Source organism: Carassius auratus, chromosome 9 (assembly GCF_003368295.1).
Source record: "Carassius auratus strain Wakin chromosome 9, ASM336829v1, whole genome shotgun sequence".
Classification (NCBI taxonomy): domain Eukaryota; kingdom Metazoa; phylum Chordata; class Actinopteri; order Cypriniformes; family Cyprinidae; genus Carassius; species Carassius auratus.
In genome coordinates this window covers 21,375,678-21,447,766 of record NC_039251.1, presented here as the reverse complement: position 1 = coordinate 21,447,766, position 72,089 = coordinate 21,375,678, and the positions used below count along the sequence as shown (strand labels likewise).

Sequence of the window (72,089 nt, the reverse complement as noted above, 5' to 3'; positions counted from 1 at the left end):
TGCAGTCCTGTTTGGCTTGATCTACTGTTTAAACTTGAGCTATCCCAAGGAACTGCGATACACTTTCGAATTTCTTCAGAAAGTGTTTATGGAATTGGATGGGAACAAGCTCTCCACTAAAGTGCAGGTCCTCAAAAACAAACTGCATGAGTAGAATCACCTGCACCTGGCTTTAGACACTTTAGTTGTGTTGACTGTTACTTTGTTTTTGGACTGCTGCTAGACAAAATAAAGCTGAGATCAATGATGGTTTGTAATAAGCAGACAGGACTGCAGTTGGTCATTGACTTGCTTGGGGAGGCTCAGTTCTTTGGATTTTGGACTGCTGCTAGACAAAACATCTAGCAATCTAAAGACAATGTTGGTTGTGGTAATTGGCATTTAAACTTCTCTTGTTTTCTGATTTCTTAAGAATCAAAAGATGTGAAATACAACAAACACTGGTTTGTTATAATGAAACCATTTCAAACAATTTAAGGTGAAGATTGTTTTTTGTTACGTAAACATTGCTAAATTTTCTATTTCTCCTGTTGAAGCAAACTATAAAACTTGTACTTTTCATAATGTTCTTGATAAGTCAGCAGGTATGTAAAGTCTGAACATAGGATGTTCTAACGGTGAAGTGAGAATTTTCTGCAGCATAAATCCTCTTGATTGTAAACTTCAGTTAATTTAACCTCCCTCCATATAGAAAACAAGGATTTGCCTCTTTAGTTTTTATTTCAGTAGGCAACACCTGTTAGACATTGTTGACGTCATAGTTCAGATTTACTAGAAAGCTATAATGGGATTGAACATTATCGGATGGTGGAAGATTCACGAACAAGTTTTATATTTTAGAATTTTTTTAATATATATTGGTCTATTCTTTGCACATCTTTTTTTTTTTTTTTTTTTGAATTCATCTTTTTGATGGGAATTGAAACGTGAAGTGCTAAAGTCTACTGAGGCCTCAAGGTAAAAAAAAAGTTATTTGTTTAAAAATATATTTTGTTCTTGGCAGGAGTTTGGTTTTCAAAATTTAAACTAAAATGGAATGGTTAAATATATTAGGCTACTGCATATACATGATTATTTAGGCTCATTGTTTCTGACCGTTTAAAAAAAAAAAGTCTCATTGTCCCAATGCCAATGATGTATTTTGTGATCAAATTTGATGAGACACATCAAACGAAATCTGGCACATAGTGGACATGCAGTGCAAATCATCATTTTTCCATTTATTTGAAAGTCATGTTAGTCCGAGTTGTCAAATTGTTTTTTTTTTCCTTGAGAAAAGTTTATAGTTAAATGAGTTTATTAAGCTAAAAAACTAAGGATTTGCCTCTATTTTTTTATTGCAGCAGGCAATACATGTTAAACATTCTTGATGTTGTCAAAGTTCAGATTCACTTTTGGGACTATAAAGCTATAATGGGATTTAACATTATCAGATAGTGAAAGAGATTCACAAACAAGTTTTATATTTTTGATTTATTTATTTTGGTCTATTTGCGTTTTATACGTGGATTTATGTTGGTGTCTTCAATTGTATTAGTACAATTTGTATTCGTATATAAGTTTTGCTTATATATTTGTAATAATTGTATCAGTCATGATAATCCCAGATATAGTAATGTACCTTACTTTTTGACTTCTACTTCAAAACCCAAAGTGAATAAAGTTAATTAAAGTGACTTGAGTAGTTTTTTTTTTTTTTTTTTTTTTTAAACCGGGCAAGTATAATCAACTCAAATGGATAACATTAGCAAAGCTTATTTCTGTTTAGTTAATTGAACTTAAACCGGTAATGTTAGTTCAAGCTATAGTCATTAAATTCAAGACAATAATTTACATTTATTCAAAATAATTGTGTAATGTACCATTTAATTAACACCGTTATGAACGATTTACTTAAAACATTATGTTACAATTAATTGTATATTACCTTTTCCATTTAAGCAACTAAGTTTTGTGGGACCGGTTGACATAACTTTATTAATTAAATACAACATTTCATTTCTTAGAGTGTTCTGATCATCTCTCAAATATATAGTTTTAGAAATCTTGGTCCTGGAGAGACTGTCCCTGCCATTACAGAACTGAAAAAGGCTTCAGATAATGAAAAATGACTATAATAACAATAATCCTAATAATAGTGTGCTGCTTACGTTGTTGTTGATTACGTAGGTCAGTAAATCACGTAAATGCTCACTCTAACAATGCACTCGTCCATAATTGTTGTCAGATTGTTAATGCATTAGTCACCATTTGAATGCACATAATCAAGGATAAAATTACAGATACTCTTTCTGAAATAAGGAGTTTTAACCGCAGTGACCCGGCACGTGTCTAGTTTGCAGTAGCAGACATGATTCATTGTTGTAAGCAAATCATGTGCACAGCTAAATAGCAATCACTTAACATGATTTCAATAAAACGCAGGAAGAGCTCCGAACAGAATTACGTGCAATTGAGTAATGATAATGGCTTTGCATTACAATTTACATGTATTGATTTAGCAAATGCTTTTATCCAAAGTGACATGAGTGGACTGCAACATAAGCAATTCCTTCATACAAAGCCTACCTGTTTTTCTTGCACTTTAATAGCTGAACATCTTTCAAGTGTGTATGCAATGGCTTCAGAGAGGCTGGGACAAGTGTAGTGGGATGAGGAAATCTCCTGCTTACATTAACAACTACCAACTATTTTATTTATTTATTTATTTTTTTTTAGAAAGCCAGAGATTACCTTCTGTTGAGGAGCTCTATTATATATGGAAAGCATGTAGAGCACTTCTCAGCAGATTGTATTTTTCCAAATGAAAAGTGATGTGTACACACAAATCGTACTCAAGTTATGTTCATCCCTGCAAGAAAACCTTACGTTTCATCAAGGGTGAATTTAGAGCGGCGGGAAAGCTACAATGATTCAAGCATTCCTGCATTGCCACATGAAGCCTTTTTATAGATTGACACACTTCCAAGCATCCTCTGTTTACTGCAGTCAACCGTCAAAGAAAATGAATAATTCATGAAAATTCCACTATAACGGCAGGAATTCACGTGAAGTCAAAAGCTCTTGTCAAAGTCTTTCCTCAGCAATCCTCTTGGAGAATATTTGATGAGGACTCATTACTGTCAGTGGTTAGTCATTTTCTGACCTTGTCTGATGAGGTCTGGCTCTCCATTTGCATTCGGTAGGTTAATGTGCATGGTTTTATATTAATGAGAGATTCACATGGGATCAGGAAATCGAGCTCTCTAGATCAGTTTCTGTTGTTTATTTGTGTTTATTAACTTCCTCAAAAAATATCGCTTTCAACAGACTTGAAAATCAGCTTTAACCCATTTATGATCATGATATCATACTTTTAAATATTCATTGACCTAGAGACAGTCTTGTTTTGCCCCCTTCCCCTGAATGAAAAAGAATAATAGAACATGTACATGCCATCTTGGGTCATGTGGGTGACTTTAGTTGATGGATGCGTTTATCGCCCTGCATGGGTCACCAGTGTCTCGACCCTTTTCTGCTCAGCTGGAGAATATTTCAAAGACAGCTTACGGCAGTGTTTTAGGTAGAGCTCACCAAATAATACGTTTAAACTACGATAAATAGATGGTTGGTTTTCAGTTCTCACGTCATAAAAATTGCACTCTGTGATTTTTTGGTTCCACTTTATATTAAGTGGTCTTAACTACTATGTACTCACATCAAATATATGCACAATGTACTTATTGTGTTCATATTTCATTGCAAAACACTTTTGCTGCTATTGAGGTTGGATAAGGGTAAGTTAAGGTGTAAGGGATGGGGCAACTTGGTAATTATAAATGTAATTACAGAAATTCATTACAGATGTAATTACATGCAGGTATTTTAAAAATATAAGTGCAATGTAAAAACATGTATGTACACAATAAGTGCATTGTACCAAATGATTAAATAAAATGTAAGTAAATGATAGTTAAGGCCACTTAATATAAAGTGGGACCCATTTTCTCCTTTCGTTGACCTGAGGTCAGTGCATTAGCAGAAGGGAAATAGAATCTAGTCCCATTTGAAACAGTGGAGAGCATTTTCTGTTGTGTTGAACAAAAGGTAAAAAAAAAAAAAAAAAACTCATAAAAGTGTATTATTTGTACTATTTTAGTTTTAAACAGATAATATTATACTATTTGTAATGATACTGCATTTGGTGTTTTGATATTGATAATCATTTAATAGAATGATTATCTAACTTTGTAATTATGTTAGACTTTTTTATTAAAACATCTTAGAAGTTCCAGATATTAATTAACACACACACACACACACACACACACACACACACACACTTAATAAAAAGTAAAACGTTTTATTGTGAAATAATATTGCAATTTAAAATAACTTTTTCCAATTTAATGTTTTAAAATGTAATTTATTCATGTGACAACAGCTGAATTTTCTGCAGCCATTTCTCCAGTCTTCAGTGTCACATGATCATTCAGAAACCATGTATATATATAATAAACATTTATCTAAATAGCTATTAAATATTTGATTTAGTAAAACACTTTGTAAGTAAAGATATACAGGTGCTTCTCAATTTATGTTGAGGAAAGGTTCATTTAATTCAGTAATTCAATTCAAATTGTGAAACTTATGTATTAAATAAATTGAATGCACACAGACTGAAGTAAGTTTTTTTTTTTTTTGTGATGATTTTGGCTCACATTTAACAAAAACCCACCAATTCACTATCCTCAACAAATTAGAATACTTCATAAAACCAATACAATTTTTTTTTAGTGAATTGATGGCCTTCTGGAAAGGATGTTAATTTATTGTACACGTATTCAATACTTGGCAGGGGTTCCTTTTGCTTTAATTACTGTGCGTGGCATGGAGGGGATCAGTTTGTGGATTCCTCTTTGCCTTTGTGGCTCCCTTCTCCTTCACTGGTAAGCCTCAGCAGCAATTACAATTTGTTCCCCACCCCAAAAGTATGAATGTGTTCTAGAATTAGTTTTAAAACTTGAAATAAAGTTTGTTGTTTCTTTTAAAAATTGAACCTCGTCTCTGGCTGAATTGTATACGTACATGTGTGTCCTTGAGTGATAAGTAACATTGCAATTAGGAAATAAATAACATCATTCTCTGGGTGAGAGTCCCAGGGTGGCGTAGTTGGTGTTTTTGGGGCAGGTTCCACCTAGACTATAACCTCCTGTCTTGTCAGCTCTCCGCATTGTCCCATTGTAAAGGATGTCAACGATTGTCAGAGACCATTTTGAAGGCTTTGGAAACTTTTGCAGGTGTTTTGAGTTGATTAGCTTGGCATGTCATCATATTCTAATTTGTTGAGATCATTAATTGTTTTTTTTTTTGTTTTGTTTTTTTTTTTTATTTGAGCCAAAATCATAACAATTAAAAGAACAAAAGACTCAGACTATTTCAGTCTGTGTGCATTGAATTTATTTAATACATGAGTTTCACAATTTGAGTTGAAATACTGAAATAAATGAACTTTTCCTCAACATTCTAAATTATTGAGAAGCACCTGTAGACATTTGAGAAGATGCCTTCAAAATCAACTTAGTTTAAACGGGTATGATTCCTGTGCTCTTGGTCTTGCTTTTATCTAGCCATGAGAGAGAGAGAGAGAGAGAGAGAGAGAGAGAGAGAGAGAGAGAAACAAAAAAGCTGCATGCTCCTGGAGTTAGAAGAAGATCATTTTGTTATGTGAAGCTCTGCAGGTGAAGGAGCTCAATAAAGAAAGAGAGAGGGAAGCGGCGGTTGAGTTAGCGAGTTAGCATGTTGTGTCTCCATACTCCTGTCTGTTTTTGTGTGGGGAACACGACTTGCTCAAAGGGTAGAAAGGCTTCAGAGGAGAGCTGAGCGACCTGCTGCCAAGACCCAGAGGCTTCAGATCAATGAGCACACAGCTTCTGGCAGTCTCACTCAACAACAGGCTAAGAGTAGAGCTTCGAAGAAATAACCACAGGCAGTCGAAGAACAAAGAAGGGAAATGCATTTAAGGAGAGTTGTGATTCACCACTTGTTCGAATATGGATATGGAAATGAAATGAAAACTTGGCTTTCTGTAGAATACAGGTGTTTCTTTACAGCTTCATGTAAATATACTGCATGAAATGCACAGCCGAGGGACAAGTGCTACTGTATAGGTTTTATGAAAGAGAGAAATCAACGGAGTTGTGTTTACAGACTTCTTATGTAAAATCACACAGAGTCCTGGAGAGACAGTGCTTCCAGACACACTTTATGTGAGGTCCAAGCTCTCTCACTTCTGTAGAGGGTTTGAAATCTCTATGAAGGTAAATGTAGCAATGTAAATTTAATTCTGCTTCAAATCGATTTTTGTATGTAAAACTTAGCAGTTGTCCTGCAGAGATCCTGTGCATGACATTTTTTTTATCAGTAGCATACTAGACAGCAACATAGTGTTGTCCCAGATCCGGCCCACATCTGGCCGGCGTGAAATCCATGCGGGCCAGATGTGGGCCAGATGTGGGCCGGATCTGGGCCGACAGTGGTTGCTGTCTGGGATGTGTTCAAAGATGTTCTATACCAGTCATATGGTTTGAGTTTATTTATGGTTTACAAGTTGTTGTGTGTACATACACTGCAAGAAAGTCGTTTGTAGAAAACAAGATAATTTCATACAACTTAACAAATATTTTGGGATGTGGGAAGATTTGCATAATGCCTCCCAAATGTTCACACAAAGAAAGAAGGTGTTACTTTTTATTTTCTCTGTTGCCAACGGCGCCATGTCGTGGAGTCACTGTGTTGTATTTATGTAGGTTGTATTTACAACACTGTTCAAAAACAGCTAAATCCAAATATTCAGATGTGTGCAGTGCATTTTACGGAGGCTGAGGACCGTTTCCTGTGAGAGTAGCCTACAATGCCAGTGCCTGATTCTATAAAGTGGGGCCAGTCCAACTTTGCAAGGATAGTCTGGCTCTTCTGACTCTCAGTCTGTTAGTACACTTTATATGTAAAGGATTTGCCACTGATGATTCAAACGTGAGTTTTCAGCAGTGTACAGTAGTGTAGTGTGTAGAATAGTACTTTGTTGTTTCTACGATCACAAATGCAGACATGGTTTATGTTTACGCAGTGCAATACACGATGCAATGCATAAAAAGACAGTATAAGTCATTATGATCAGTAATTATGTCCCACTGGATGCAACAAATGCCTTGATTATAATTGGTTTTATTGGTTTTGTCCTGTCCGCTGGGACACATGGCATCACAGTATGGTAAGGGCGTAAAATTTCCATGACATGCTTGAGGTATTCAGCCAATCACAATGCACTGGATAGCTGGCCAATCAGAGCATACCTCGCTCTTTAAAGAACTATGAGTTTTGTAAAAATCGATGCATTTCAGAAAGGTGGGGCATAGAGGAGCAACAATAATGCACAGTATGTGGAAAAACTAACGTTTTTTAACCTTAAACTGCATAAACACATTGTATTACACCAAATACACAAAATAATGTTCTTTTTAGCAACATCATATGATCCCTTTAACATTGTGTTGCACTAACACATACACTTTCAATTATTTTTTTTTCCCCTGGATAAATGCATTATTCTCTAATTTAGTGGTATTGCATATTTGGGGAAGTCGTGGCCTAATGGTTAGAGTGTCAGACTCCCAATCGAAGGGTTGTGAGTTCTCGTCTCGGGCTGGACGGAATTGTGGGTGGCGGTAGTGCATGAACAGCTCTCTCTCCACCTTCAACACCACGACTTAGGTGCCCTTGAGCAAGGCATCAAACCCCCAACTGCTCCCTGGGCGCCACAGCATAAATGGCTGCCCACTGCTCCGGGTGTGGGTGTGTGTGTGTGTGTGTGTGTTCACTGCTTTGTGTGTGTGCATTTCGGATGGGTTAAATGCAGAGCACAAATTCTGAGTATGGTCACTATACTTGGCTGAATGTCACTTTCACTTCACTATTAATATTTTCTTTTTTAAATCTTATTTTTGTGGCAATCATCAAAGCACATATTAAATCTGAGCTCATATGCATGTGCCTGTACCTCCTACAGTGATTTTTAATGAGACTGGACATATAAACATTAAAACAGAAGTATCGAATCATCATGGCAGCACTCATTGGTTGTTCAGGAAAAAGGTGGATACAATTATAGATTTCTCATGGTTTATAGAAAAAGACATCACAAACAACTGTCTAAAATGCCAAAATAACAAGTCAGAAATTACATAGAAGATGTGAGAACAGTTCTTTCTGATCTCTCTCCATGTGACTAAGCAGGAAGTCAAGAGCACCGGATCCTGATGACCTAATTCTTCAGGATTGCCACATTAACTGATTCCAACTCACAGTCCTGATGAAAAAATCACCATTTAAACACTTCTGTTCCCCGAACACCACAGAACATCACAGACTCTTTCTCAGAGATCGCCTGATGTATCAGTCTGTATTCTCTTCTCAGCAAATCACATCTTCTGACATCTGTAATGAAGGCCTCTCTTGGCCTTTTTCACTGGCCATTCTAGCACCTGTCATGTCCAAGTTGGTCACAGTGTCAACAATGTCAATGTAAAATTAAATCTCATATGAACAAAGCTGGTTCCTTGAGAGCTATAGTCTCAGCCCATGTATCTTCTGCAAATTATATATTTCTTTAATTTTACACAATTAATTTTTATATGTTTTGAAGTTTAATTGTAAAATGGTCTTTGCATAATTTATTAACATTACATTTTTACGTTTAATGTTTACTTTTTTTTTTTCTTAATCGATTGATTGGCTATAATAAAGTTAATCAGAACACGGTGGATGGCATGTTTATGCTTGTAGAAATCTCTGGGGAAGTTCCTCCAGATGTCCACTTCTGGTTCTCTGACTGCTCTGTTTCATGGAAATAGACTCTTATTTATTATTTGGCATTTGCTGAGGAGGTTTGTTTACGGTCATCAGTGAAATGGGTGCCAGCTGGGATGGTGTGAGCACAGAAGGGATTTACAAACTGGCCAATATCTTGAACCGTGAGTTAATTCATAAAAAAATTGAAATGGCAAAATGTTTGATTGGCATCTTGTAATAGAGTTACAAGTAAGGGAAATGGAAAGGACAACAGACATGCATGGATCAAAATCACAGAACCGCAGCTGTGACAGGCAATTTTAATTGCATTGTTCACTTCTTAGATGAAGCAATTAAAATCATGATGTAACAGGAATATTGCAGAATAATTTCTTGACTTACTTGGTTCCTGTGAGTTTTTAACACAGTAGTCAAGACCATTCATAATTTCTTTCGGCAATTAAAAATTAAGTCATTTTTTAAATATTTCCTATCACATCCTAAAATTCAGTTTAGTCATAATGAGTCCCCACTCTTTTACAACAGAGAGAGATAACTATTTCACTTTTTTGTATTTGCAGATTTCCTCTTTGCATATTTATGGGATTTAGATAACTAGCCTTTTTTGTTCCTGTCACAACATCTGTTTTATAACATACCTGATTATTTTTTCCTCTCAGATTTTAGAATTGGGAGGTATTATCCACTCTGTAGAAGGTGCGTATTGTACATTTTTCAAAGAGAGGACAATCAGTGCATCTTCAAGTCTTAGAGCATCCAATTTGAACATATTAATAACGGACAAAAGGCACCTAAACATTAGCATACTGAATGGGGACACTGTATCAGCCTGGTTGTGTCTTGTTTCCATAGATTTTATTGTTTGGTAGCAGTCTGAAGTCTGCAATATATTTCATATGGATGTAATGGATTCGATGGAAAAGATAATGCATTAAACAAAAGGCGAGATTTGTTAGGAATGTAATTGAGTAATCTGACATGGATTTATCTCTGTTAGCCACTTGCTTTGACATTAATTCATTCAATGAAAAGCATTGAAGTTGGTTTTTGAAGATGTTATAACTTTTGTCAATTGAAGCTAGAATCTCTTTCACATTTATTTATCATTCACATTTTATCTTAAAGTAGTAGTGAATTTGTGCAGATTGAGAAAATTTCAAATCTTCAGATGATTCACTGACTGGAAAGGAAACAGATTGTTAAAACAAGAGGTATTGTGTCTCAGTGTTTATATTTATATATAAGATAAAAAGCACTCACAGATGATGATGATGATGATGAAATGAGTGACAAACTGTTCATGATTATATTTTTGGAGCAACAATTAAAAAGAAGAAAATGACATTTGTGTCAGCTGAGCTGTCAACAAGTGAAGACACTGTCTGATTTAGTTCTGCAGTTTACTTAGAAGGAAGTTTAATGTTATTTTAGTTTTCAGATGATTTCCCAATATCTATAATTGCTACATACATGCCTGAATAATAAACAAAGACTGAATGACTAAGGTCACAAATTTGAGTTTACTTTTCACATTCATGCTATATTTTTTCTTCACACCATTAGAGTGCTGTTACATGTATAAACGAGCGCTTTCAATCGATTAAAAAAAAAAAAAAGTATTGATCAATTGATCACGATTAATCCCACGTAACATTAAACTTTTTAAATCTACTTTTTATGTTGAAATAATTTGACATTCAATCCTCAAAATATTGTAAAAACATTTTTTAATGTGTTTAAAAGCATTTTTTTGTCTGAATTTATCACTGAGTACTACTGATTTCTAGTTTTTTTCCCCCTAATATCTAACATTGACTATTCTGTAATGTTGACTATACTAACATTACAGTATAACTGAGAGCTATCAATTTTAACATTTATTATGTTACTTAAAACAATATTTACATAAATCCAGTTTAATAAATGTTATTTTCCTTCAGCAAGTATAGGAAATACACAGAAATTGCATTAAGTTTTTAAACACTACATTCTAAATTAAATATAGATGAATCCTTAAAGCTACAAAAGTTACTGATTTCCTGTTTTGTTCTATGTTTAACAGACATTACTCCAGCTGGTTTATTACGTTTTTTGGCTGCTATTAAGAGCTGCCGCTGCTGAACGACACAGACCTGCATGCATGTTCATAGTTTCATTTATGCTATAATAAGAAATGATACAGGCTACAGGGAACACCACCTTATTTGTGCATGCACTTGATACGACCATAGTATAATGGTTGAAAGGACAGGAAAATACATTTTTACTGATGTGGCCTGACAACATCTCATCTGTCTGCTATTCACCGATGTTTTACTGAAGCTCCCTTGTCACCTGTACCTTTTCTGTGCTCGTTTAGTGCTTAACCTGGTACTGAGGCGAAGTGAACTGCACATCTGGAAAGTCTCCTGCTCGTTGTCACGGATGAGACAGGAGGCAGACAAGGTGGTAAGTCTAATAGCTTTATTAACAGAATGCTCCGAACCAGATGGAGAATATGAGAGCGAACAGGAAGATAAGAACCAATATTGACTTAACTGAAGAGTCTCTGATCACAGGAAGTGGGTTAGGGATCACCGAAGGAGGACTGAAGACAGAGGAAGACTGGCCGATCTTTGGGAGATTACTGACGGGTCGCGGATTCTCAGGTGAGTGTAGAAATAGAGTCTGTATGCCATGAGATGACGAGACCAGACAAAGACTGAAGGGTGAGAGTGGGTATATAAAGCTGAGCAGTGATGAAGGATAGCAGATGATGGTGATGAGGATGAAGAGATGCAAGTGATGATAATTAATATTCAGGGGATAATGAGCGAGTGGGAGGAGGGAGTGATGATGAGGACGGTGTTGATGGTGGAATCCTGACACTCGTGTGGTTGTAAAGACATTCTGCACCTAACTAAAACACAGTTTTTGTCAGGAAAAACGAGTCAGAGGCAGCAGTTGTGAGTGTGGTGGCCAACCCCTTGCATCAGCTAAGTTAAATATTATTAATGACATTAAACTGTAAAAATTAATTGCCTTCTAATTTTTTTTATTAATTAATTGTTTTTACAGCACTAATATAAACCTAAAATATAATATAAAATATAATTATTATTTGTGATTGTGTGAAAATTGGGGAAAAATTTGTAAATCCCGTGGCGAAACATAGAAACAAAATAGAGACATCATTAGCATAGCTGCTGATCCAACAAAGTAAAATTAGTTTAACCCAAGCTAATGAATAAAAATGCACCTTTGATCAGATGCAAACTACACTCACAATTTAAAAGATACATTATTCTAATGCTTGGCGAAAGAGATGTGTTTTTAATCTAGATTTAAACAGAGAGAGTGTGTCTGAACCCTGAACATTATCAGGAAGGCTATTCCAGAGTTTGGGAGCCAAATGTGAGAAAGCTTATATTGTTTATTGACGATGCAGGACAACCACCTAGAAGTGCATTACAATAGTCCAGTCTAGAGGTCATGAATGCATGAACTAGCTTTTCTGCATCAGAAACAGATAACATGTTTCGTAGCTTGGCAATGTTTCTAAGATGGAAGAATGCAGTTTTTGTAACATTGTAAATATGATTTTCAAAAGACAAATTGCTGTCTAATCTAACACCCAGATTTCTGACTGTAGAGGAAGTAACAGTACATCCGTCTAGTTGCAGAATGACATTGATTGTCATTTTATGAAATCCGAGAGCTTCCTGGGAACATTTCATTTACAAGTCATTTACAAGGGAAAAATGATGCTTTTGAACGTTAGCATCGCACATATCCAGCTTCATATCTATGGGTTTTCATAGGTGTTCGGTTTGTTCGGTAACTCCCAGAGCAAGGAGACGTACTATTCGAGGTGAGGAGCTACGGTTCAAATCTCAAGTAAAAATGGTTCGACAAAGCAGCTTAAATCTGCATATAAGGAAGTTAAGATGACATGGTTGCATCAGCAAATGTGTTTTTATATCAGTTTTGTATTTGTTAACAGTATCGGGTAGGTTTTGGGTTGAGTTTGCACTAGGACATATTTCCAACATGACAGAGCAATAACTTTTAGCGACGGTCCCCAGACATTTGAAATCTGAACCACTGTAATACGTACCAGAAGCAACATAATAAAAACATGGCAATATGTAACTATTTCAACGTCATAAAAACATGCCAGTGTTCACGAACTGAACCAGTGTTTTAGCACCACTCAATGGACATTGCTCTTTGAAACTACGTTGAAACGTACAACAAGGTACGTAAAAAATGGTGTTGCATAAAAAGTGCACAGTGATCACACCTATACTCAAAAACTTGCCAATATGGTGTTTGAGCGGACCTAGATTTTAAAGACACTGGATTTCACTATGTGTTATTGACAGACCAATAAAACACTGGGAAATCGGTGCTATGCTATGCACAGATTTAGAAGATGCCTGTGTAGTGCATTTTGAATCATTATTTAAATTGGATTCTGTTTTTGGAACGTGGTGTGGGACTGCAGAACTATCAAAGCCAAGGGCAACAAAGGATTATTTTAAGCTTCAGTCATACATAATTTCTAAATAACTTCTATTCAAGCCTCAAAGTGGCCAGGCTGATACTAACTATTTATATAGAGTGTGCAAGATATATTTATGTTAATAAAGTACATTATTCTTATATCGTTTTTATACAAATATGTTTTTATGGCCATTTATTGCACAGAAATAAGCATTATCCTTGTAGTAGCATTTTTTCTTCTTCTTCTTTCTGATGTACTTCTATTTGTGTAGATGACCTCTTGGCCTTTGCAGTCTCTTTGTTCTTATCTGTTCAAGCATTGAGCATCTCCATGGTTATGAGCCTGTGATAGGTCAAAAAAGAGGCAACAATGTGATTATCGTTTGGTTATCTCATTCCCTATTGAATGCATTGTTAGCGACAAAGCCTTTCCATGGCAACAACTGGCTGTGAGTGGCAGCGAGTTTGCTGATATCTGAGTGGAAAGCAGAGCTGGAGGGCTAGTACTGATGTCTTGTCCAGTGACCTGGAGTTGTTTTGAGGGTCTGGAGTGAAACAGCTCACGCTTCCACTGTTTGTACTCTTATGAAAATTTAGCTGAAACTTGAAATATGCACATGTTGGTGGTTTCCTTTTACTCTATTTTTAATGCAAGAAACATCACACAGACACATTCAGTATTAATTAATGAACACATTAATAAATACTGAATGATGTCTGTGTGATGTTTCTTGCATTAAAATACAGTAAAAGGAAACCATTTAGTTTATCAGTGCCTATATCACTGTGATCTTATCACTGACTATAAAGTCTTAATTCAGAAATACAGCAGCCTGTTGCCACTGTCATTGAATGGGAAATCATAATGTCTGTATGCTGTGACAAAAGCATCACTGTACCAGAAAATGTCAACTGAAATAAAGTTAGAGCTGAGAAATGAAGCAAGAAATGCATGCAGCTGAAAATGTGATGTTAATATTTGCATAACTTATTCATTACTGCACCTCGGCAACTTTCATTTGTGCTGCTAATGAGCCGAGCAGAATAAAGACCGGAAGGCATTCTGTTATAGTGCTTATTATTTGCAAATATTTCCAAACATTCAAGCACAGAAAAAAAACCTTGTAAAAAAGTCATCATGGATGACCACCAATGGACTCTTTAAGTGCAAAACATTTTTTAACAAACCTAAAGTCAATTACAATAATTTTCTTTTTGCATGTCTGAATGAATCTAAATAGCTGTTTGATATATTCATTTATTTTTGCATGCATGCGTCCTTCTTCTGTATAAAGAATTCAAATTATGAATTCAATCTGTTAATTTGTCAAAGTGTGAAGAATTCATGTGTAAACCTCTGAACAGTGCTTATTAAAAGGTGACATCTAATTGGAACTGAGCTATTGATAGTCAACAACCGACAGGTTATTTTATTATACGTCTCATGTCTATAGTCAACACAATAAAGTTCACATGCCTAGCATAATATAGTTCCATTTCACACCGCATGCACACATTCGCATGTAAACATTTATTCTACAAGACATGACTGCCAGGTTAGATGAACAACAAAAAAGAAGATAAGCGTCACAGTGCTTGGGGTAATGAAACAGTTCAAATGTAAAGAGTGGGAGGAGAAAGAGAGACAGAATGAGCTGAAGCTGAAGAGAGCTTAAAGGGTTAGTTCACCCAATTATTAAAATTATGTCATTAGTGACTCGCCCTCATGTTGTTCCAAACTCGTAAGACCTCCGTTCATCTTAGGTACACAGTTTAAGATATTTTAGATCTAGTCCAAGAGCTCTCAGTCCTTGCATTGAAACTGTGTGTACGGTTATACTGTCCATGTCCAGAAAGGTAAGAAAAACATCATCAAAGTAGTCCATGTGACATTAGAGGGTCACTTAGAATTTGTAGAAGCATTGAAAATACATTTTGGTCCAAAGATAACAAAAATTTTGACTTTATTTAGCATTGTCTTCTTTTCTGGGTCTGTTGTGAGTGCGAATGCAGATGTATGATGTGTTTTCTGCCGTGCGCAATAACAAAGATAACAATCAGCAGCATTGTACGTCAACAGTCACAGCAGTCACACTCCATAAGGAATCTCAAAATCATACAGTCAGTGCTGGAAAGGGAATAAATGTGCAAATGATGCTGGAAAACTAAAGAATCTGCAGGACCTGGAGGATTTTTCTGAAGAACAGAGCTCAGTTTAACTGTTCAGAACAAAAAAATGGATCTTCCAGGTAACAGGTACACAGTATGAAGAACCAAGGGTTCCCAATGTCACACACAGAAGACAACAGAGACAGAGGTTGAGTTAAAGCCTGAACAGTTTAGTGAAAGGATGGTAGTGTTTGGTAGATGAGGGATGAATGGCAGTCCAGGATTAAGCCTCGGGCACACAGACACACTCCAGAGCCACCAGGTGCAGAAAGGGAGTTGGTTTTCCAAATTATCCACTTGACGATGACGAGAGAATCCTCCAAGAGGCAAAAGAGAGTCAGGTTTAGTCCACACATTTACTCAAGGTTGCATAGATGAGACCGGACAGTGTCTTGGTGCTTGTGACTGGCTTTTGTGCGTGATGTGGGGTGACAGGTGCTGCAAATCAAAATCAGGTGATTGTGATCGGGGATAATTGGTTGTCAGTGTAGGAGGACCTGGCAAATCCGTGACAGTACACCCCTCCTGAGGGACTATGAAGTTGGGTGTCGGGGCACGTCTGGCATCTGCCTGCCACTGGTGGCGACGAACAGCTGCCTGGAGATGATGGTGTGCTGAATCCCAGACCCTCTCGCTCTATCGGAACCAGTGCTGAACAGATGGTACTTCGCTGGGTTCCTCGGTCCATGGGAACATGGGCAGCTGGTTGCCGAGCAGGCACTGAAATGGGGAGAGTCGGGTGGTCTGTTGGCGAAGAGAGTTCTCTGTGTACTCAGCCCAAGGTAGGAACTGGCTCCAAAAGAGTCCTGGTGGCTATGGCAGAAGGTTCAGAAGAAGCGACTTACTTCCTGGATCTTTCTCTCTGTCTGGCCATTGGTCTGGAGGTGATGGCCTGAGGAGAGACTTATGGACATGTCCAGAAGTTTGAAGAATAATTTCCACACTCGAGAGATGAACTGTGGGCCTCTATCTGATACAGTGTCCTCAGGGATGCCGAAATATCTGAACAAATGTTGGAATAAAACTTCAGCACTTTCCTTGGCAGTCGGCAATCCCTTAAGGTGTATCAGTCTAAGCATCTTCGAAAATCAGTCCACCACCACGAATATGCAGGTTTTACCTCCAGATCGGTTCAAATCTGTGGCAAAGTCTACTCCGAGATGTGACCAAGGTCAACGGGGAATAGGAAGAGGAAGGAGTTTTCCAGAGGGCAGATGTTTAGGTGTTTTTGTCACCGCACACTCCTTACACCCCCTCACGAACCTCCTGATGTCCTCGGCCATGTGGGGTCACCAGAAGCGATGTTTTAGCAGCGAGAGGGTTTGATGGATGCCAGGAGGACCAGTGCCTGGAGAGACATAAGCTTTGGTTATTACCAGTGTCTGATGTTTCAAGGGTACATACTTGTGACCAACTGGACAACCCAGCGGAACATTCGAGGTGTCTGGGATGGTGTCTTCCTCACTCCACTCTATAGGACAGACCCAGACCCTTTCGGGCAGGATGGTTTCGGGAGGTGATGTGTCATCCTCTGAGGAAAACAGTCTAGACAGGGCATCTGCCTTACAGTTATATTACCCGGGCGATACAAGATGGTAAAATTAAAACGGTTGAGAAAGAAGGCCCACCTGGCTTGTCAAGGGTTTAGTCTCTTTGCCTCGCATAGATACTGCAGGTTCTGCATTTGTCACTCCTATTCAGATGTTTGGGCTTATTCTTTAAAGCAGACGTCAATGGGGCGATGATGACACTGAAGTTATTGATAAATCTATGGTGAAAGTTGGCAAACCCTAGGAATTTTTGAAGGTCTTTCACTGTGGTGGGTTTCGGCCAGTTCTTAATGGCGGCAACCTTCCCCTCACCAATCCTCACTCTGCTGTTGGACACATCGTAGCTAAGGAATTTGATCGTGGGCTTATGGAACTCACATTTCTCAGCTTTGATAAAGAGGGTATGTCGACATAGCCTCTCCAAGACTTCCTTCACATGCTTTGTATGAGTAACAGGGTCACTGGAATAAATAAGAATATCGTCAATGTAGACAATTACAAAGCGATTTAGCAGATCTCGAAATATGGTATGCATGAAGTCTTGAAACACGGACGGTGCGTTGACAAGGCCATACGGCATCACCATATTCTCCAAGTGGCAAGTATGGGTCACAAAAGCCATCTTCCTCTCATTACCATCAAGTTATTCTGATCAGATTTTAGGCACTGCATAAATCTAGCTTTGTACAGGTGTAAGCACCATGGAGCTGTTCTAGCGCCGCTGGGACGAGGGGAAAAGGATAACGAAACTTCTTGGTGATGGCGTTCAACCCTCTGTAGTCTATGCAGGGTCGAAGTCCTCCATCTTTTAGCCACAAAGAAGAATGGTGAAAGCAGCAAGGGAAGTCGATGGTCGTATGTACCCTTGTTCCAAAGCTTTGCGATGTACTTCTTCATTGCATCTTGTTCCGGGATGGTGAATTAGTAGATCTTTCCTTTAGGCACTGGTTCACCTGGAAGGAGATCAATCGCACAGTCCCATGGCTGATGAGGTGGTAGTTTGGAAGCTCTCGGCGCAGCATGTCCACCAGTCTCTGGAGTGTATCCAAATCCATTTGAGACATGAATAGTTTGTTGGTCCAGTCTTCTGTCACACACAGAAGACAACGGAGACAGAGGTTGAGTTAAAGCCTAAACAGTTTAGTGAAAGGATAGGTAGTGTTTGGTAGATGAGGGATGAATGGCAGTCCAGGATTAAGCCACGGGCACACACTCCAGAGCCACCAGGTGCAGAAAAGGAGTTGGTTTTCCAAAGTATCCACATGACGTCAACGAGAGAATCCTCCAAGAGGCAAGAGAGAGTCAGGTTTAGTCCACACATTGTACTCAAGGTTGCATAGACGAGACCGGACAGTGTCTTGGTGCTTGTGGCTGGCTTTTGTAGTGTGTGATGTGGGTTGACAGGTGCTGCAGAACAAAAGTCAGGTGATTGTGATCGGGATAATTGGTTGTGAGTGTAGGAGGACCTTGCAAATCCATGACACCCAAAACTTTTGAAAGGATTTTTACAAATAATTCCAGCATTTTTTTTTTTGTCTTGTGGACAATATGTAAGCATCTTTTGTGTAAAATATCTTACTCAGGACAGTACTAAATAAAAAAAAATAACATGCATTTAGTATAATCTGTGTTATTTTGTTAAAATTATTAATATTTTCACAGATTCTGCAAGAGGTTCCCAAACTTTTGCATGCCACTGTATATGATAATTGGATTGATGGACTGATAGAGGGGTAGATAAGATGTTTACGCAGACATATAGATGTATGTATGGATAAATTGACACATACAGTAGATATACAATACTGTGCAAAATATAATATTACACTAATATTTTCACCAACAAATAATGGTTTTAAGTCAGTTATTTCTATGTTTTGCTGTAGTGTGTAAGTAGTAGAGATCTGATCTCATCATCATTAGTCTGTATGGAATAACACGAAGAAACAACAAATTGAGGCTGTCTCGATCCAGAAGAACTGTGGGCAATGTCCTCCAAAATGCTTCAAGAATACAGCAAAGCTACAGTATTGTGCAAAGTTTTAGGCACTTGTGTAAAAATGCTGTAAAGTGAGAATGCCATAAAAATAAAGCCATAAATAGATTTTTTTTTTTTATTAACTTCTATTAACTTATTTGGTGTGACCACACTATGCATTAAAAAAACTTTTGACCTAGGTTCACTTGCACATTGTTTTTCAGGTAGCTTTGCAGGTAGGTTTCTTGAAAATGTTTTGGAGACATTGCCACAGTTCTTTTTGGATTGAGACTGTCTCAATTTTTTCTGTTTCTTCATGTTATAGTATTCCAGACAAAAATTTAAACTGATATTTCCTACTTACACACTACAGCAAAATATAGAAATAACTCACTTAAAACCATTTTTTGTGTGTGAAAATACTAGTGGCCTAAGAATTTTGCACAGTACTGTAGGTGGAAGGAGGAAGGATGGATCAGCAAATAGATTGATAGATAAATAGACATATGGAACATGATGTGGACAGATTGGGATAGATATAGATTTATAGGTAGATGTATGCATAGACCGAAGAAAATTTAGATGAATGTGGTAAGAGGGATAAATAAGACGTTCATAGATAGACTTTTTCAGTAGATACTGTATTTAGATGTATGACCATCGAATAGATGGATGAATGGACTGATGGGGTAGATAAGACATTTGCATATATAAATATACGTATAGATATAAAGATATATGCATGGATAGAGTGATAGATGGACATATAGATGGATGGATGAAAAGACTGAGTTCTTGTTGTAAGATTGTGCTAATATCTTTGTCTAAATGTTTCCTAATCTTGCCTATTTTTATCAATCATATTTTCTTTGGGCCTGAAGCAAGTGGAGCGTGTATATGTGTCGCCTGTCACATTAAATAAGATTTGTCTTGGTAGTTACAGACGCAGGTGCAAAAGAAAGAGGAAACACCTGAGGAACTTTCACTAAACCCCTGACTCACACTTCAGTCTCTCTCTCCCTCTCTCTCTCACCACAGCTGGATTGAACAGAATGATCACTGGCTTGAGGAGGACCAGAATCTGCTAGCTCCGCACACTGCCAGAGAGAGCGGAGAGAGGGAACGAGAGAGAGTGTGCGCTCAACTATCAGGTCATCCAGTTCGTAAAATCTGTTGTGTTCTGACAACGAGAACAGAGAGGAGCAAGAAGACTTCACTGAACAGACACAACACATTCTGCGCCTTCAGAAATGCACGAATTATGGGAACATTTAATTGTTACACCTTGCATTTTCATTTTTTCAGGCTTTTTGGTTACAGTAAAAGAGTAGCAGGAAGACCTCAGGATTTTAAAGAGGACAGAATGAAGCAAACCTCTGGACTTAATGGCTGGAACAAAGATGCTATAAAGAAAAGAAGGATACATGACCTCTAACCAAACTTGGGAGGTAACAAACTTTTGTCTTTGAGAGTCTAACAGTGTTAATAAGGGACATTATGAACTTGCATGCCAACATTTCAAAGCCTGTGCCTAAAAGCATCTTCACCTCTTCACACCTCATGCCCTTTGACCCTGACACCTGGACACCGAGTCCGGACATCATGCTGGGTAATGTGGTTCGTAACAGTTCGTTTGGCTGTAACAGAAGTTGGGCTGACACTGAAGCATCTCTCTTTCCAAACGTATCCATCAGCAGCACTTCCAGTGAAAAAACAGAACCGCTGTCATGGCAAAGGTGCAACGGCGAGACAAGCAAAGAGGAGTTAGTTCGGAAAAAACTGGGCTGCGCTACTGATTTTGGTTGTAGTCATTATTACGGTTACCGGGAATATTTTAGTAATCATGGCTGTCAATCTGGAACGAAAACTGCAAAATGCCACAAATTACTTTCTCATGTCACTGGCAGTGGCAGATATGCTTTCTGGGACTTCTGGTCATGCCTGTCTCCATGGTGACCATTGTGTATGGTGAGTCTGCTTCGATTTTGACAGCAGTAATTAATTATGTTGGCAGTAATGCTTGGATGTGAGCTTTCACTCACACTGTTGTTTCTGAATATCAGTAATGTGTGGTACGCTTGTAGGAATCTCAATTTCACAAGACATGGTGTGTATATCTGTCAGGTTGCAGTAGTTTCCAACCAGTGCATCTAAACCATTTAAAGAGTTATTGATAAGTGTTTTCACTGGAAAAGTTTGATGTACAGATGTGGTTGATTTTAATAAGGCGAAGATGGAATTTTTCCAACCACAGACTTCAGGATTTTCCCACCTCCTTGAAAATAATGACTGGAACAGTGCTATGTCGGACATGAATTAGATCAGATTGATTAACTTTGACCTCAGCAAGAAGCATCATTTGATATCATGTCAAAGATGGTGGCAACTGATGAGAATGGCACAATGTTAGGTTTATAATTTAATGTTATGGTATAAATATGATATTTTTTTGCTTTTTGTCTGCTGTTTTTAAAGCGAACATGAGCCATTCACATTCAGGACTTGTTTTGTCATAATTAGCATAAAAACACATTACAATCTTGTAAAATCAGGACACCATCTTGAAGTATATTCTGGTATTCCCCATCCAATCAGCATCAAAATCAGCATGATTGGAGCAGTGAAGGTACAATGTCTAGGGATGATGTGTGAGACTAGTCACACACACATACACACACACACACAAACATACTGTATATGTATGTGTGTGTGTGTGGGGTGGGTGTGTGACCATGGACCACAAAACCAGCCAAAAGGGTAATTTTTTTTTTTTTTTTTTTTTTTTTTTTTTGAGATTTATAGAGCATCTGAAAGTTGAATAAATAAGATATCCATTGATGTATATACAGTATTTCTAAGGATAGGGCAATATTTGGCCAATATACAACTATTTAATAATCTGGAACCTGAGGAAAAAAAAAAAACACAGAAAAAAACTTAATATTGAGAAAATCACCTTTAAAAGTGTCCAAATGAAGTCCTTAGCAATGCTTATTACTAATCAACAATTAAGGTTCAATATATATTTATGGTAGGAAATGTACAAAATATTTTCCTGGAACATGGTCTATCCCAATGAATTTTGGCATTAAAGAAAAATCAATAATTTTGACCTATACAATGTATTGTTGGCTATGTGTATAATAAATATACATAGTATACACACATATATTATGTAAACAGAAACTTTAATTTTGGATGCGATTAATCATTTGACAGCACTAATATATATTTATATATTACAAAGTCTAAATTCAAATTAGTGCTATGTTAATGTAATGTTTTGAAAATAAAATATTTTGCAAAGTGGATATTGCAGTGGACTATGCTCTCTTGGACTTGAACTTAAAACTGTATTTTGGCTAATGTTAATAACGTGAATGCTTATGTTATTTTTGTGTGTGTATGTTGATTCAAATGGTTTATTTCAAATGGTTTGCATATAAACACAGTAGTCAACTAGTCGGTTACATAATTTTCATTTAAATGCCTATGAACTAGACCTAGCACACATTCGTGTTGATGTCACTACCTTGAGGCAGATGTGATTAGACTAGACAACTTACTGTATACACTTCAGTTAGCCTTTAAATTATGATATACTGTATAATATGATAATAAACACTTCAGCAAAATCAAATTATGGACATTTTTCAAATTATATAACAACTTCTTGAGTCATGTAACATTCAAACCAATTATATTTTATTCTTGAAACATTGCTTGCATAAAGCAAGGTGTATTAACATACACATTGCTCAAAGTGACTTTCGAACCTTACAGTATATGTGGCATTTCATGGTAATTTTTTTACTTGCTACTGTACTAAATGCATTTTTAAATTTTAATTAACTGATTTTTACTGTTCTGATATTTCATTTTCACGTTTGTAATATATTTATGGTCATGTTTAGTTATCATTCAACATTGTGCTGTTAATTTGCCTTAGATTCATTATCTGTCATGTTTCATCGGGGAAATGTTAATTTCTGTGTAATTTGCTATTTGTGTACTTAAAGTGGATGTGTTAATTGATCATTAGTGGCCTTGTATGCACTGATGAGGTTATTTTCATGTGAATGGTTTGCTGAATGACATTGTGGATTAATTTAATTGCCCCTATATTTTATAATTGGTCCAAACACATGAAAAATGCATGGTTTAGCACAAAAGATTTCATTTTCGTTCATGATAGAGTTTGAAGATGTGTTTACTATTCTAGTAGGAATAGGAAATGTGTTTTTCTGATGGAGCTTGACAGTTAAATGTCATTGTCACGCTGCATTTCAGGCTGTTGTCTGTGTGCCGAGGCAGCGGCTTTGAAGAACTAAGAAAGAGAGAGAGGTTAAGATCGCACAAGAGTGTGCATGAGAGAAACATGGCACCCTCTTCACAGTTTCTATCTCTCTCTGTGACTCTCTTCTGCTCATCCGTCCTCTTTTGTATTTGCTGTGGGAAGTATTAGTACTATTAGTCAGACTGTGGATGTGACTAAATGTCATGTCACTGTTTCCGGACAGAGTCACATGTTAAAGCTAAAACCTTGTTAACATTTCAAGGTGTGTGTGTGTGTGTGTGTGTGTGTGAGTGGAATGACCTCTACTGCTCACTAAATCTGTCTGTTACATTGCCAGACAAAAGAAGCCATTGAAGATGATGTTGAGGGAGAATTTTGAGAAACAGTTATTTTCAATTATTTTCAGCTCCTCAAATACTGGACTGATGCTATTCAAATCCATTGTATGCTGGAGCACTCAGCACTGTACCTGTACTGTTATGGAGCAATTTGTCTTTGTCTCTTGGCTAGCGGTGCTTTTTTTGGTTTTGTTGTTCAGGAATAATGACAATATTGTTGCTCTAGCATTTTTATGAACCTTTATTCTGGCCAAATTAATTGGCTTGATTTAGCTCTTTGTCCTTGTGTTTGATGATTGAGTCACATTCTGTCTGTTCTTTTTCTCTCTCGTTGTCTCACATGCATGCATATGCATACACAAACACAGTGCTTCCTCAGATGTTGCTATTTTGTTACTGTTGTCATCTTTTAAGAAATTTGCTTACAGTAATTTGTAAATAGATATTTGGTTATGTTTAGGTTGCATTGCATTTCAAATAGTACTGGGCGGCATATTGAGATTTACAATATATATATTTGAAATTAACAGGTATAGTTTAAAGTGGCTTGCCCCGTCAGATGCTTTGACAGATACATGGGCTGCTAACAGATAACGTAGGCTAAATGCTCTGTTTAAAGGATATAAGTTGTGATGTTTTCTGGGAAAAATCCTGGAAAATGTTCTTCAAAACCAAAACCATAAAGGGGTCATATGATGTGATTTCAATTTTCCCTTTCTCTTTGGAGTGTTACAAGCTCTTGGTGCATAAAGAAGATCTGTAAAGTTACAAAGACTAAAGTCTCAAATCCAAAGAGATATTCTTTATCAAAGTTAAGACTCTGCCACACACATGTCTACATCACTATGTGGAAAGATTTGTGTAATGCCGCCCAAGTGTTCACGCAAAGAAAGAAGGTGTGGTTTCAGTAACCACAGTTAGTGTTGAAGCAGCCATGTCGGGGAGATGCTGTGTGTATCTATGAGAAAGTAAAAAAGCTTTATTTGGACTTCCGAAAGTAGATGCATTTAGGAAATCTTTAAGATTATTTCCAACAGAACATCAAAGCAACAAGCTGGCGCTTCTGAATCAGCTACTGTAAGTAGGTTTTGTTATTAGATTAAGTGTTTGCTATTCAATGTTCAAATGCTGAGTTTTGCACATTGTGTGTGTGTGTGTGTGTGTGTGTGTGTATTGATGAAGCACATGATTATGGAAAGGGGCGTTACATTTCCGACGAGTACTTGCGATGTTCGGGCCAATCACAATACACTGGGTCAGTTGGCCAGTCAGAGCAAACTGCACTTGTTGGAAGGAGGGACTTTGTAGAAAACTATGCATTTGAGAGAGGCGGGGCATAGTGGACCTACAATAATGTACAGTATTTGAAAAATAATGTGTTTTTGAACATTAAAGCATGTCAACATATTCTGATACAGCAAATACACAAAATAATGATCTTTAATAAAAGCATCAAATGACCCCTTTAATTTCTTTTGACTGTAGAAAGAAAGAAAGACATGAGCATTTTGGATGACATTATAGTGAGTACATTTTATTCTGGAAGTTATTCTTTAAACTAATCATTTAAAACAACAGCAGTTGAGTAAATGCATTTCTTCAGCAAACAATATTGTGGAGTCCATTCTGACAGAACACGACGATCCTTGATCATCATCGGCACTTCCATGAGGAGCGAGCATGTATGCATGGTTTCCAGACCTGCAAAAATTAAGCAAAACCCCAGCAGAAAATGAATCCTTTTAACAGAGAGGCTTTGACTTGGGGATTTTAACTCTTGAAACCTGGCAACGCACACATGAAAGCACGCGTTGTAGAATTGTACAGTAGTCTACAATAAATTTTCTCCTTTTTCAATAAAAATAAAAGTTACTGTATAGTTTTTATAATTTTTTAAAATACATTTTAGCCTCATATTTTATCGGCAACGATATTTGCATGTTGATATAGTCATCATTATTGTTTATTTACCCTTAGTGTCGTATTGTCATATGATAGCTTGAATCATGTGGCTCGGAGAAGTGCAATCTGAGTTAGGAGTATTTAAAATGAATATTTAAAAAGAGAATATGATAAAGACAATATCATAAGCAATCACCTAGCAACCATCCAAAACAGCCAATCAGAAAAACTTAGCATCTGCATAACAATTCCTTGCTAACCAAACCCTCTGGCATAGTGACGAGCAAGTTTTGCACAGGAAGACACCACTTAAATTTTCTTAAGAAAGTGTAAAAGTTGTCTTGTTTGGAATAATCTGATTGATCAGATGATAATCAGTGTGTCTTTGAATTGATAAAGGGTTGATTCAGCAGCCAGCTGCTCTGTACTGTGCCAGCAATGGCCACATGCAGTCACGGAGGAAAGAAGCTAATCACTATAATACTGTGGGCTGCTCCCCCAGTTCAAAACTGCAGAACAGTGTATTTTAACACAGATATTCTGATAAAGAACATTGTAAACAAACTTAGTGTATACACATTCAGAGAGACTTGAAAAAAGTCACCATGGACAGATGTATTTCATTGAAGGGGTTAAATTTGACATCCTGTAAGTTTCAGAATTCAAAATCTTCTCATTAGTCTAAGCACAGTTTATATAAAAGCCAATGTGCTAAAATGACAGCTTGTGGAATGCACCACTTTTTGACGTAACATTGTGGATAAGCACCGCCTCCACAGAAGAATATCAACGCCTGCTTCTACATAACTGCCTTTTTAAATAACGAGACGAATGCAGGTCTATGCAGAAATCAAATGATAAAGATGGCTCTGAAGACAAGACAAGACACTCTGCAGTTCCAAGCTCTGGAAAAACATTGTTTGCATTGCCTTCCTTCTGATCTCAACATCAGGAAAGAGTGGATAAACTTAATGTTCAATGAGCTACCAGACTGTGTCTGTAAGAACTCAGCCCTTAGTTCATTTAATTTCACTGTGGATTTCTTTGCAAACATGGAACAATTTGATGCACATTCCTCTTTAGGAACTCGAGCTGCGTTGGAGAACGCTTCTGAGAATGCTTTGGGGAACGTTTCTAGCATGACATCTCTGAATCATGTGTGTCACCAGTCCAATGGATGGGCAAAATGTCATAGGTAGGTGATGTCAGAGACCAGGAAGCTTAAAAGCATGCATGGTGAAGCCAGCATTTAGCCTTCTGTCTTTAGCAAGCGCTATGTTTGTGTACTGTTTCAATATTTGTAAGTCTTATTTAGTGTTGTTTGTCATTCCCATCATGTCAAAAGCACCCTCTAAGACCAAACATAAACTGGTCGAGGACAAGCAGCATTTCAAACTGTGTGTTCCTCCCTGTCCGCGCTACATTTCAGGTGGGGATACTCACAGTTTGTGTGTTGTTTACCTTGGAGCGGAGCATGCAGTGTTGGCTTTTGAGGGAGCAGCATGCCCTGCATGTTCTCTGCTCTAGGAGGGATCTCTTTGTGGAGGGAGCCTTTGCTAGCATTCCCCGTGGGAACCAGCGTACCAAATCCTTGCATGGTCCCAGGGTTAACTCCTCTCACTGAGAGCAGTTCACATTCCTGGGCATCTCAATAGGAGCAGACATCCTGTTGAGGCAGGGGGCAAGGCCCGGGGAATGGTGGCTTCACACCGAGGTGGGGAAGCAGATTTGGAGAGTTTTTGGCCAGGCTCAGGTGGACCTGTTTGCGACTTGAGAGACATCGCACTGTCCCTTCTTGTTCTTTCTGACTCACCCAGCTCTACTGGGGCTGGATGCCATGGTACAGACATGGACAAAGCTTCATCTGTATGCTTTTCCCCCGTTTGCTCTGCTCCTGGGAGTTCTGGAAAGAGTGCGCTGGGACGGGGTCTGGCTGCTGCTGGTAGCCGCATTCTGGCCGGGCCGAGTATGGTTCTCGGACCTCTTTTCCCTCCTCTCCATGGGAGATTCCTGTCAGGAGGGATCTCCTCTCACCAGCGGAGGGCACTAAAGTCTATCCCCGTCAGGAGCTGTGGAAGTTATGGGTGTGGCTAATGAGGGGTCACAACTTGTAGCTTCCGGTATCTCAACTGAGAATGTTAAAACCATCCTCCAATCCAGAGCTCCCTTAATGAGGAAACTTTACACCTTGAAGTGGAAGCTTTTCACTTCTTGGTGCGGAGACCACCAGCTCGACCCAGTTAACTGCCCAATTGGTACAGTGCTGGAGTTCCTGCAGGCCCGCTTCTCCACAAGGTTGACCCACTCCACCCAGAAGGTCTATGTGGCAGCCATTGCGGCCTACCATGCCCCTCTTGGTGGCCAGTCAGTGGGCAGACAACCCCTAGTTATATGTTTTCTCCATGGTGTGCTGAGTCTGAGGCCTCCGGTCTGTTCTCGTGTCCCCCACATGGGACCTGGGTGTGGTGTTAGAGGCTCTCTGTAGGCCTCCCTTCGAGCCTATCAAGGAGATCTCGGATCGCCTTCCCACTATAAAGTCTTTTTTCTGTTTTCCCGTTGGGGACCTAAAGGCCCTCTCCGTGGCCCCGTCCTATATAGATTTTGCACCCGATCTGTCCCTAAGGTCCCCTCTTCTACACCACGGCCTATCATAATCCAGGCCTTCAGTTCTCCTCCCTTCAGGGAGCTAGACCAGAAGAAGCTTAATTGTTTGTGTCCACAGAGCTGCCCTGTGGAGAAGGGCAGACCAGTTATTCATTTGCTACGGTTCCCCTAAGAGAGGTCGCCCCGCGACTAAACAGACCCCCAGTCAGTGGATAGTAGATGCAACACTTCTGGCATCTCTGCTGGCGCTTGCTTCATCCCTTGAGGCTGAATGCAGGCTTCACCACATGTGCTTTTAAGCTTCCTGGTCTCTGAAGTCACCTGCCTATGACGTCTTGGCCTGATTAATAGACGTGATTCAGAGATGTCACACTGGAGGCGTTCCCCAAAGCATTCTCCGACACAGCATCTCATTCCCTTGAGGAGCCATGGTTACATAACGTAACCTGAGATGATTTCAAGAAAGATAGAAACTAAAAGACTATGCTGTGCCGAGTATATTGAATCTGACATTAATGTCACAACACAAGTGTAAGTAACTGCTTTTATTATGTGGTCTCTATTGCTTTCTGTTAAACAGATAATTTGGTATGTATTGAGTATTTATGCGTTTTAAACCTAAATCACTCCAGTGTCCATCTATCAAGGATGTAGGCTGGCAAACATACACAACTGTTAGCCAATCATAGCAGAGTGCATTTACTTCTGAGTCTACAGTCTGCCACGTTTTTTCAAACCGAGCATTCTGATGATGGGGTTAAAAACAGGACATAAATTTGAATATTACTTCTTAAATATGTTTTTTTATGCAAAAATCCTGATAATATAAGTGGACCTCAGAGAACAGTACACACACACACACACACACACACACACACAAAAGTCCTTTAGGTACACAACTTTGACTGCTTCAAACAAAAAGCAGTTCATGACCTCTTTAAAGGGATAGTTTACCCCAAAATGAAAATCTCCTCCCCCTCATGTCATTTCAAATATATGACTTTAAATATTTATACTTTTAAATATTTTTTAGAATGCTGGTAATCAGTTGATGGTCCCCATTGACTTAAATGGTATTTCTTTGCCTACTATGGAAGTCAATGAGGACCAACAACTGTTTGGCTTTTTAAAATTCTTCAAAATATTTTGCGTTTAATATTAAAAAGACACTTATACGGGTTTGTAATGTCATGAGAGTGAGTAAATGATGACAAAATTCAATTTTTCCGTTACAAACCAAGCCAAAGTTGAAAGTCGAGCAATGCCAGGTGGTTTTTGAGCATTGCATTCAGCTTAGCCAATTTACCCAATGGAAAAGAAATGGAACTGACAAAAGCAAACCAATGACAGAGTAAAGAGGGAACACACGGACACTTGTCGTTCTATAAAGGGTTGACAATGGCAGTGGCATTAGGAGTCAGTTTAATGTGTCCCAACATGCTAAGACACAGTTGCACAGTACTGTCATTTTATTCAATTATCTATTCACCCACATCAATTTCCTGTCATTTCTTTATTGTACTATACACTAAAAAAAAAAAAAAAAAAAAAAACACTTATAACGGTTATAACTGTCATGGGGGAATACACAAAAAAATGAATTGCACCTGCTGAGAGTGCTGTTTATTGAAGTAAATAAAATATAAAATTTCCAAATCCAGCATAAATGCACCCACAAAATTTGTCCAATCTTGGGGACTGTAAAGCATCTCTCCACTGCTGCAATCCACCACCTGAACTGGCTCTTTAAGTTGCAATAGGTCTACATGATTGGCTATTATCGTTTGATCATCATTTTATGATGATATTTAATGGAAGCTATCTTCACATTATCATTTGAGGGAATGTCTTCGTTGAGACATTTCTGAGCAACAGTGATGAGGATCAATGAAATGCAACTGGAACTTCCACTGAATCACTTGTAAACACAGATGGATTCCACTTTTCTTAGAGGAGAGCAGAAAGGTTGGAGTCCTTTCAAACGAGCGGAGATGACAGAGAGAGCAAGAAAATTGAACAGACACATTGAACAGAGACTTTAAAAAAGTCCTCGAGAGAGGGATCACATCTGAAGCAGCAGGGGTGATCAAATCTGAGAGGAACTCCCATTGAGTTTCAGCAATGACGTTCTAGAGCTGTGACGAGGCACACACTGAGTAAACCATTGGTAATCAGAGGCATTTTATAAATAGCAGCGTGTGTTTCTAACCTATTATCCAAACAGGTAAGAATAGCCGTGGTTGTGTGTCCATTATCTCATAGGAGGCAAGGGAGGGGAAAAAAAAAGATTAAAATCTGATTAGATAAAATTAGATTAGTGGCCCTAAAAGAAGGTGACTATTGATACCCAAACAACACTTTGGATATGACTGAATATTCAATGTGCCTGAAGCATATAAAACAATAAAGCCAAGAGAGGCCATGTTCTATTGTTACTATACCTAGTTAATGATAATTAATAGTTATAAACACACCCGTTTTCAACCAATAGCTACATTTATTACATGACATAATTCCCAAATCTGACTTTAGGCTGTTTACAGTTACCAAGCAACTTCACATGTTAATATAGAATGTATTGTATTACTGTGCCCTAGCTATTTCAGAATTTCAGATATACAGTAGTCTTTTTTTTATATAGGTTTGTATATGATTGTCTTCATTGTTCCTCTTTTGTTTTTGTTTGTTTTCCATAGATCCGGATGACAGAGAGGGAAGCCAAAATAAATAGGATCAGAATGCACACAGACACTAATTTCTCCCTGATTCTCTAAAACCTCTCAATCTCCCAAACGGCTCCACAGCAGAGCTCTGGCATAATCCCCTGCCACGTCATGTCACCATGACGATAGAGTGTTCCAGAGCAACACTCGAAGCTCAATAGCTGCTGTTAATGCAGCACTGATGGTTCTCTGGCACAGGTGGTCTCTAGGTTGCCACAGCACTCACAGACTAAAAAGAGTGGAGTGACTTAATGAGCAGCATGAAGGACTAATGACAAGCATCTGCATAGACACTGAAATATATCTTTCATTTCATTCTCATTAGGGTCGTGGCCACTTTAAACACTTGACACCTGTGCCACATCAGTAATGGCTGCTTATTGATTATACACCTGCATTATAGATCTGGGTTGGGTTGTAATATCTTCTGGATGGATATGAATAGCCATCGCCACTTTCCTAAATGTGCACTTTTGCATCTGCACTTTTGCATCTGTTACAGTGTAAAACCCTGCGTCTTATTCACAAACCACCCGCAGTTCAGTTTAATCAGGCGCAGACTGTGCTGGAATAGCACATTCAAATTGTATACAAATTCAAATGTATATTCAAATTAAGTCATTGTCATTCTTTTCAACACAAACACGCCTCCTTTCTATGTAAATTAGGATAACAGATTGTGCTTTATTAAAAATAACTCACTGCTATTTGCCTGCCGCAGTTTGCACTTCCAAAGAAAATTATTTTCTATTGGTCATGGGAGCAGTTATTTATCAAACAAAGGTCAAATAATGCCGTTATAACCAGAAATGTATCCCGATATGTGGTGTAGTTAAGAGCATGTCCGCATTTTTAAGATTATATGAATGATTGTGTTCACTAAAACCAATGCAAACAGGGTGTGCAAATAAATAATGCTATAATTCATTCAACCCTAAATAATTCAAGGAAATAATAAAAATGTACATGCATACACTAGTGGAAGTAAAACAAAGTTATTTCTTAACACAAATTATAAATAAAAGGAAAAATGTTTCCACACCATAGTATGAACTCAGAACTATTTTAACATAGTCCATGATTTGTAAACTAGTACATTTTCATGTTTGCATTACATATCCATCTCCATATGTATGGATTTCAGACATGGTATACTTGCTTGGGAGCTCATCTGGTACAGCATTGCAGTTGTGATCCAAAGCTAAAAAAAGACACGGTTGCTTCAGCAAATGATCTTTTATCTCACATTTACTTTCTAAACACTTGGTTAGATTTGGTATAGTTGGTCCATAAAAAAAAAAAAAATGCAATAGAGCACATTTAGCACCACTCACTGGACATTTAATTTCTTAACTGCTATGTTAAGTATGGAATAGGGGTGGTAGAGATTTTGGACTATGGTTTCTATCATGCTACTGTGCTGTGCTGCATCGTCACTAAAATGTATCCTTTGCACATGTTTTTAAGGATTGTGATAAGAACAAGTAATTACAAGTTGTTAAAACGCAATCAGCAGCAAAAGAAAACTAATTTTATTAAATGCACGTGTTATCATATAGACTGTTTCTGAGTGCTGTCAGAGAGGTGCATGCAGGTGAAGACGGTGCTAATAGAACACAGGAGTATTGAACACAGGAACACAGTTATTTTTGGCACCTTATATGCCTTGAACGGTTGAATACATGCACTTGTATGTGTCAAAATTCCGTCCTTACAAGTATCCTTGTAAACACAGTAATTTAGTTCTTAAGTGAAACCAAACAGCTGAGAAAGAAAACATGTGTCACAGTATATTGGATCAAGGCAACTCTTAAAGTGACAGCAGCCTAATATTCCTGCAATAATATCAAACAACAAAAGAAAGAAAAGCTCTCACTGCCCTTGAATAAACCACTTTTGTACACAGTGAAGCATATGCAGTGTTTTAGTTTTTTTTTGTTTTTTTTGTTTTTTGTAATTAATTTTTGAATTCTTATTTAATCTATGACGGTTTACTTGTCTTTTTATTTTTAGGCTATTAGATTTTTGTGATATTGACACTGATGACAATCTTTTATTATCGTCCACACCTAGTACACAAAAACCAAACAAAGTAAAAACAATGCCAGATTGATTTTCATCTGTTCAGGATGAAATTAAATATGCTTTCCGAGACCCTGACTGGAAATTTAACTTTGAAAGTGTCATGAAATACACATGAAGCAACATAATGGGATTTTGTAGAAATGTTGCCACAGGCATTTTTTTCTTCTTCCACGGAGCCTACTGAATAATAAATAGTTAAAAATGTATTGTAATTATTATTATTTTTTTGATAGCCACTGGTCACTGAATGTTAAGACATCAACATTATTTAAAAAATGCATCCAGTCATAAGGGCAATGGCAATTATTTTTTTGTGGGAACTCATCATCATTTAATTTACTATATTTTGTCATATTTAGCTCAGTTATGGTTTCAGATTTGTCCCAAAAATATGGTACACACATGCAGACTCATACACACTTCAAAAAACAGGCAATTATCCTGCTTGGCCAGATAACATTTGGCTTTCCTCTGAGGCATTTTGAGTTGTTTGCAGGACAAACAAGAGGTAAAGAGACAGAGTAAAGTAGTGAGAAAGGTGTGTGTGCGGGGACAGGAAGGGGTGATTAATTAGTCTGATAGATTCAGGGCTGTTTAACGAGGCAGAGGATGAGTTCAGGAAGGGTCAGGGAAAAGGGGGTGAGCCAGTGGTTTTATAATTATCCTTCAACCGATACAAATGCACCCGCAGACACACTCCTCGTGACATTACAGATTCCTTCCTGCTTTAGGCAAATATCATAGAATGTGTTTTTTTTTTTTGTTTTTTTTGGAAATGGTGACACACAGTGATGAATGTAATCATACCCCCAGTTGTCATTTCAGTGGCATCTCGCTCAAATCAGTGCTTAGAGGAAATGCATTTCAAAATGTTCTGGCACTCTACAGTCTTTGCAAAAAAAAAATAATAATAATAATAATTCAGCCTGCTGAAATCTTTGTCTTGTGGTCAAAAGGCAAAGCTTTTAAGGTGGCGGTAATGTGCGTATGTGTGTGTGTTTTCATGTTTTCAGAGAGGCTGTATGGTTAAATTCACTGTGATAGCATAAACAGCTCTGCAAACACGTTCCGTAGACTGATTAGTGTTGCTTTGTTGTTTCGGTTCCCATTAACTTACATTGTGTCTTTTCTCAATGGGAACAGAAAGTGTTTAGTTATCAACATTCTTCAAAATATCTTCTTTTGTGATCCACAAGTCATTCAGGTTCTGGATGGCGTGAGCGTGAATGACTTTCCCTTTAATTAAATATTTTAATACAATTTTAACAAATGAGATTTAGCTCAGTTCTAGGTTCAGATTTGTCCCAAAAAAATGGTACACACATACAGACTCAGACACACTTGCTCCTTTTTAAGGTGTCCTTCAACCAAATCAGGCTATTATCCTGCTTGCCCAGATAACATTTGGCTTTCCTCTGAGGCACAGGCACAAACACTCTACAGATTTGAGGGAATTTGTTAGGTTTTTGTTAGGTCTGAGTATTAAACAAGGGGTGATTACGCCTTCAGTAATTAGGACATCCCCCGAGACTGTACCGACTCCAATGACAAACGTTCTGAAGGGTTTTAAATAGAGTCTCTGCCCTTCATTGTTTCTCTTTCCCTTTCAGTCACGAGCACAAACACGCATGCATGTATCTAATAGATTGAACACGCACACACGTTCACATTCATTTTATATTAATGGATTATTAATTAGCCTCTGGTTTTGATGTGGCATCTCTTGTTTGAGATTTATGGAATAAAGCCCCAGCTGGTAGAAGCCTCAGAGTGGAGAAATAGATGATGTTCTTCATCTCTCATAGTCTATTCATGAGCACCTCTTCTGCCTGCCAGTGATTGACCTTTTATTCTTTTACTTATATTTTTCCTGTTTGTGCTTCTTTCATCAAGACTTTGATTTTTATTTGTGCCATGATGCATACCGCTACATCAAACAGTCCCCACATCTTAATATTCTCTAAAAAGACCTTGATGTCTTCTTATCATAAGCCCTGATCCTCTCTCTCTTTCAACCCATGCTGTAGGCAATTCCACGAAATGGGGTATAAAGTAGGCCTGAAACTCTTCTTCTTTTCTCTCTCAATAAATAGTAATTTAAATGAGGTGTTTAACCTTCTGAATATGTTGATCAATGGTCTGAGAAGATCAACCTATATGACCATTATATAAGCAGTAGAATGTGCACGCTGTCATGCTGAATGTAAACAACACTGATTGCGTTCTGGGGTAATCTCCAAAATGGAAGAAGACGCTAACTTGTGGAGGAGAATTGCTGAACAAATTATATTATTATTGTTTTCTTTGTACACAAAAAGTATTCTCGGAGCTTCGTTAAATTACAGTTTAGCTCCTGATGTCACATGGACTATTTTACCGATGTTCTTGCTACGTTTCTGTGCATTGAACATGGTAATATCATTGGCATCTATAGGGGGTCAGAGAGCTCTCAGATTCCATCAAAAATATCTTAATTGAATATTCCGACGATGAACGAAGGTTTCACGGATTTGTAACAACATGAGGGTGAATAATTAATGGCAGAATTTTCATTTTGGGGTGAACTAACCCTTTAATACTGTCTACAGTTTAAAACTCTGATTTGTGTGGTTTTACATTTTTGGTAATTAAAATGTGCTAAAATTAAAGGCATGATATGTAAGATTTTTATTTTATTTTATTAAAATATCCGAAAAACACTAGAACAGTGTTATATATTTTGCTAACTTGTCTACTTGCATTATCCCAAATGTTTCAAAGAATGTTTAAATCCAGAGAAATAAGACATTTTAACTAGTGACACGGACCATGTCCATAGTTATTGTGTCGCCTGCAAATGATGTCAGAACCCCTCGATTTCTGGTTTTGTTTTGTAGAAAACATGGAAACACCAAAAGAAGATTTAATATGTTGTGCATTTTAATAGAGCGGTCACAACCACACAGTAGCATTATAACAGAACTTTCAAAAGAATAAAACAGCGCTGCTTTTCCCCCTACATACGCACGACTGGAAGGAGCGTAAGCTGTTGACTGTGGCATAATAACAGCTGAGCTGCTTTCGAGCCATGTCTCACGCTCGTTCAGTGGCCTCATTTGGCATCGATGGATTTCAGCCTTACGCCTGTTCAGTTCTACTACATTAATAAATCATTAGCTCATCCATGAACATAATTTCTGCCAGATTCCAGTCAGATTTCATACAAAGACGACAACTCCCATGATTCCACACTCACTGCATCAAGCTACGCTACCCTGTCTTTGTTTATTTTGAATACTATATATAATACACTTTTATATACTTTATATACTTTTATTTATATAATACTCTAGTGATGAAAAATTATATACTGTGCCTTTAATAACATTTTTAATTAAAGGAATAGTTCACCCAAAAAATGAATATTTGATGTTTATCTGCTTAACCCCGGGACATCCAAGATGTAGGTGACTTAGTTTTTTTTTTTTCAGTAGAACACAGAGGTCTGCAATGGTTTGAGCTAAAAATCTTGGTTTGTAAACAAAGTCAGCTACATCTTGGATGCCCTGGCTTTAAGCAGATAAACATCAAATTAAATTTTTTGGTTACCTTTCATTTAAATGTAAAATAATTAAATATGAACTAAAATACTTTTACACTTTTTACTGTTTAATATCAGTTCAAATTATGATTTTGAGAAAAATAAATAATGAATGAATGAATAAATAAAGAATGTGGGTGAGAGGATGACATGAGGAAGAGATGCAGGAATTGAGATGTACTGTAGACTGGGACACACCAAACTGACTTCAAAGAACTAGTGGCAACAAAAAATGACGGTGTTGTCGCCTTGCATCAGTGGTGTCTGGACCAAAAACTGTGCTTGAACACACAGCTCAGACTACAGCTGACCTCAAAATAAACATGTGCGTTCTGCGCCTGCGTGAGAGGAATGAACGGTCTATATAAGCGGCAATTAATAGTATATATTCATCATTTAAGAGGACAAACTGAAACAAAGATATACGAGATAAATGCAGATAATGTAAACAAAGCAGCATTTTAAGCGGCTCATGTTGAAAATGTGCATATTGGAATGCTTGGGAAAGATCACATTAGAACAGCCTTCTGTTGGTGCCACCTTCATTTACTTACTCATTTTCATCACTTTCACTTTAATTCTCGAGCACTGACTCAATTGCCAAGGCTGGCCACACAGATGATTTTCAAATCTTAACTGATTTTAAAGGGGTCATATGATGGTGCTAAAAAGAACATTATTTGGTGTATTTGGTGTAATGTAATGTGTTTATGCAGTTTAATTAACCGTCACCCATCCCCTCTGTGGGACACCTACATTTACTTCACTATATTACAATTAAATCTATTCTAATCCTGACAAACTTTATATCGATGGAAAGGTGTAAGACTCCCAAATATATATTTTACCAATATATATATATTTTTAATTATGTAGGAAAAGTAATCGATTAATTTATGACAAGAGTGCACCCTCAAAAATCTAAATTATAACTTTTTATAATTTTTTTTGACCTTTGTTTAAAAAAAAAAGACTTCTTTGTTGCCTTTTTCTTTATCACATTTTAAAAATCATCAGAAATTATATATCGACTGAAAACTTAAAATCTCAAAATTCATCCTTTAAAACCCATTTTAAAATCAGACATTGCGTTACCACGTAAATGGTACATCAATATCATGTTACAAAATATTTTCATTCATGAATTATAAAATTTTTAGTTTGGATCGTGTACTACAAAGTCAATGTTCAAAAATGTGAATGACAGTTAAGGGGTTAAGGTTAAAAAACACATTATTTTCCATATAATGCACATTATTGTTTCTCCTCTATGCCCTGCCTTCTGAAACAAACCCATTTTTACAAGGCTCATTGTTCTGAAAAAGCTATTTTATTGTTAAGTTATCCAGTGTGTTGTGACTGGCCAAATGCCTCAAGCGTGTGACGGAAATGTTACTTCCCTTAACATATGACATCTCTCAGGCCAGCAGGTTTAAGCCATCCATAGTGCACACACACAGCAGTGAACACACACCCGGAGCAGTGGGTGGTGCCTGGGGGTTCGGTGCCTTGCTCAAGGGCACCTAAGTCATGGTATTGCTGGCCCAAGATTCGAACCCACAACCCTAGGGTTAGGAGTCAAACTCTCTAACCACTAGGCCACGACTTCCCCTGTGATAGGGAGTGTTACTGCATATTGGAGACACGAACTGTTTCAAACGATTCTGTTTGATTTGGTGAACTGCTTTGACCGGTTCTTTAAAAAGATCTGGTTAAATAGGAAGATTAATTCGCGATCACTCACTAGATTCATCACCAGACGAGACAAAACCAATAAAACCCATTACAAACAAGGCATTTGTTGCATCCAGTGGGGACATCATTGCTGATTATGATGACTTATACTGTCTTTTCACGCGTTGCATTGCGTATTTGGGTTGGACTGTTCAGGAACAGTGTTGAAAATACAACTTAACCACTGATTTCTAGTCGCGTCCTCTTTTGGAAGGCCAAACAAGTAGTTTTGCTCTCACAATGAAACACATGGTTACTCCACGACATGGCAGCGGTGGCAACAGAGAGAATAAAAGTTACACCTTCTTCCTTTGCGTAAACATTTGGCCGGTGTTATTCAAATTTTCCCATATAGTGACGTAGAGATCTGGGGGCGTGTTAGAACGAGCTGTTTTAGGAGGGTGTGGTTGACTTAAATTTTATAAAGAATATCTCTTTGGATTTGAGACTTTAGTCTTTGCAACTTTACAGATTTTCTTTATGCACAAGGAAAACTTGAAATCGCATCATATGACCCCTTTAAAACCATGGGAGACCACAGACATGGAGACAGCTTCAGGTGCTTAATCTCAATTTGGGACAATAATTGTCATAACACCACACAATAGAGGATGTTTTGGACAAAAAATAATCGCGCCACACCTCCCAATCATTCAGGGGAGCTAATCGGGCTAAAAATCACCCTTAAAATCATCTAGTGTGTGGCCAGCATGAACTGAACATCCAATCAGAGTTCTCACTTGCACCCACAATCCCTAATGCTGATTCAACATGTTAAATCGGGCAAACTGCCTCTGACATGAGCCCAAGCAGAGCAGACGTGGAACACACCAAACAAACTAGCCCAACAGATGTTTGCCGATGGCCCGATGTGTGTCTCAGCCTTATCCAAACTTTACTTTAAAAAAGCAAACCATATTCACAGAAAGTAAGTCTACTTGTATAGTTTAAGTCTGTGGACTGTCATACGTCTACTACCAAAAATGTTTATGTTTGAGCCGTGATGATGGCAGCCTGCATTTCATGTTCATAGTAAAACACATCTATCTTTAGCTAGTGTGTCACCCAGACATCTTTTCATACCTCAGTTGATAGTGAAGGCTGGAGAGTGTGGGAGCATTTCAAAGCTAAGATAATGGAGTTTAGAACCACAGACCAAATTTTAGCTGAAGCCCAAACTGACATTTTCTTCTGCAGAGAAATTCACAGAATCTGTTTTGAGTGTTGAATGGAACGGCAGGGAAACCACAAATTTTTCTGTCACTTTGAAAAAAACACAGTAAACACAACACACACAGGGAAACTAAAGTAATACAGCTCTGCTGAGGTACAATCCAATATCACAGAGGGATGTTTCTAAAACTCAGGTGTGTGATCTTTGTTTTGGTGATTGATGGTCTTTATCATATTTCTGCACACAAGCTCTGTACATTAATTCATCCACATTCTTCCTTTCACTTCCTTTCTCTGCATGCATCACATTTCCTACAGCTCCGCCTCCTGTTATTCTCTCACTCATTTAGTTCTCTTTATTTTTCTACCTCATTTCCTCTTTGTGGCACTTAATTTGTGTTGGCTCTTTTGGCTTAGCCTTTGTGCTTCATTTCAATCTTTTGTCAGTGACAAAATAAATAAATAAAAAAATCTAGTGAAAGGGCTAATTTTTTAAGAAAGTACCTGACAGTAACTTCAAATTGCTGTACATGTATTATTAATTCAGTATTTCCTCCCTTCACAGTTTGTGCCTGTGTGTGTTCTGTACAAAGTGCCAGGAAGTATTAAGACTGAAATTTACAGTTTCAGTGATGAGTCTTTGGTGGATGGTCATTTTCTGCCTGACTGCACAGAGCAGAGTGAGCTAACTCTATTGCACTCACAAAACTGAACTAACTCCTCACCAGTGGCTTCAGTGTGCTTAGAGAGATGGATTGTTGGATAGATAGAAAGAAGGACAGGATGACACAGTAGGTATACAGATAGATGGATAGATGGGTGTTATGGCCAAAAATATTATCATAATATATTTTTTTCCATATAATACATTAGCGATATTCACCACAATATTGATTTACTGTTATTGGGGAAGGAAATACTTTCCACATCGTCCCCTTGGAATTATAAGGTTCTATCTGACATTTTTGTCAAAATTGAGTTATTCACATATTCTTATTCTGTGACAATTTATTTACATTATGTGATGTTTTATTTTAAGTTGTGTACATTTTGGGATTTTTTTTTGAAAAAACAAAAAGGTTATATCTACAGAAGTCTATGGAACACAAAAATTTTAAAACTCAATATCTCTAAACTACTCAGAACGCAGATAGAACTTTATAATTCCAAGGGGGCGACATGTTTAATAGACCTTGAGAATAAATATAAACATAACTTTATTTGTTTACAATTAAATTCCACACAGTGAAATATCTATTAATTTAGGGCCCCATAAAATCTTGAATTCTTTTTTATTTTTCTCCATTTCTGAATTCTGAGTTTTATGATTCAATACAAATTTATTTATCTTTCCAATTAAATGTAATTAATAAAACCTTGTCAGTTCGATCACTTTTAAAATGTAATCAATTGAAATTAATTTTCAACAAACCTTAGCATTTTTATTGTCAAGCAAGATGCTGCACATCAGAAATGTATGAATTATTGAAAAATATCTTGGTTATATAGTATTCCATAAAAATAATAATATTATTATTCGAGAATTATATTTTAATATAAAAAGTAGTATGTTTCTGTCATAATTTTTTTTTAACCAGACATTTATTTTGATGGGTTGTTGTGAAGATTTTTCAGTTTTACTTTGCTTAAGTTTTAATATATTGTACATATAAATTAATGTAACTGTTTACAGTTCCCAGGTTAACGGGTGTTTTTGGAGTAAGATTAATTTCTCTTTCATGAGATTGCATCCTGTGTTTGACTGCGATTTGTTTCCCTGTGTTGTAAAATCTAGGGGCAAGGCTTCTAAACCAGGGTGTTTTTAGGGGTATGACATTCAAATGACAATTGTTTTCAACCGCCACATTTATCACCATATGACAATTTGTACGATGAGATTGACGGCATATGAATGTTTCATGATTCACACATGAACCCTGTTGTAAGTTTATTTGTACGCACATATCTGCATTCATTTCTATGTTAATAAATAATGCCCAGTGTGTATTTGATGGTAGTTTTATTTTATTTTTCTCCAATGAAACAGTTTAAAGCTGGTGAGGTGACTCTCAGAGCAGTTCTGGAGATGAAGTTCATGTGTTCATATCCTCATATACTGAGACAAAGACATTGAAAACAGTGGGTATCAGATGAAACTGCACCATTCATTCACACAGAGACATGCGTAACAAACAGACTTATTAGCAACATGCATTGACTGGCTTCTTTCACCAGTCAGTGCATCTGGTGTGTGAAAACCTGTCAGATTAATCCATTTTGAGGAAAAATGTCCAGAAATTATCATCGTTATCAACATAAATTTGTTTGCAATCGCGATATGATATTGTTTATCGCCAAGGCCTAATGGATGGATGGAGCACTACACTCTTAAAGTAAAAGGGGTTTTCACAACAATGCCATACAAGAACCATTTTGTACTCACTGGATGGACGTAGTGTTCTAGAAAATAAACTGTATTTCATCAGCGTATGAACTGAAAACACTGTCAGTGACCATTAAGCTCTTGTGCTGCTCTCAAGAGCTCATCACACTCATGCCTTCCAGTGAAAACACTTAGTGGGATAAGCCAATTCAGTGATCTCACAGGGGCCATTAGCATGGAACGGAGGAAAGTCAGTACCTTTAAGGCTTTTGCTATCAGTTTAATTCCTTGGGCCCCATCCTCTAAATGTCTGTCTCTTCTTCAGGTTACTCCTGGCCACTCCCTGCATCACTGTGTCCCATGTGGATCTACTTGGATGTTCTCTTTTCCACTGCCTCCATCATGCACCTGTGTGCTATCTCGCTGGACCGTTATGTGGCCATCCGTAACCCCATCCGACACAATCGGTCAAACTCACGCTCCCGTGCCCGGGCCAAGATCACGGCAGACTGGACCATCTCAGCAGGTACACCTGATTCCATCAACTTGGCACTTACGACACCGTGCTGTAGTGTGACATGAAGCCATTATCATTAGACTGTTGTAAACAAAATGTCATGACTCTGATCTAATTAGACAGTATCAACCACTGAGTCTGCTTTTAGAAAATACTGGAAAATGTTCCTTATTGGCTTGAGATGACCATGGCTGTTTAGAGCCGCCGCTGAAACGAAGAGCGTTCCAAAGAGGGTCTTTAAGCGTTTATGTGTACTTGAATCTGAATTACTTTTGGGACTAGAGAAATCAGTGGCTAATAAACCTCCATGACTTTGGCGATTGAATACATGAGTGGGGGGAGAGATTTGGGTATCTGTAAATGAGAAGTAAAATTGCAGCAATATTCAGTTATATTATAGATTGCAGCTGAGAGGCAACAATGAAACTTGCAGTAGTGAGTGCAGCTTCATCAGTATCCTGCTGATTATGTCAATGGAGCACCACAAGGGAGAAATAATTGAGAAGAGGGAGAAAAAGAAATTGCATAATGGAAAGCTAAAAATTAATGAATTTTACAGGTCTGGGTCATTGAATGCTGAAGTCATGAATATTTCCAGCATGCACAGTGTTATTTCCACCACATCTCAAATCATGTGTTGTGCTTAATAGCATACTTTGGTGGAAATTACATTTTAAAATGGCTCCATCTTTGCTAATACTTATTTCATTTCATGGATAATAAAATACACACAAATAAATATATATTTTTTTACACTTTTCAAGCTTGCTCTCAATAAAAAAACTTGTTCAAAAATTATATTGACCTTTATTTTTCTTGTTTTATTCATATCATGTCACATTTAATATTGCCTTGGTAAACAAGTATGGAAAATGTTTACAAAACTAATAGAATAATTTGTGTGTGTATATATATATATATATATATATATATATATATATATATATATATATATATATATATATATATATATATATATAGTTTATTTATTAAGAAACTTTACTATTGAAAAAAGTATAGAGTAATAAAAAGTAGAAAAAAATAATGAAAACGTGAAAAAAAAATATTAGTATGACCTTCATATAAACTAAGAAAAAATATATATTATTTTTTTTTTTAAAAAACAACCTTTGCTGTGCCCGAAGTTGAATAAATGCTCACGCACTGCATCAAAATGACCTCAGACCAGCCCAGTAGTTTGAGCTGCATGCAGGGAAGGCAGAAAACGATATTATGAGCAGAAAATTCAATAAAGTAAATGCCACAATGCCATTTACATTACAGTAGTGCAAAAAGAAAAATGAAACAGTCTAATAAAACATATTTATGATACAAAGCCTATACTGTATAACTAAAGTCAACAGAGCTTTTGTGAGCTTCGGGGGGGTTAAAGAGTTGAGAGCTAGTGCTGCTTTAAAGTGAAGACGACTTCCAGATGGTAATTATGTGTCATTCAGGGATCAAAGTAGATTTACTAACATTTTGGAGATTGGGGCTCTTTGAGCATGAGTCAGATGCCTTTCAAAACACTGCAAGTCTGGTTGTTAAGATTTAAAAGTGGTTTTCTAATTATCAGTTGAGAAGCCGCTTAGAACTGAGACAGCATAAACATGCAGAATTAGCTAGTTTTTGTAGTGGAACATCATCAGAAATTTGATTTATTTCACTAATTCCATTCAAAAAGTTAAACGTAAAATATCATATTCATTCATTACACACAGACTGATATATTTCAAATGTTTATTTCTTATCATTTTGATGATTACAACTGACAACTGAGGAAAATCTCAAATTCAGTATCTCAGAAAATTTTAATATTACTTAAAGGGGGGGTGAAATGCTCGTTTTCACTCAATATCCTTTTAATCTTGAGTACCTAAAGAGTAGTACTGCATCCTTCATAACTCCAAAAAGTCTTTAGTTTTATTATATTCATAAGAGAAAGATATTCTGTACCGATTTTTCCCGGAAAAACACGAGCGCCTAGAGGCGTGACGTGTGGGCGGAGCTAAAGAATCACGAGCGCCAGTAGGCTTTTGAGTTGAGAGCGTTTGGAAGCTGTGACACAGATCCAGAGGCTGAAATTTAACAAGAGCAGCATCAGCAAAGGCGTCTCTATGTGGTATGTACTGAAACTGTATATATTTGCTTAGCGGTTTTGGAAAATGACTAAGTTCCACTTTATGTCGTCTTTTTTTTTTAAGCTGTACATGTGGAAAGTGCAGTTTGATGACAACATCGCATGTTGTTTACTTGATGTGCTTACGGGCTGATAGCTAAGTTAACAACACCCGAGATATTTGAAACAGTTTTACTCACCGCATGTGGTTCCAACACACAATCGTGACCCTTTTCCGTTGGGACTGCATTATCCTTCAGAAATAAACGATGTCCAATCCGAAATGCAGGGAACAAACAAAAACACTTGCACAACTCCGTTGATGCTCTGTAAAAATAAACTCCATCCACTGGTCCCTTAATGCTGTTTCTCTTTTGGTAATCTGTGCAGGGTTGTCTTGTCCTGGCAACCAAAACACACTTCTTTTGTGACTTTTCGCGACGCTCTCGCTCTGATCAGGCTGTGCTCAGCCTCTCAGTGCTCTGCTATACTGGAGCGCGCGCTCTTCCGGCAGAAGAGCGCGCACTTAGGACCCATATAAGGAAATTCCGCTCCATCTAACGTCACACAGAGCCATACTCGAAAAAAACTTTCCGAAACTTGTGACAAACCGGAAGAGGTTTTTTTGGAACAAAAATACTCCTTCAAACGTACAACTTAATTTTTGAAACTTTGTCCATGTTTAGCATGGGAATCCAACTCTTTAACAGTGTAAAAAACTCAGTATGCATGAAATAGCATTTCACCCCCCCCTTTAAGACCAGTACAAAGAAAGAATTTTTATTTCATCAAAAAATTTACTTTCATCAGAGAACATAACTTTGGATCACTCAGCAGCAGTCCAGTCCTTTTTGAAGCGAGACGCTTCTGACACTGTCTGTTGTTCAAGAGTGGCTTGACACAAGGAATGTGACAGCTAAAACCCATGTCTTGCATACGTCTGTGCGTAGTGGTTCTTGAAGCACTGACTCCAGCTGCAGTCCATTCTTTGTGGATCTACCCCACATTTTTGAATGGGTTTTGTTTCACAATCCTCTCCTGGGTGCGGTTATCCCTATTGCTTGTACACTTTTTCAAACCACATCTTTTCCTTTCCCTTCGCCTCTCTATTAATGTGCTTGGACACAGAGCTCTGTGAACAGCCAGACTCTTTTGCAAAGACCTTTTGTCAAGTCAAGTCAAGTCAAGTAACCTTTATTTATATAGCACTTTAAACAAAATACATTGCGTCAAAGCAACTGAACAACATTAATTAGGAAAACAGTGTGTCAATAATGCAAAATGATAGTTAAAGGCAGTTCATCATTGAATTCAGTGATGTCATCTCTGTTCAGTTAAATAGTGTCTGTGCATTTATTTGCAATCAAGTCAACGATATCACTGTAGATGAAGTGACCCCAACTAAGCAAGCCAGAGGCGACAGCGGCAAGGAACCAAAACTCCATCGGTGACAGAATGGAGAAAAAAACCTTGGGAGAAACCAGGCTCAGTTGGGGGCCAGTTCTCCTCTGACCAGACGAAACCAGTAGTTCAATTCCAGGCTGCAGCAAAGTCAGATTGTGCAGAAGAATCATCTGTTTCCTGTGGTCTTGTCCTGGTGGTCCTCTGAGACAAGGTCTTTACAGGGGATCTGTATCTGGGGCTCTAGTTGTCCTGGTCTCCGCTGTCTTTCAGGGCAGTAGAGGTCCTTTCTAGATGATGATCTCCATCTGGTCTGGATACGTACTGGATCCGGGTGACTGCAGTGACCCTCTGATCTGGATACAGACTGGATCTGGTGGCTACGGCGACCTCGGAATAAGAGAGAAACGGACAACTATTAGCGTAGATGTCATTCTTCTAATGATGTAGCAAGTACATAGGGCGTTATGTGAAGTGTTTCCGGTTCCGGTTTACCTAATTAATGTAGCCTAAAAATCCTTTAACGGATTTGGATATTAAAAGCATATTAGTATGTTATGTGTAAGCCAAGTTTGTGTAAGCCAGGTTTGTGTCTTGCCCTCCTTGTGCAAAGTGTCAGTGGTCGTCCATGATTATGTAGCCTACAGAACTAGACTGAGAGACCATTTAAAGGCTTTGCAGGTGTTTTGAGTTAATTAGCTGATTAGAGTGTGGCACCAGGTGTCTTCAATATTGAACCTTTTCACAATATTCTAATTTTCTGAGATACTGAATTTGGGATTTTCCTTATATATATATATATATATATATAGTTACATTTCCTCAAAACAAGTTTTTTCACATGAACTGAGCCAGAAATCTCAACTTCAGAGGCACTTAGAAAACTTTGCAGTTCTATCTATATTCTGAAGGTTTTTCCAGAGGAGTTTGTTCATATATAATTCACCTGATTTATATAACGTTTTATTCTTAAAACAAGTTTTTTCTTCTGTCTGTTGACAGTGTTTCTTGATTTAAAAGGATTGCTTCTGAAAACCCTGTTGAAAAATCCAGCATATGCTGATTAGGTATGTTTTGAAGCATGGCTGCTGGTCATGAGCTGGTTTAAGTAGGTCATTTGCTGGTCCTAAGCTTGTCTTGAGCAGAAGCTAGTTGCTCAGAACCAGCCCATGACAAGCAGCCATGATTCAAAACATGTCTAGCCAGCATGCTATGCTGCTTTATTTATTTGTTTATTTTTCAACAAGGAAAATCATACTTTAATATGTCAACTAAATGAAACAAGTATTCTGAACCAATTAGTGCACATTTAATATGATTATTTCTTATCTACATCTTAAAAATGACATTTCAGACTTTGTAATGCAAAACAATTTTGATTAATCGACTGAGAATTAGGTGACATCTGTAAGTCAAAATTTGTACCCAGTTTACCTCTGGTGTCATGCCGTAAGTCAGTCAGCACATAACATCTATAACTGAGATGATTGTGAATAAATCCACAGTGAAGATGCAACCCTTGAAGCCTGAGAGCTGTCAGTGGATTTGAGCAAAGCACCATCACAACTTACATTATAATGCTGCTTTTCTAACTTTCAACTGTTTACTCTCATCTCCAGGATAAGAAATGTGATGTCAGAGGAGGCTGATAGTGACTAAGATAAAGTAACCCCACTTTAAACTCAGTTTTGAAGGAGAAACCTTACCAATATATACTTTTAATCTCCTCATCTTCCTCTCAGATTTCGACACACAGTGGCAACCATTTTTTTACACTCTACAGTTCTTATCATTGTCATCCAAAACCTGCAGTTATCCACAGATGCACAGCTAATGCCCAACACATCATCCAGAGGCACGGGGTCCATCATGAAACCCCCCCACCCCGTCCTTCCCAGCTCGGTTTCCCCCAACAGACCCCAGAGATCAGACACGATTTGCAGAGATTTACTGTTGCCATGGAGATGTCTTATCACCATGGCAGTTTCACTGAACGTTTGTCCTTGAGCGATAAAAGGTTTCCATTTGCAAGATGCTAGCGCAAATATGAAGTATATCATATTATACAGGCTAAGCTGAACGCTAATGGTCATAAATAGTTGTGTTATTGAGGTTACGCCTCTAAACTGTTACAGGCAACGAGAGAAACAAAGTCCCATCACTTACTGTGAAGTTACCCAAAGGCATGTGACAAAGACGGACATTTTTGCTGCCTAAGCATAAGCAATGTGTCCGAGTAAGTCGAATAATACAAGCCTGTCCTTGAACAAGAGATCCGTCAATTATATGTAAATTTTTCAAAGTAATTTTTCAATTCTACTATTTATTCGGCTGCTAAATAACAATATTGGTGAGGTTGATTATGATGATTTTTATTATAAATACAGTGAATCACTTTTTTATAGTTTTGTATACCAAAAAAAGATCAATTAAGAGGATTTTTTTCATCATTTACTGATAAAAATTTCACACAACAAAATAAAAGAACTGTAATGTTAGATTTTCTAAATATTATGCTGCCATTACAAATAAAAAGTGGATGAATTGCATGCTAACATTATCTATGAAAGAAATGTTATATAAAACAACATTTTAAACCCATACTCTTTATTACCATGTTGTTAAAACAACTTTATTATTTATTAGGGTTGTAAATAAATTGTAATATTAGTTTATTATTATTATTATAATTAATCACTCTGAACCTTATTTTGATTGTGAACATAAATTCTCAATTAAAAGGGTATCCCATTACCTCCTTTAGTGATGAAAAAAATCACAGAATAGAATAAAAGAATTATGTCAGATATTTTTTTTTTTTTTAGCACTAAATAAACTATTGTTCATTTGTGTCTGCTTGTGCCAATGGACTGAATTTGAAAAGGACACAAACAGAACAGCTGCATGTGTCACAGGCAAACTGCAGGTCACACAACTTTGCTGATTTTGTGTTTTGTGTGAAATAAGCAACTGTCATCATTTCTCCTCTGTTGTTGGGTTTCTTTGGCACCTTGTTTTTGGTCTGTCACAATTTCTGCCGACTTACCTAAACAACAAATGCACTTTTTTTCCCCACATCTTTCTGCAGGCATCTCCATGCCAATCCCAGTCCTGGGTCTGCGTGATCACACCAAAGTTTTCAAGGATGGCAGCTGCCTATTGACGGACAACTCTTTCGTATTGATTGGGTCCTTTGTGGCCTTCTTTGTGCCATTGACCATTATGGTGGTGACCTATTTCCTGACTATCAGCGCTCTGCAGAGTGAGGCCACTCTCTGTCTCGACCAACTGGTGCCCAGGCCCAAATGGAGCACAGGGTTCACTCTCAACTTCCTCCCAGGACCCTCATTCTCGCCCTCTGAGAAAAAACTGTTCTTGCGGCGCTCGTTGAGCCGTGAGGTGGGGGCAGAGTCAGGGGTTGTGATGCCACCTTTCGGACGGAATACGGTGCAGTCCATCAGCAACGAGCAAAAAGCCTCCAAAGTTCTGGGCGTGGTTTTCTTCCTGTTCGTAGTCATGTGGTGTCCATTTTTCATCACTAATGTTTTAGCGGTGGTTTGCGAGCCAGCGACGTGTGATGCCGACGTAATGAACAGTCTGTTGAATGTGTTTGTGTGGGTTGGTTACCTGTCCTCCGCCGTTAACCCGTTGGTTTACACACTCTTCAACAAGACTTACCGCTCAGCCTTCGCCAGATACATCCGATGCCAGTTTCATGAGGAGAAGAAACCGCTACAACTAATTCTGGTCAACACCATTCCACCGCTGGCCTATCAGTCCACACACCTGCCGCTCACTGGATCAATAGGCAATGGGGATTTCTCTCTGCCCCTTCCCAATAAAAAACACCATCTGTCCAAAAGCAGCAAAAATGAGAGTGTCAGCTGCTTGTGAATTCTCTCTGTGAACTCACAAAATGCCAGCAGTAACCATGGATTTTCTTCTGGATTTCATCTTTGACATTCTCCCCATTTTACCTCTACAGAAATAAGCTCTGACTGGTCTAAAGTATTAGTATTCAAAGCCCAAATGCATCTATGAACGAGCAGCTTCATGGTCCATGACTTTATCACAGGGTACTGATACATCAAAAGACCTTTGTCTGATCGGGATCTGTCCTGAACCATTGATGTCAGTTGAATCAATGATATAAACCTTCTAGGGTTATAAAAACTGTATATAAGTGTTAAGTCAAAATTTCGGTTTGATGTCAAGACTTGTAGGTTTTTTATGTAGCACTTTATATGGCAGAGGGTGAAGTCTAAATTCATGGGTGATCAGCAGTGTTTTGTTTACAGCGTCTGGTTTTGGAAAACAACTGTGGATAAAAGTTGTAATGTGACTAGAGTTTTTGTACTGTGTCAAATGATTGATATGCTGTAGCCTCATTCGTATAAGCTGACTTTTGTGCTGCTGGTTTATCATTTTAGCATACGTATACACTGAATCCAGACACAGGACAAGATACTGGTTTTTGGACATTACCTAACCTTATGAAACAAACGGTGTCTGCGGTCAACAAATAAAGACCACTTTTATTTAATTATTAGAAGTGGCTTTTTTAAATTATTCCTATTATAGGATACAAACTAATATATATATATATATATATATTAGTTTCCACTTCAGAGTAAACATAAGAAATAGAGTCATATTGTAAAATATAAAGCTATAAAATGAGATGCACTACCGTTGGGTGACTTTGTTTTGGATTGTTTTTTAATATATAGTAAAAATAGTAATATAGTGAAATATCGTTATAGTTTAAAATAACTGTTTTTTATTGTAATGTATTTTAAAATGTTATTTATTCCTGTGAGAGAGCTCAACTATCAGTATCCGTTACTGTAGACTTCAGTGTCACACGATCCTTTAGAAACTGATCTAATATGCTGTATTCATAAATTCCATCATGTATTGTAGTGTATAAATCCACAGTTGTTACACAATTACATTGTAAGAAATAAAGTCACAATTACTTATTTTTACTCTGAGGTGGAAATGAGCTTCCATAGAAACCTTCTCAAATAAATCTTTTGAAAACACTACAATCCAGATTAGAAAGGATGCTGTTGGACCAGTATTTTTATGGTGGTAAATATCATCTATTTTGGTCTACCAGCAGGACCAAACCCAAACTAGAGGAAAGCAGCATAAACCAGCCTGGCGCAGCACGAAAAGTCTTAAGCTTTTCAATTTAAAACGGAACTAAGGGTCCGCTTTTCACCTTGTCATTTGAACCTGTCAAAAACTACTTATGAAACCTTTTGGAGCTGCACATATTGTTCAGATAGTGGTAGTATTCAAACCCAACACTTACATTTGTCACTTTTGAAGTTCTTTGAAAACATGGTTTTAAGAACACCGGTGCTTTTGGTTTTGAAAATGGACCTCTGGATTCAGGGTTCTATGGCAACACGACGGGTGCAGATCTCAGCACCTTGTGAAATCCTCTGTTCTGTTTTCTGATTCTATTTCCAGTGTCTGAATTGACAGCAGTGTTGTTGTTGTTATGGTGATGGTCATAAACTTGTTTGCAGACATTGAATGACTCATCTCTGTTTCATCTTGCCAGGATAATTATGCCAGGTATATATGTGTTTAGGTGCAATATTTAGCTGCCCTCATTCCAGTATATCAAAGACATATTAAGCAGCCTGACAGCCATAGCTGTAGATAAACATTTGCAACTCAGTGTTTCAGAGAACACGGTTTTTCTAGGGTTTTCTGCCAGCCTCTATATTTAACAAGTCCACCGCTTGACCTGACTGATCATAATTTGGCTCTGTTATGGCTGGCCATGACAGTAACAGCATGAAGTTACATTAAGCCACACTGCACATGAATAATTCAATAAAATAATGTTGCTCATTTTAAATGAATGTGGCAAAAATAAATTGGGAGAAAATGGGAGCTGTTCAGTACTTAGTCCATAAAACCATGGTAGATAATCATGACTTAAAAATGTTATTCTACAACCCATAGAAAAATCCTGAAAGAACATGTTGTGAATTAGCCTTCCGGTTAGACTATAGACCAAGTGAAACAGCTGTCTATAGTGAACTGTCCTTGCAACGTAACTATCTTGTACTTCTGACAGCAAAAACAAAAGAGTAAGAGCTGAATATGTGCCAGAGATTCCATTAAACGTCACAAGAGCACAGACTCAATTGCCGCTATTGTACACTAGATTCCTACTTTACTAGACTCCCCTGAGTCACTAGAAGAAGTCATGAATAAGGATGAATATTTGTACACTGTAAAACAACCAGTTGTGAGAAATAGTCATGTTCCATCAGCCGCAGGGTGATTTGCCAATTACCCGCAGGCTCAGGCCAGCTGCCTGAATCACTACAATATGTTTGCAGTTGCGTGAGAAACTGTGTGAGGAAAAATGGTACATAAACAAATACATAGAAAACATATTCTGAATTTAAATGTCTACAATACTGATTTGTCCTAGCTTCCTGCAATACAGAAATATGAATTTAATAATGCTTGAGTATTATTACATCACGTCCATAAACATTAAAAAAGAGTCTCAGCTAGTAGGCTCTATCATACATTTAAGGCTTTTATAAATGCAATTCTTTATTATTGAAGCAATTAATGAATGGAAATTTGCTGAGGTTCCATGGTTGTATATTAATATGTAAATTTATGTCTAACACTGACATATAGGTCTATATATAAAAATTTAATGTCAGGTTAAGTGTTTGTGTGCGTCTGAAGTGTGTCTTAATCTGTGTGTGGGTTGTATCAAGAAGGCATTTATGATATGACTGGCACCTGCATGATTCCCAATCAGCAAGGTGCAGCCGTGGCTGCTGGGAATCAGAAGACATGTGGGTGGCATTTTCTTCAAAATGTAATAACCTTAAGGTGATTTTTCTTTTTTCATTTCATTTGCTGAACTAAAAAACACACCTACACATGGAAACATTCTCTCTCTCTCTCTCTCTTTCACACACACACACACATACAGTTATTGAAATCAATTAAAGAGTGCTTTGTAAACAGTTCAGTCTTTGTGCTGGAGTGTTTCATCTCACCCAGAACTAACTAGTACGCCCATCTAGATTAGTATCAGTCCTCCAAGGGTGGAGTTATATGTATGTGAGAGAGAGATGGGAAAGCCAGGCTCAATGCAAAGTTCTTTGAACTTTAAGTATGAAATGCCAACTGTCACAGCTGCTCAAAAATGAGAGCGTGTGAAAAAGAGAGCGAGGGAGAAATAGAGAGAGAAAGCTTGTGTAAGAGGCACGAGTAAAGAATGAACCCTGTTTGACACTCCTTTCATGTATCTTTCTGGGGTTCTCCTAAACCCTCTTCTGAGCTGATGCTAAATTATTCACATATGTCACATCATGCCTGTAATCCTAATTAATGAATAATCTCTGTGATTCATGGGAAGCTCATTAAAAGAGTGCAGCACTTAGTCAAGGAACAAAAGGGGAAAAAGATTACTGCAGTTAAAATGCCAAAATCACCATATACAAACAAATTCCCTCCGTTTTTATCTTCTACTTTCCTTTTCTCTCCCCTTTCCCTTTCTTACCACGTGCTAAATTACTTTTAGACTGACAGGTAGTAGATGAAATGATCTCGGATGCTGCTGATCCGACCAGAAATTGGCAGTTGAGCTTCTCACTGACCGCAGCGGCTATGACAAGCATTTGTCACGTCTGCTTCCTGTTGACTATGGATGCCTGACACTCTGCGATTTCTTTTAAGCTGTTATGAAGGCTCCATCTTTCTAATGGGATGATTATCTAGTCAGCTGGCTAATAGACTATTCAGTGCATGTATATTTTCACACATAAGCATGTGTGACTCTTAATTTGAGTAATGCGGTCTGCAGTAAATATGTTGGTCATAATAGCGCAAGAGACTCAGCATGTTAAAGTTATTGTGATACAGGCCACTTAAATATGTCATAAGAACACTTAAAAATGTATTATGTGTTTCTCATCCTGAGTGTGATAGTGTTTATCTACATTAATTTTCAAATAGCACACCGACGTGTGAGATATATTCTCTCTCAGGGTGAATGTAGGCACCCACCGCACTAAAGCTGTTTCCACAGCTTTTCTGACTTTCTGCCTTTTCCTCTAGGGAACAATTTCTAAGTACTTTATTGAGTTTTACAGCTGTAATCTAAACCGCACCATAAAAGCATAATAATTCTAGAGGACGTTCTTAGAATCAAAGATCTGCAGAAGATTTGTGTGCAGTCAAGGCCAGTTGGGTAGTTTCTGCATGCAGCCATGCTTCATGTTTCTTTTGAGAGTCCCAAGAAAATAACATGCTTTTAGTTTCAAAAACAGAGCATTTGGAAATTGCTGGAGTGCAGGCCATCGCTCGGTGTGAAATCAATCTATTGAAATGGTTTATCAGTTGAAAGGTCCCTTGTCGGTTCTGATCTTCACACTTTCGGCAAGAGCAGTGAATCACGTGACCATGTCATTTCCTTTCTTCAGTTGTGCTCTTATCCTCAGGTGATCAGTAAAGAATTAGGGCAGAGAGGGAGACAAGAGGATAGAAGTATCATTTCTGGTAATTCATATATTATTAATACTGTAGTTTAAATATGCATTTATTGAACATTAATGTTCCAAAATAGATAATTAATTATAATATAGTATGTTAATTATTTTAAAATTCATAAAAAAATTCTGATGTGTAAAATAGCAGCAATAAATACATAAATTAAGGAGAATTCTATTAGAATTTAATTTAAAATAATCAATAAAATAAAATTACAAATTAATAACACTAAAATGTGTCAGTATCACAGACTGTAGTCCTAAATCTTAACGGCTCAGTAGTGGTAGTACAGCAGCCATGGCAATGGGACGTGATGTCTCCATTCCCTCCTTCAGGGAACGAGGGTTACCATACATAACCAAGACGTTCCCTTTCAGTCAGTCACTCTCGACGTCATGAGTGCCATGGATGCTGCCCCTTCCAGTGCCCTGTGTTGGCCACCTGCACCCCTTTTTTTTGGTGCTGCATGCTCCACCATGTCTGGCTGCCGAGGAGATGGAGTTCGACAGGGTCTACAATATGGACTCTCTGGAGTGGTTTTAGCAAGCCAACACTTACCGGGTCCTCTCAGAGGCACTACCCATTTGAGAGGAGAAAACAGGAGGATACTGGCTCCACACAAAGGCAACACCACCAACCATTTGACCCACCTCCGTTTCCTTCATTCTGCGGATTACGCTGTTTTACAAAGTAAAGTTGCTATTATTTTACTAATCATGAAATGGGAGATGTTTCATTAACCTGTTAACAGTGGTTTTCTGGGTTTTCATATTTAAATAAAGGGTGATTTTTTTAAATTTGTGCAGTGCCATGGACTCGATGCCTCATCTGTGGTGGTGCCGAGTTAACAGGTTAAAGTATCAGTTTTGATATTTTATTTGTCATACTTTTGATCTTGACAGTATTTTCTCTATTGTTATATCATAGGTGTGCTTCAAAGACAGAGAAAGCCAGAGTTTCAGGTCAGCTGACACTTTCTGAGTCTGTGGAAAGGACGAGGAAAGCAGACATGGCTAGTGCATGTGTGGACACAGCCATCACTGAGTCACTAGCCTACTTCATAGCAAAGGACATGATGCCCTTTAGAATAGTAGAGAGGCCAAGATTTAATGCATTGATGAAAACAGTTGCTCCAAAATACAAAATGCCAAGACGACAACACTTTTCTAAAAAATAAATCCCAAACATGTACTTAAAATTAAAAGCTGAGATTACCAACACCTTGCATTTACAACTTATCTCTGGACCAGTAATACTGGACACCCCTATATGAGCTTAACTGTTCATTTCATCACACCAGCATGGGAAAGGAAAGCTGCATGTCTAGAGACTGCATTCTTACCTGATGATCACACCAGTGAGAACATTAAAGTGACATACGAAAACCTAAGTAAAGCGTGGGGAATTCAGCAGTCAGCAGTACAGTGTGTCACTACTGACAATGGCACAAATATGAAGGCTGCATTTAAATCCCTCCTCCCATCGATCTGGCTCAGCTGCCTTGGACATAATTTAAATCTTGCACTTGGAAATGCCCTGAAGATTGAACAAGTGGATGCTGCTGTGAGGGCTTGCAGGAGTGTCGTACAAGGATTTAACCACTCATCGAAGAGAAGGAGAGAGCTCACGAAAAAGCAAGCAAAGCTTAATCTTCCTCAACGTACACTGATCCACGACGTTGTGTCTATATGGGGGTCTATGTACGACATGATTTCTGGGTAGGTTTGAATATCTTGTGCATGGCAATAATGTTATAATGTCATAACTTTATAATGCTATAATGGCAAAAAAAAAAAAAAGTTAATTTAATTTCTGTCAGTGTCAACTCAGCATTAGTTTTCGTATGCTTAAAAGGCTAAAGGGTGCATGAAAACAAACATGTAAATGAAAACAACAGTTAAAGAAATGCTTTAGTTTTACAAACTCACTTGCCTTTTCTCACTCTTAGACACATACGCACACACACGTTTGTTTTTGTGAAAAGTGGGGACATCCCATAGGCGTAATGGTTTTTATACTGTACAAACTGTATATTTTATGGCCCTACACTAACCCTACACCTAACCCTAACCTTCACAGGAAATTAAATTTTTAATTTCTCAAAAAAACTAATTCTGTATGGTTTATAGGTGTTTTGAAAAATGGAGGACATGGGTTATGTCCTCATAAGTCACCCTCTCCTTGTAATACCTGTGTCATACCCATGTCATTAAACAAAGTTGTGTCCTGATATGTTACAAAAACAAGAGCACACACACACACCTGCTCTATGCTTCTCAGCAAGCCTTTTGTGTAGATTTGCAACATTTTTCTGACTTCGTCTTATATATTGTTTGCAGATTTGTTGAACAACATGCTGCAGTGACAGCAACTGTCATGGCTGACAGAAATACCAGACATCTTGTGCTAAGGGGATCACACATCTCTACACTTGAGGACACATACACGGTGCTTACGCCAGTCAGAATATTTAATGATTCCCTTGCTGCAGAGACCTGTATAACAATCCCTGAGGCCTGTCCTTTAGCATCTGACTGATTCCATCCTGGCAGAAAAGGATGATGACAGCAGCCTGGTGAAGAGCATGAAACATGCAATCTGCAAGAACTTACAAGAGCGGTATGATGATTCCAATATGGCTAATGGTTAGTAGGCCAGTACCACAAATTTCTCCAACCTCACCTTATTCATAGCCTTATAACATTACTACTCAACATGACTGATTGTGTTTTATGAGCTCTGTTAATAATTCATTTTCTCTTTGGTTCATCTACAGTGATTAACATGGCCTGCGTACTTGACCCCCACTTCAAGTCGAACTTCATGGATGAGGCAAATTCAATTAAGAGACATCTAGAGCAGCATCTCATGCAGGAGTCTTCTCAAAATGTAGGTAGCACTTGTACTGTCTCACAGGAGTCTTCTGCTAGAGAAGAATGTGAAGATCAGGGGACCAGTGTCTCTATCCCTGAGGCCCCAAAAGGCTTGGCTGGTATTCTAAAAATGATAACGATGAAAAAACAGGAGAACAAAAACAGCAGACATGGTCAAATCTTCAACAGCATTTCAAGATGTTTCTGCATACACAGCCTTGCCCACTATTTCTGTGGATAAAGACCCACCGCAGCGGTGGAAGGACAATGAGGAGGATTTTACAAGGTTGGTAAAACTGGCACAGAAGATCCTTTGCATTCCCGCCACCAGTGGTACATCAGAAAGACTTTTCAGTTCTTCCGGAAAAAATCTGACAATGTTTCGTTCCAGTTTGAAACCAGAGAAACTTAAAATGTTTGTCTTCCTTCAAAAAAATGTGCCATAGATTAAGAATGTAAGAAGTGGAAATGTGTCACAGTCGACCTTCCAGAGTCAGGGGTAGTTCCTGTTGACCTTCCAGAGTCAGGGCTAGTTCCTGTTGACCTTCCAGAGTCAAATTAAGGTGCTCATGGACCCTCCAGAGTCAGGGGTAGTCACGGTTGACCTTCCAGAGTCAGGGCTAGTTACCATGGACTTTACAGAGTCAAGGCTAGTCACAGTTGACCTTTCAGAGTCAAGTCAAGTCACCGGTGAGCTTCAAGGACAGTCAAGTCACCGGTGAGCTTCAAGGACAGAGTCAAGCCACCGGTGAGCTTCAAGGACAGAGTCAAGCCACCGGTGAGCTTCAAGGACAGAGTAAAGTCACCACTGATCTTCATGAACAAATACAAGTCACCAATGATCTTCATGAACAAATGCAAGTCACCAATAATCTTCATGAGCAGAGTCAAGTCAGCATCTTCTGGAATCCAGTATAAACACCATGAGGTTATCAGAGTTTCGTCACTTCTCTGTGGAACTACTCAAGTCTCTCCTCGCCTCTGCGGAACTTCCAGAGACTCATCATGCCTCAGCCGAACTCTCTGAGCACCCGACTGTTCCTGTTGTGGCCATGTTCATGTTTTATTTTTCAGACTTGCCCAACCAGACTTTTCCTCCCGTTGGCCTCGACCACAAGGATGTGGTGGTCCTCTGTTCCGCCCTGGGGGGCATCCGTCCCGACCACACGGACGTGGTGGTCTTCTGCTCCACCCTGGGGGGCTTCCGCTCTGACCACAGGGTTGTGGTGGTCTTCTGCTCCGCCCTGGGGGGCTTCCGCTCTGACCACACGGTTGTGGTGGTCTTCTGCTCCGGCCTGGGGGGCTTCTGCCCTGACCACATGGTTGTGGTGGTCTTCTGCTCTGCCCTGGGGGGGCGTCCGTCCCGACCACACGGTTATGGTGGTCTTCTGCTCCGCCCTCGTGGCCGTCACGTGATGTCCTTCTTGGACTTGTGTTTTTGTGTTTATTTTTTGTTGTTCTGCTGTCTGTGTCTTTCTGTTTCCTCCTATGGACCTGGCCCTCCGTCCCTTCCCCTGATCCTCCGCCGGTCCACCTCCCTCCTGTGTTTCTTGTCTGTGTCTCTTGTCTCTGTTTCCCCATTTTACCTGGTCATCTTGTCTCTGTTTCCCCATTCTACCTGGTTCTCTTCTCTCTGTTTTACCATTTTATCAGGCCCTCCATCCCTCCCCCTGATCCACCTCCGTTCCGCCTCCCTCCGTGATTTATTATTTTGGAGTGTCTGGAATCCACTCCTTAAGGGAGGGGTTCGGTCACAGTCTTCTGTCTTTCTGTCACTGTCTTCTGTGAGTGTTGTGTTTATTTGGTACCATGTGCTCTCTCCTGTCCTTTTCTGACCCTGCCCACTTTGTCACCTCATACTAGTTGCTCCACCTGTGTTTCTCCCTTGCTCCCGGACTCATTACCTGGTTCACTCTGCACACCTGTTCAATTACTCACAGCTGTTCAATTACACACAGCTGTTCCCCATTTGTTCACTAGTATATAATTTTGTCTCACACACCACTCTGGCTGCCTGAGTATTGTAATGTTATTTGCTAATGTTTGTAGTCATTACGTGTCTCTAGTTCTTGCATTTCGGTGATTCATTTCTGGTTTGTTTTTTTACCGTGTTGGCCTTTTTTGTTTCTTTCTTATTAAAGTTTTTTTCTTGCTCTTTCCACGGTGCCGTCTGTACCGCGCCATGACAAAATGCATGTGCCCTTTATGTTTGTTGAATGGGTAAAAAAAAAAAAATATATATATATATATATATATATATATATATATATAAGTAAAAAATAATTTGACTAATAAAGTTTTTACCCAAAGGTTTCTATAGATATTGCGATACAGTGAATTTTTTGCCTACGATAACTGTGGTGTGAAAAATCTAATATCGTAACAGCCCTACTATAGCATCTAGTGAATGTGTTAAGTCAAGTCACCTTTATTTGTATAGCGCTTTAAACAAAACAGATGTGTGCTTAGTTCAGTTTAAATAGTATCTGTGCAATCATTTGCAATCAAGTCAACAATATTGCTGTTAATGAAGTGTCCCAAACTGAGCAAGCAAGAGGTGACCGCGACAAGGAACCAAAACTCCATCGGTGGCAGAATGGACAAAAAAACCTTGGGAGAAACCAGGCTCAGTCGGGGGGCCAGTTCTCCTCTGGCCAGACGAAACCAGCAGTTCCATTTCAGGCTGCAGCAAAGTCGAATTGTACAGAAGAATCATCTATTTCCTGTGGTCTTGTCCCAGTGGTCGTCTGAGACAAGGTCTTTACAGAGGATTTGTATCTTGGGCTCATCTAGTTGTCCTGGTCTCCACTGTCTTTCAGGGCTATAGAGGTCCTTTCTAGATGCTGATCCGGGTGGCTACAGTGACCTCGGAATAAGAGAGAAACAGACTAATGTAACGTATTATACAGCCAAGTATGGTGACCCATACTCAGAATTTGTGCTCTGCATTTAACCCATCCAAGAACACACACATAGCAGTGAACACACACCCGGAGCAGTGGGCAGCCATTTATGCTGCAGTGGCCAGGGACCAGTTGGGGGTTCGGTGCCTTGCTCAAGGGCACCTAAGTCGTGTATTGCCCACCCGAGAGTCAAACCCACTACCTTAGGGTTAGGATTCAAACTCTCTAACCACTAGGCCACGACTTCTCCAATAATAGATGTCATTCTTCTAATGATGTAGCAAGTACATTGGGTGTTATGGGAAGTTTTCACAGTTTTGTTTTACCTAATTAATGCAGCCTAAAAATCCTTTAACAGATTTGGATATTAAAACCGTATTAGTGTGTTATGTGTAAGCCAGGTTAAAGAGATAGGTATTTAATCTAGATTTAAACTGCAAGAGTGTGTCTGCCTCCCAAGAAATGTTAGGTAGGCTACTCCAGAGTTTAGGTGCTTAATAGGAAAAGGATCTGCTGCCCGCAGTTGATTTTGGAATTCTAGGTATTATCAAATTGCCAGATTTTTGAGAACGTGGGGGACTATAATGTAACAACAGCTTGTACAAATACTGAAGTGCTAAACCATTCAGGGCTTTAGAAGTAATAAGCAAGATTTGAAAATCTATTCGCTGGATAGCGATGGCTTAGGGGTCAGCCAGCCCGCAGATATTCTACAAATATCTGTCAGCGAGGTGCCACGAGCCAGTACCCAGGAGGATGCAGCACTTCTATTTGAGTGAGCTCGCAACCTGAATGGGCAGGGCACACCCTGTGCCTGAAAAGCCAGGGTTATGTCCCATCCTTTGTTTAGAGACAGCTTTCCCCTTCTGCCGGCCTCTGTAACAGACAAAGAGCTGGTCTGACGTCCTTAAGCAGAGCAAAGCTAGGGCTGGGTCTGCCTCCGGGGGCAGCGCCTGTAGGTTCACCACCTGATCCCTGAAGGGAATAATGGGAACCTTGGGCACATAGCCTGGCCAGGGCCTCAGGATTACCTAAAATTGTCGACTGAAAATACATGCAGGTCCCCTACCCTCTTGACAGAGGCCACTGCAAGCAGGAGTAGAGTTTCAATGAAAGAAACTTTAGCTTGACTGAGTGCAAAGGCTCGAATGTGCCCTGCTGTAGTGATTTAAGCACTTTAGACAAGTCCCAGGAGAGTATGGAGGGGGCCCGGGAAGGTTTTAACTCCCTGGCCCCTCTAAGGAACCTGATGACCAGGTCATGCTTACCCACCGACTTCCCTTCTACGGTGTCATATTACTCAGTAATCGCAGCAACCTGAACTTTGAGGGTGGAGGGAGACAGCCTTCGCTCCAGCCCTTGCTGCAAAAAGGAAAGCTCAACCCTGATCGGGCATCTCTAGGTCTTTTCGACGAGAAGAACAAGACTCGACGAACAGGTTCCCCTTCAAGCATAAGCGTGTGTCGTAGACGGTGCTCTCACCGAAGTGATGGGGTCCATTAACTCTTGGAGTAGGTCCCCTAGAACCTCCGCGTCCCATCCAGGGACCAGACATGAAGTTTCCAGAGGTCTGGAAGTGGGTGCCATAGGGTGCCCTGTCTCGAAATCAGTATATCCTTTCCCAGCTGTGTACTAGTGTGTCCATGCCAAGTGTTCCCTCAGTCAAAGAGTAGAACTGGGGTTTGCCACCACTGTAATCCTCAAACCACTCATGCTACTGCTGGAAATAGCGGCAGAGGCAACAGAGCTTCGCCTCCCTGGAGGAAACAGAGCCTGGCTTGCAGTTCAGAAATGGTCATCTTCCCGCAATGGGAACATGACTCATCTGCGAATGCCACCTCAATGTGTTTAATGCCTAGACACATGAGGCAGTGATCATGACCATCACCCTACGATCCATCGTCTTTACAAAGACGCACCCATGTAAGATCTTTTAGAGAAATTGCACTTTCAGGGAAATCCTCTTTTAGTGCTGAGGCACACAGTGTTAGGGGGTAGTGCAGCCAGTAGTGTGCAACCCCCTCGACTCAGAACGATCACCACTGAGGCGCCATACTGCCAACACTAGAAGCGTCCAAGAGCACGTTGAGCTCGTAGTCATTGGAATGAAAACTGAATGGTGCAAAACGATATGTGACAAATAACGGAGAGTAGGGACACAAGTCGGTTCTGGGGCATTTTGAGTTATTCACAGATTCTGAAAGTGTAGTCTCCAAGCTTTCCAACGATGTGTAACACATGAAAATCTGATAATATTTGGTTAAGTTGTGGCCATTTGAAGGTAGGCACTCAAAAAACCTCAAAAAGCAGAAAATAGCCTTTAAAGATTGTGCAGTTCTCACTGCTGCGAGTGACAATGGGGCTCATTTACATCTCATTTAGATAAGCCATACCCCCTGCATAGCAACGACAGACACAACGGGAAAAATCGGACCGCATACTATTAATAATAAAGGAGAATGTGCATTGTAAATGTCAGTAATTTATCTTTTTTGACTTTTATAAAAATTATTTAGAGGCTGAAATATGTGAGTTTTATCTTTTTATAAAAAAATCTTTAATCTTTAAAATGTGGTCATCATTTTTAATGTTATTATTTTAATGTTTATTTAAAAAAAAAGTACATATTGATGCTAATTTTATTTGTTATTTGCTGGTTTTCTACAAAAAAACTTGGTGAATTGATTTCATTGTGTAGCATTAGGACTTTTTTAACAGGATTCTATGATAACCGATGAGCTAGCTAATAACCATAGGTAGATATGGGAAGGTCTAAACATGGACTAAACATGAGATAACGTGTACGTGTTCTTAGAATGAACACAAGACGACAAACTTTGATGTTTATGAAAACTCACCCCATAAAAAACAGAAAAGTATTCTTGCAGATCCAAAGTTTGCACTGTACGTCTGTTTGCCTCTAAATGTTACGGATTTTCCCCATTTATATGTCTTTATCCCCATCAAATGTTACTATCGATATAGCCTCTGATAAATTAAGGTCCAACTCGTCTGACGCCAGTCCAATACATTATTCCTCGTCGTCATCTTCGCTCAGTTGTAGATTAGGGATATTATACAGTCTTATTATGCCGCTTTCATCGTCACTCAGATCGTCTTCAGAATCAGTGAGTGCTTGTTTATAAGCATCCGGCTTGACAAAGAAGTACTTCAAAGCATTTTCGGTGTAACGGCCACGGTTCAGCTCGTCTGCGTTCATCTTTGCGGCGTACATCTTCATTGAATTCTGATATCAGCTAGAGCCGGCCAGAGCGCTGCATACTAAGTAGCCACACGTCCCTCGGAGGGCGGGGGCAATAACAAAAGAAACAAAAGCCGGCTTATCCAGTATGGAAATACAGACAGACAATGAAACGCCCCTACTGCGTGCTAGAATCTCCGACAAACTAGCTGATTTCAACCTCAAAATGTACGCTTTTAAATATACCAATACTGCTATCTCAAACACGGAGAGGCTTCTTTGTGATATCAACTAACATATTCTGCAAAAAAACGAAAATCACCAATTTTGAAAAAAAAAAAAAAAAACGCTTCTTTCTCATTTTGCTCGAAAGTTGTGCTGCCGACTTGTGTCACTGGTTTCCGTGACGGGTCACATATTGACGCTCATCTCCGAAGTGAAAAGCTGGTATGCATTGCACCTGCTGCCTTCTTATACTCATGCTGTGATCAGCTACAGCTGGATGCAATAATTGCATGACAATGTGTATTGGCTTGTTTAGTTTACACTCAAAGTAGATTGGTCTATTGAAGCAATATCCCAATTCGTTGGTCATCCGACGTGACGTTAAGAGTTACTGACTGAAAGCGAACATTCATTTTTTTTATGTAGAAAAAATAGAAGGTTCCATTCAGTATCAGTTAGAGAATGCTTTAGAATGATTTAGTGTTCAGCAGGACAAAAGCAATCCACCTTAACCAAGGTTAGACTATATTCTTTTGCACTCCATAAAAATCACTAGCCTTGGTCTTGATGCATAACTGTAAATCAAATCAGTTTGCAAGTGTGCATCACCTTGGCTGTAAATCTCACTCTTTTCATGCTTCATCAGTATGTACATATGCTAAATTAGTAAAAAAAAAAATAGTTCAAATAAAAAAAAGTGATTACGGCTCACCTCATCTTAATATCAGAGGTTAGCCTTTTGTCTAACGTGCGAACATTTAGAGCATTATTAAGCCTTTCAAATCAGTAAGCCATTCAGACCTTAGTGATGATTCGTACATCACACATCATACACAAATCATCCATACATCATATGGTGTATGTGTGATCAAGTTCCCTTTCAGCTAGACAGATATATTGTGTGTTAGTCAGTCGACAGTCTAAGTTCTTTTGGTAACCAAAGACTGTGGATCTCTTGACTGATGCTACATGTGTGAAGCTAAATTAACAACATGTAAATAATGGCCCTTATAGAGTGTACAGATAAAGAGTATCACGGTGTATTACAACTGAAAGTATAGTTTGTGTCCCAAATGACATACATATTGCATTTATCATTGAGCATAGAAGTGTAAGGAAAGCTTGCCATTCAAGTACATGGAGCATCCACTTTGTTCTTTGGTGGGATAAGTAAGTGAATCATATTTTTTTTTTTTAATTATGAGTATATTTGAAGTGTACCTTGTCTTTTTTTATTTTACCAAAAATGTGATGCTCCTTTTAAGGTATCTTGAGTAAAACCTTTAACAAAGCACATACAAAAGACCTAAATTGGAAGTGACGCAACCTGTTTTACAGAATATGTACATTTGTAGCACATAACTCACAACTAAGACTTTCATTCTAAAAATGAAAAGAAAATTGTCTTATTAATAAAAAAAACATACATAAACCCAACAATGCATATTTTAAAATATTATAATGCTGGAAAAAAATAATTGTTCAAATGATTATTCTAGCTGCTACCAGACAAAGCAAATGCTTCTCTTAAATGTTTGAGGTCTCTGTTAAGTAAACAATAATAATAAAAATGTTAAAGGTAAAATGCCTTTACAAATATAGCTGATGGAGAGAGATTGATTGTGTTTTTCCTGTTCTTCAGTTCACTGTGTTTTTGAAGTTAAATTAAGTAAGCATTCCGCTCCATTCTTGGGCAATTGCCTGGACAGCCTATGATTTGTTTTTAACAAGGGGACAGAAATGCGTTTTCTGCCGTATGTGGTCATTACTGTTTATTTCATTTTTAGAAAGGACGTGCTTATTGTTTTGCGATGCTCATCGTGACATGTTTCCATGGAGTTTGTCATTTCATCTTGATCACATTTAGCATGCAGTTCAGTGGAAGTAGGCACTGAATCATGCGGAGTGGTTTATGAATGATGGCAGTACTTAAGGTGACTGAAACAGAAGTCGGTTTCAGGTGGAGCACACCAATAGAATGAAGTCCATTAACAGCCCATAAGGATAAGCGAGTCAATACATCTAGCGGGCATTTGATGACAAACAATTTGATTTCATGGGAAATTAGATGGTGTCATGTGAAAGACAAATTAAGATTTTAGTAGAGCCAAAAGCGTTATTGTAACTGAAGTAATGTAATCTGCAATGATAGGCAGAGCTCTGATATATCATTTACAGCTGCACGTTCTGCACTATAAATGACAGAGTATCCAAAACAATCTTAATATTAACTCGTTTGTATGCACCATGGGTACAACATAACCATCAAGTTCTAATTTAATCTTCACTAACTATATACATCATTATCCACGACTGCCTCTTTTGGCCTCTGTTGACAATGTTATTCACAAAGTTCATAATTGTATTATGTCGTAATTAACAAAGTACGAGTACATTTAATCATTTTCAATGGCAAGTTTAAGTGTGTAGCCTATACAGAAAGAGAGATACCTATTTATATCCATTTCCAACTGAATGATGTGATCTAAGGAGCAGATGTGCGGCAAAAATTACTCAAACGTTTGTGTTACACAAAATGTAATTCTGAGGAACAACTTTCTCTCTAATAGTACTTGAAAATGGTCGTTTGCTGACTGTTATCTGACCCAGGGTGTTTATATGCATCTTGAAGGATAGTGTCATGTTTCTAGAGTACAAATAGTGCCTATGTTAATTTTCAATAATAATTTATTGTACCACTGTCCAATAAATTTGACATTTACATTTAATTAATTCTGACTTTTGAACAAAAACAGACTAATTGTATCACAATTATAGCTATATTTAACTGCAACTATAAATTGGGAAATGCGCATGTAACAGAGTTATATACAAAGTGTGTCTCCACTTGCAAATAATGATATATCAAATAATCACATTTACAAATGACTAGATGGAAAAATGTTTATCAGAGCTTCCTATTGGCTGGCTGGTTCTACGTGCTGTGTACGCCCCTGTTGCGTTCGTCAGTTCATTTGTAAAAAGGCCAGTGCGTGCCAGCACGAGGAGTGTCGAATATGCTGGAACTGATCAACTCACTCTGTGTTATCCTGTTTTCTCAGTGAATAAAAAAAACAAAGGCTGGGAGAAGAGTTTGGTTTTCACGAGCTTTATTGATACACAACACAACGCAGAAAAGATTAAAAGAAAAGACCAGTTACATTGGTGCCGTGATCGGTCTTTCTAAGCACCTGTGTCGGACGCGCAACGTCAGGCGGAACCCGGCATTGGCGTGCAGCTGAAACGTGAAAATCTGTGCACGCGGACGTCGGGGGATCGTCGCGAGGCGGAAGTCGGAGGATCGGCGCGAGGCGGACGTCGGGGGATCGTCGCGAGGCGGAAGTCGGAGGATCGGCGCGAGGCGGACGTCGGGGGATCGTCGCGAGGCGGAAGTCGGAGGATCGGCGCGAGGCGGACGTCGGAGGATCGTCGCGAGGCGGACGTCGGGGGATCGGTGTGTGGCGTTACTTTGGAGCTTCTGTGCACAGAGGACTTGAGGCAATCGAAACAAAGTTCAGAGTTTGACACGGGTGGAGCTTGGAAGTGAAGACGAGGTGGTTGCTTGCACTACTACATGAATACAGGCACTGAATTGAGTATATATATATTTTTTTAGGTTTATACAAAATTGAATTGCTATACTTATTCTCTGAAATATTTCTGGGTTCAGTTACTAGTAGTGTGATTTTTGGAAAGACATGGAAAAGTATAACACACCAGGCCTGGGCAGAGGGAGAGGGGTGTACCAGACTGATGTAACATTTTCTGTGGATAGAGGGCTTACTGGCTATCCACTTACTTCCACACCATGTGTAGCTTTTCAAAATTGTGGAGAAACTCTCAAAACTGATCAGTCCGGGGGTAATATGGCAGATAGGACTGCATTAGGGACTTCTACTGAAGGGGGCAGTATTCCTGTAGATATGTTGGTCACTGTTGTGAAACAAATAGGTCAATCCATCAGTGAAAATATTGTATCTTGTTTGGAATCAAGAGTGTTGGGAGGTGGGGAAGGATTCAGAGCTGAACAACCTGGCAGTAGCATACTCTCTGGAACACAAAACCTGAAGCTGGTATTACAGTCTGATGTTAAAGAGCCAGCATACTATCGAGGGGATGGTTCTGATAAATGCACAGTGTATGAATGGGTGGAATTGATGTCAGTATACTTGCGTAAGCGTGAGTATAGCCAAGAATGTCAGGCTGAAGAGGTTTTGGGCCGATTAATGGGGAGGGCACGGGACGTTGTTAAAATAGCTTTACGCAACTACGCAAAAACTGACCTGACTAATGGCCCTGGACCTATTTTTGACATCCTGAAGCAACATTTTGGTGAAACTGTGCACTCTGCTATGCCCTTAGCTGATTTTTATGCTACACTGCCCTTAAAAGGAGAAAGTCCATTTGATTATTGGATAAGGTTAAACAGGGCAATTGATGTAGCAGAGGACTGCTTGAAAAGACAAGGGAAGAAACTTGATAATCCATCTCAGGAGGTGACCGTTATGTTTGTTAGACATTGCCCAGATCCCCAATTGCAGCTGATTTTCAGATGTAAACCCCAGCAACATTGGACAGCTGCTGAAGTGCAAGAAAGGTTGGATGAATTTCAAAGGGAAAACAAGTATACACGAAATCAGTTATCATGTTTAGCTCAGAAACAAGAAACTGTATTGCATGTTTTACCTACTGCTCATGATGAAGTTAGCAATAATGAGGTATCAGTAGTCAAGTGTAATGCTCCTCAAGTACAGCAGTCTTTTGCTTGCAGTTCTGTCGAATCCTTAGAGCGGCTGATCACACGACTGGAACATGTGTTGGAAAGAGTTCCAAGTGAGATGACAAAACCTGCTGAAAAGCCTGTTCGACCGAGGCCCAAAACTAAAGGTGATAGGTGGGGCCCGTGTAAGGTATGTGGAGACTCTAACCATACCACCTCTTACCACTGTCGAGCAAATGGGCTTTGCTTTGTGTGTTTTGCACCAAATCACACACGTTTTGAATGCCCAAACATTGTTGCAGATGGGCTTGTCAGGGTCTCGTCAACGGCATGTCCCTCTGGCCAGCAGGGAAACTAAATGGCCCGCATGAGGTGGGGGGAGATGCAGGGCCCAATGAAAACCCCCAAGTATTTGATGTTGATTTGGAATCACTATATTCTACTGTGCGTGAGGAATTTGACCAAAACATGACTGTGATAGTTCAAAACACACGAAAACTGTCAATGCATGAGGGATTGTTTTATACTGACGTTTGTTTGGAAAACACACTAACTGTTAAAGGTATGATAGATTGTGGTTCTATGGCTTGCACTGTGAGCCCTGGGGTTGTGTCTAAGTTAAAGGATGCAGGAGTAGCCTTGACTGATTCGGTGACTCCAACTCATGTAGTGCTGGTCGGCTGTGGAGGGTCGAAAACAAAACCTAGTGGGATGTGTGACATAAACATGACTGTTTACGGGTGTACTGTTCAGGTTCCAACATTGATTGTTGACGGCCAAGATGATGACATCATTGTGGGTAGCAATGTGATAAAGTACCTGATCAAAGAGTTGAAAAGTCGAGGAGAATTGATTAAAAGAAGGATGTCTGTCAATAAGGATTCTGAGGATAGTAAACTTATTCAGTTGCTGGCTAATGTGGAGAGGTGGAACGGAGCAGTCGTTCCTGGAAAGGTTGGGACAGTTAAACTGAAGAATTCCGTAACACTTGAACCCTTAAAGGAGCATTTAGTTTGGGCAAAGCTTTCTAATCTAAACAATTTGTCAGCAGGCAGTGCCATCATTGCAGAGCCGTGTGGAGCACGCTCCAGACCCAGAAATATCTTGATTGGTCGTACAGTGGCAAGGTTGTGGGCTGATGGATGGGTGCCTGTTAAGGTAATTAACCCTTCATCGGTGCCCATTACTCTCAGACGTAACGCAAAATTGGCTGACATTTATCCATGTTTGGCACTGGAAGACTTTGATGATGCATGTGAAGGCGTCACAAATGGAGGGTTATTATGCCCAATCAGACAACATACCAACAATGTAGAGGTTCATGACAATTCAAGTGGTTGCAGTTTGTCTGACATTGGTGTACCCAGGAGAGACTGTGAGTTCCATGATAGGTTAACGAAGCTGGGACTCGCAGGCATTGATTTGAGTTCCTGTCATTTGTCTTCTGATTGGAAAAAAAACTTGTTGATCTAATTGAGAAGTATGAATGTATCTTCTCTAAACACAGACTTGACTGCGGCAAAGTTGAGGGCTATGTACATCGGATAAGGCTGAGTGATGACCGTCCATTTAGGCTTCCATACAGACGACTTCTGCCTAATCAGTACGATAAGCTTAGGCAAGCCTTGGATGAAATGGAAGAGAGAGACATTATCAAGAGATCTAGTAGCGAATATGCTTCACCTCTTGTTATTGTTTGGAAGAGAAATGGAGATTTAAGACTTTGTACTGATTTTAGGTGGCTCAATGCTCGAACTATAAAGGATGCTCGTCCATTACCACATCAAGCCGATGCTTTAGCTGCACTGGGTGGAAACATTTTTTTTTCCACTATGGACCTGACGTCCGGCTACTACAATGTTGAAGTACATGAGGAAGACCGAAAATACACTGCTTTCACATCGCCTTTTGGGTTATATGAGTATAACCGTCTTCCTCAAGGACTTTGTAATAGTCCAGCAACTTTTATGAGAATGATGCTCGGAATTTTTGGAGATCAAAATTTCTTGAGCCTTCTCTGTTACTTGGATGACGTGCTTGTATTTGCTCCGGATGAGGAGTTGGGTTTAAAGAGATTGGAGCTGGTTTTTGAGCGCCTGAAGTCTCATAATTTGAAGTTGGCTCCAGGGAAATGTCATTTTATGCAAAGGTCAGTGAAGTTTCTTGGTCATGTTGTCAGCGAGGCGGGTGTGGCTTCAGACCCTGATAAAATCAAGGTGATTACTGAAATGACAGAGTCGGATCTTATGGATGACAAAACTGGTGCTCCATCCCAACAAAAGATACGTTCTTTCCTTGGGATGGTAGTATATTATCAGCAATTTATAGAACAGTGTTCAGTAATTGCAAAACCACTGTTCCAGTTAACTGCTGGCGCTAAGGGTCAGAGAGGTAAAAAGGTTAAGAAGACTGTGTTGAAAAGAACACTTACTGCAGAGGATTGGACTGATGATTGTAGGCAGGCATTTTGTCGTCTTAAGCAGGCTCTGATTGACTGTGTTTTATTGGCTCATCCAGATTTTAACAGGTCTTTCTTGGTTTCGGTGGACGCTTCCAGTAGTGGCCTAGGTGCTGTACTTTCACAAGTACCAGAAAATGGGGATATGGCAAGGCCAGTTTGTTTTGCCAGTAAGTCACTTTCATTTGCTCAGTCAAAATATCCAGCGCATCGGCTGGAATTTTTTGCATTGAAGTGGGCTGTATGTGACAAATTTAGTCACTGGCTGAGAGGTCGCCCCTTCACAGTATGGACCGATAACAACCCCCTGACATATATTTTGACAAAACCAAAACTGGATGCTTGCGAGCACAGGTGGGTTGCCAAGTTGGCGCCATTCCAGTTTGATATTAAGTACATACCTGGTTCAAGGAATATTGTGGCAGATGCTCTTAGTAGAGAGCCATTTGTAAAACAGAGCACTTTGCATCGCCTTACTAGAGTACCGTACAATTTGCTGTTGCAAGATGCGTCAGCAGTCCAAGGGGAACAAGTGCAAGAGGTTTTCAGATGGTCTGCACACCCTTTTGAGCCGAACACTGAGCCGGGTATTGAGGCAAAATGTGACATGTTGGCAGTGCATTCCCAAGCACCGGTAAGTAGGCCATCTGGTTCTTGGTCTGTGATGGAAGTGTCTGCGGTCATGGAGGCAAAAAGGTCTAATTTGGTAACCTCACATTGTGACCTTTTGTTGCCTCAGTTGATTCATCTTGTTTTACCTACTGATCAACCAATATTGAAGGGCCTGTCACGTGAAGAGTTGGCAGATAGGCAGCGGACCGACAACATATTGGCTAGGGTGATTTGTTATGTAGAAAGGGGTAAGAAACCATCTAGTCGTGAGCGTAAACAGGAGCCAGTGGAAGTTGTCAGGCTGCTTAGATCCTGGAACAAGTTTTAGATGAGAGCCGGGATACTTTACAGGGTTTCTCGGGATGTGGTGTCAAAGAAAAAGTCATTCCAATATGTTGTCCCAAAATCATTGGTGGTGACTGTGTTGAAGGGGGTTCATGATGACGCTGGCCATCAGGGCCAACAGAGGACATTGTATTTGGGGAGACAACGTTTTTTCTGGCACAAACTTGAAGCGGATGTGAGAGATTATGTCAAATGCTGCAAGAGGTGTGTTTACGGTAAATCACCTGAGCCAGAGGCTAGGGCTCCTCTTGAAAACATTATGACATCTGAACCCTTGGAACTTGTGTGTGTCGATTTTTGGTCAGCTGAGGACAGC

At 38.8% G+C, this 72,089-nt stretch overlaps 2 protein-coding genes and 1 pseudogene across 4 annotated transcripts in view; all 3 read left to right on the top strand.

Annotated features, from left to right (window-relative positions):
- LOC113108710 (sterile alpha motif domain-containing protein 3-like) overlaps window positions 1–1,670 on the top strand; it is a 9,565-nt gene extending 7,895 nt beyond the window's left edge. For all 3 annotated transcript variants that reach the window (XR_003292805.1, XM_026271996.1, XM_026271995.1), the window contains one exon: window positions 1–1,670. This exon is cut by the window's left edge and continues 170 nt beyond it. Coding sequence is in view for 2 of the 3 variants with exons in the window: in XM_026271996.1 (XP_026127781.1) it covers window positions 1–154 (154 nt within the window). In the remaining variant the exon portion in view is untranslated.
- An 18,763-nt stretch (window positions 1,671–20,433) lies between these two features.
- LOC113109366 (5-hydroxytryptamine receptor 2A-like) lies at window positions 20,434–49,980 on the top strand (annotated as a pseudogene).
- Window positions 49,981–68,608: 18,628 nt separating this feature from the next.
- On the top strand, window positions 68,609–69,854 carry LOC113108709 (uncharacterized). The gene is made up of 2 exons (XM_026271994.1): window positions 68,609–69,008; window positions 69,042–69,854. The coding sequence occupies exons 1-2, from the start codon at window positions 68,641–68,643 to the stop codon at window positions 69,829–69,831; spliced, it is 1,158 nt and encodes a 385-aa protein (XP_026127779.1). The 5' UTR covers window positions 68,609–68,640; the 3' UTR covers window positions 69,832–69,854.
- The last annotated feature ends 2,235 nt before the right edge of the window (window positions 69,855–72,089 follow it).

Bases quoted from the DNA above. Each gene is read 5' to 3' on its own strand.
- LOC113108709 (XM_026271994.1), top strand. From the start codon at position 68,641: ATGCCCAAACATTGTTGCAGATGGGCTTGTCAGGGTCTCGTCAACGGC. The intron at 69,009-69,041 runs GGTGACTCCAAC...GCTGGTCGGCTG, and splicing joins GGAGTAGCCTTGACTGATTC to TGGAGGGTCGAAAACAAAAC.